The sequence below is a fragment of the Pipra filicauda genome, unplaced genomic scaffold (genome assembly GCF_003945595.2).
Source record: "Pipra filicauda isolate LSUMZ 115617 unplaced genomic scaffold, ASM394559v2 scaffold115_size4368891_pilon, whole genome shotgun sequence".
Lineage (NCBI taxonomy): Eukaryota > Metazoa > Chordata > Aves > Passeriformes > Pipridae > Pipra > Pipra filicauda.
The window spans coordinates 3,999,462-4,071,550 of NW_024103607.1; the positions used below are offsets into that span (position 1 = coordinate 3,999,462).

The 72,089-nt window shown below is 38.3% G+C and overlaps 1 protein-coding gene across 1 annotated transcript; it reads right to left on the reverse strand.

Annotated features, from left to right (window-relative positions):
* Positions 1–5,184: 5,184 nt before the first annotated feature.
* Positions 5,185–24,558, reverse strand: MXRA5 (matrix remodeling associated 5). The gene is made up of 7 exons (XM_027743516.2): positions 24,131–24,558; positions 21,784–21,999; positions 19,289–19,418; positions 18,574–18,964; positions 10,993–15,954; positions 9,431–10,331; positions 5,185–7,878 (listed from the first exon to the last, which is right to left on the reverse strand). Exons 1-7 carry the CDS (start codon positions 24,304–24,306, stop codon positions 5,967–5,969), a joined length of 8,688 nt encoding a protein of 2,895 aa, XP_027599317.2. The 5' UTR covers positions 24,307–24,558; the 3' UTR covers positions 5,185–5,966.
* Between the last annotated feature and the right edge of the window lie 47,531 nt (positions 24,559–72,089).

Genomic DNA, 72,089 nt, shown 5'->3' on the forward strand with positions numbered 1-72,089 from the left:
CTAGCAGGTTTTTTAAAAAAACTGAACAGGGTAGCAGTATCTTTTCTGCACATTGTGAAGAAACTTTGACAAGATTTTAGCTTTTTAAAAGTATACAATTACATATTAACCTCCATTTCTATATAAGAAAGGTCCCTTGTATCAACTATCCAAGTCCCAATTGCCATATTTTCCCTTCGTTTCCAAAATACTCAGATTATTAATTTCCTTATCAGCTCCCAGGCTCACTTTACCGAAAACAGATGATTCAGTTAAGAAACCATTAAGAATTTCTTTGTTAAGACAATCTGGAGTCCAAAAACTTTCCCATTGATTTCAGTGGGATATTTTGTTTGCTAGCTTTACAGGAGCTGCATGCATTTTTCATCTGTGATTACCAGTCCTCTTTCCTTGGCTTAGTAAATAGGGGTTTATGAAAATGTTGCTCCTTTGGTCTGCTATCATAATATTCCAGAGAAGCTCATAAAAGCACAGAACAGCTCTTAGTAGGTCAGTACAGCAGCTTAATCCATTGACCGTTTGTGGTAAAAGCCAGGAAAAAAAAAATCTAGCTTTGAGTCAGAGCCTAAATGATTTTTTTTAACTTACATTGGGAGTAAAGGTAACAGTGAAACCCACACATGTGTTGTTAATTCAGGGGTCACAGAACGTGCATATGATATCAGGTGTACCTTGAGTGATACAGAGCACCACAGGAGGTAATTAGGTGTGACAGCATCACTTATTCTTTTAATTTTATAATCTGACTATCCATCTCATGTCATTTTACCCCCCCACTTGTCAAGACTCACACTACTGGCTGCCATCTCCATTCCCCGGCAGCTGGAGAAATCCCATATTTATGCCTCTTTCCCACTCAGTGATCTGGCAACATCAGACGTGGCCAGTCCACGAATTCTTTGATATTGTGGCCAGCTGTGCTTGATGAATGGGGTCATGGAGCAGGGAAAAGCAGCAGTACTACTGCCAACATGCATTTCCCTTAATGGAGGTCCCACATTCTAAGAAGTGCTTAGTAGGTGGTACACAGCTGCAGTTCAATGTCATAGCACCCACAGTTTCAATGTAATAGCATCTTCCCTGTCACATTACCCCAGGTGTCAGATGCATCGCTCTCATCATATATAAAGAATAACAGTGGGTCTTGCATATGGGAAGGAAAGAAACATGAGGGGTCTACCTCCCAGAGAAAAGTTTGCTTATTCAAAAGAGTAAGCAGAGGCTCAAACTCCCCATGTGCTAAAGATTCTGTTACATGACCTATGAAACCCAATTTCCTTCTTCCAAAGAAAAATGTGGGGATGCTCACAGAATGGGTGAATACTTTGGGTGGATCTTCAGCCAGGTTCAGACAGGCAGGTGAGATTCTAACTCAGATAATTACCAAAGTTACTAGCGTTTATGCTAACTAACTGTTATGTGGTGGTGTTACTGGACTGAACCAGCAAGAAAAGGTTTTCAGGGAAAAAAAATGTCCTCTGTTAGGCCAACAATTACACACACCTTTAGGGCAAACAAACCAATTTTTAACTTTATACATCAAGAAATTGCAACAGCTCTAACACCACAAGATGATAAATCTCCTTGATCTACTTCATGTGCTTCCCTGCTGTGTGCAATGGCTTCTGTCTTATCTTTTTCAGGAAACATGTTTGAGGAGTGATAAATGGAGCGTTAATTGTTCTCTGTGAGGATTCACACAGCATTTCATGATTCAAAACACACTGTGGTCAGGTTGCAAACAATGAAAGAGAGGACATGATATCACAAGCTATACATATGCTTGTCCAGCTTTTAGGATATTTTCGTGTTAGCCTTCTGGAATGCTTTCTTGAAAACTATGTATAAATAAAAGCCAGGTTGCGTAAAACAAATACCTAAAGTCCTTGCAGTTCTTTATTTCTGTTCTGTGCAACTCTGTGAATGATGTGGTGTGAGGTGCCTTAGTAAACCAGACCCTTGGAAGGAGAAAGAGATCCTATGACACAGCTGCTTCTAGAAATCTCTCCACAAGATTTCCACCATAAAACTGTGGTCACATATTTGTCATGTTCCCGTATTTGTCAGGTGTCCATTTCTGTCATGTACTAAACAGTTAATAACCTCTCATAGGTTATCATGAAGATTACACAGATAAAAATCACAAGCACAGACTAAAGTTATCACACAAATCTGTCTTTTATCACTGTATACAATCAATGTCTACCATAGTCCTAGGAAAATCTAGGAAATACAGAAATGTAAATGTAAAGAAACCATAAAATTTCTCAGTTTCTTGGACATTGATGTTGACTATCTGTTACAGTTGTCAGACTAAACTCTTTTTAACTCTTTCCAAAGACAGAAATTTCAAAATGTTCTCAAGAAAAGTGATACATGGTTCACCTGTTCTTACAGTTACAAAGTTTTCTTGGTACCTAGCCTAGAGCTTGCTTGGAGTAAGTTTCTCATACTAACCTCAGTGAACCTGAAAAACAACTCATCACTGTTTCTATAAGGACCACACATTTTCTTAACTGTTGTATTTAATACTTAGCCTTCTTTTTTTAGGCAGAACAAGTTCATCTTATTTCAACTTATCCTTACAGATTATCTTTTCTAAATCGTGTCCTTGGATTCTTTCCAATTTATTTGTATTTGAGCCTGACTGCAAAAAGAGTATCCCCATTATGTTCATTCACAGTCATCATGAATAGATTTCAAAGTGAAAATGTTTTGCTTGAAATATCCTGTTAACTTGTACAACTTCTACTTTTTCTTTACTGTTTGCTGTTTATGTGTATTCACATTTGTATTCATTGGTGGGGGGGGTTGTGTGTTTTTTGTATTTTTTTTTAATTTATATTTTTATTTCCAAGTATTTCACCAATTCAGAAAGATCACTTGGAACTGCAATTCAGTCCTGTGTACTTTAATATCTTTTGGTCTCATATTATTCACATATTTTCAAAGTGTGTGCTTTATACCTGATAGACACTAATAACTGTGGAAAGGTACCAGACCTAAGCTGGACTCAGTTCACAGGTTCTCCTAATTGACAACAAGTTACTTATGACTTCTCTGTAACATTTATCTTCCCACTTCACAATAGATAAATCACATTTCTTTTGTTTGGACATGACAATATCCCATATGACTATTTAAAAAGAAACCTGCTAAAGTAAGATATACCATACCAATTCTCTCTTTCCATATTCTGGATTAATTACTTTTGTGAGAAGGTAACTAGATTGTTGTTATATGATTTGTTGCAGAAACACTCAGAGCAGCTGCTTCTTATCACTGTGTTACTCTACAGATGCTCTTATACTGCTTGTTTTGTAACGAGTTAAACAAAGTACTTCTCTTAATACCAGTTTCACTATTTTATGTTTCCTCAACTACAGCTTTAGTGTTTTTTTAGTCTTCTCGTATGGTATATCAGCAGAGAAAGAGTATGACAGACATGACATATGGCCAAACACTGCTTGAGTGTAAAAAGTGTTCATATGACATTTTTTAAGCTATGTTTTGGAAGAAAATTATATTTTATAGGCCTCTCAATGGAAGCATGTTTTCATAAAAGTATAATGGAAACTATAACACATTAAAAAAAATGTTAAGTCCAATTTTGATGAAATTTTGCAAGCATGCAAGTCTTGACTTAAGAAAATTTCTTGAGCTAAAAGATTTCTTGAGCCAAAGATTTCAATTTCTTAGCCTCCAAAACTTCCAGTGGCAGCTGGGGAAATTCTGGACTGAGGAAACATGATCAGATGCTTTCTCTAATCTCAAAAGATCAAATGTTTGATTTTGGATTCCATTTTCTTCCTTTAACATAAAAAATAAAAATTTACTTAATGGAAATATATAGAAGTTATTCAGCACCCAAGAATATCTCTAAAATCACATAACTGCTAAGCAAAGGCTGGACAGACAAATGAATAAAAGTGCTTGACTCCTACTTCATTGCAAATGCTGACTTCAGACTCTTCTATAAGATGTATTATTATTAAAAATTGTATGACTGTTTTCCAAGAACTAATATAAAATTTTTAAAAAGTGCTAAAATTAAGAAAAGGATCTAAAGACATATCTAATCTCTGATATATTCAAGGAAACATAGCCAGCTTAGAAAACACCACATGAGCAATCTAGTTAAAAATCTTAAATTCTTTTTTCTTTCTTCATTAACTACTCTCACAAGCAGCTACCTCCCTGCAAGGTAGGCACATGCTTCCCCTTGAGCACTGATTTGGTGATTTAGAGCCCAAGAGCTTAAACCACAAAAAAGAAACTAAGACATAATTAAGTGCTGCTTAGTTAGGCCAGTAACATAACCACAATTTTAATAAATGCTTGTGCATAAGCTACAGATTTTTAGCTTGCCCTGACTTCTAAAATATTTTATAAAATATTCTATCACATAAATTATACTCCTTGTATCTTCAGCAAGGTTCTTGTCATTTAATTCTACATCCATGTTCTAATAAAATACTTTTTACTTTAAGTAGCTCAGTTCTGTTTACCATTATGATAAGTTCACATTTTGCAATAGCTTACAATTTTCCTAAACTGGATAAATTTGTGGGGCAAGGAAATCCTTGCTTACAGTTTTTGCAAAATGTAAATATTAGCATAACACTTTCTACTATTTTCTAAAATGTTTTGGTCAATAGAGAAAATAAAAATAAAGCTTTTATTCTCATCATATTCTAAAACGTAAGTGTAAGTTTTATAATCAATCAAAACTGTAAGAATTCAGGAATATCTGAGAGACTCCATATGTTTAAAAGTAAGTTAACATTTGCAAAATTCTGACTGGAATAGTTTGTCGAAACATGGGCATATTCAGCATCTTGTAGCAACTATTTCTACAGCACAATTGATAAACATTCATAAAATTATGCACATTAGCCAATAAACCATCCTTGACTGAAGAAAAAGTATAAATATAGGCTGAAATATACATAAGTTTCTATTAATAAATCACTTTTAGAAAGATAAAGAATTATACTAATTTGTTTTCCCTAAAACATTTATAAATGAACCCAATATAAGTTGGTTCAGATACAAATATGTATAACACTACATTACTACTGCTTTTTTGATCTAACTTCATACTCTCACTGTTTGGAGTTCCCTGTTTACTCAAAAAAAACCCCCAAAAAACAAAATCACAGTGAATACATTCTTTGGAAAATATTTTTTATTATAAAATGTACAGTATATTGACCTTAATATTATAAAACATAGTAATGTATCAGAGTCTTGTAAAGACCAATAATTTATAAAATGAGACCAAGTTCATTGCTACTCTTTCTAGTCTCATAGTCAGATTAAAAAATATATATAAAATATATAATGAATTATTTGACCAAAGCATCCTTAGTAGCTGGCAAATGTTTGTTCATATGTTAAGGTAGCTAACCTCTGCATGTATTTTTATTGAAATAGATCACTCTCATTTGCTAAGTTAGTCTTTGATTTTGAAGAGCTGATAGAAGCACGAACAGAAAGGTTAGTAATCATATTCTATAAGGCTAGATTACGTAAAGGTGCTGCAGAGTTTAAAGAAAATTATGTTTTACTAAAGCACTTCTATCACTGCAGCTCATTTATTAACAGTTAATACTTCTTTGGTACTTTTAAGGTGCTTGTTAGAACAAGAAATAGTTTTGGACTATTGACAAGAATAGAGTACTTTAGGCCTCAGATGCTATTGGATAGCATGAAAAACCACATTACTCTGTCTTAACAATTTAAAGACCTTTTTCAACTTGTTAGTCTCCTCAGTTCCAGTATGTCTAATGCCTCCTTTTATTGCAGGGACTTACTACCATATTGAGTACAAAAGCAATGCAGATTAATTCCTTTTTTTTCTGCCCTCAGCCTTCCTGGCCTTTCTGCAAGCAGTACTTTCCTCATTGCACTCGTTTGGCAGTGACTTGAACACTGGTATCCAGCCAAAGGCATTTGTTTTAGTGTTAGAATATGTGTATGTAGGTTGTTTTCGAATCACTGCCTAGTATATTTTTAGCAATGCATTTATAGAAGCCTGAATCTCTTTGAGTGGACTGCTGGATGACTAATGACCCCTGAGGATGGAGGAATTTGTTTCCATACAGACGGGATTGAGCTCCTGTTGTCAGATGTGATTTATCTGGAAGCTCCCATGTTATTTCTGCTTTAGGAATCCCAATGGCCATGCAGTTCAGTTTGACTGAATTTCCAGGTCTGGCATAAATGATAGGTGCTGGCTCACTGGTGATCCGGGGAGGATAGGCTATCACAATGACAGGCACAGTCATAACAGAAGTGCCATACTCTGTTGACACCTTGCACAGGTAAGTGCCCCTGTCAAATACAGAAGCCTCACGCACCGTCAATGAGCCATTCTCCATCAGGGAAAAGCGACCCACAGCCTGGGGGGCATCCATAACCATCCCATTGGGGAGCGTCCAGGAGATCTGCGCCCGCTGGTTTGGCTGGGTGATGCAATGAAGCTGCAGAGTTTCTCCATTGATGATACTCACCAGGTTGTTATACTGGTTGCTAATTTCTGGCCTGAGTCCCACCTTCAGGAAGACTACTCGTTCCACATAACCTCCTGGGTTTCTGGCTGTACAGCGGTAAGTCCCAGCATCCCCAGCAGACAGGCTGCTGATGTGTAAGATTCCATCCCTCTTGTGGTAAAATCTGTTCAGGCGACTGCCACTCAGCACTTCAGAGCCGTTGGGAAGTATCCAGCTCGTGCTGGGTTTGGGGTTCCCCTGGACTGAGCAGTTCAGGTTGATAGTGTGCCCAGCAATAGCAGTGATCCTTTCACTGACAGGGTCTCTGAAGGAGGGTTTCTCCAAATGGTCTGTGACGAGGAGCTGCACAAGCAGTCTCGCTTCCCCTCCTTCATTCCGCCCAATGCATACGAGCTGCACCGCGTCTGCCTGTCTCACCCCTCTGATGTCCAATGTACCATTGTGATGCACAGTGATCCTGTTCCCATAGTAGGGAGCTGGTAAGATTACTCCTTCTGGGAAAGCCCATAAGACCCGTGGAGTAGGGATGCCTTCAGCTTTGCAGTCAATAAGTTTCCGGCTGTCCCTGATGGCTGTCTCTCTCACAGACGTTATTGCACTGAGATGACCATTGATTCTGGGAGGCTGAACGTCAACATGGATCCAAACGATTTTCCGATCTTCTCCAGCACTGTTTCGTGCTACACAGGTATAGTTACCACTGTCAGATCTTTGGGCCTTTTGGATGAGGAGGGTGCCATCCCTATAGATCTGGTATTTGTCAGATAGGGCAGGAATAGGCCTGTTGGTTGGGGAGAGCCAGGTCACTTTGGGAGTGGGTTCTCCTTTGGCTTCACATGCTACTGTGACAACATTGCCATAGGGTACATTAACAATGACGTATGTTTTGTTCCTGATGGTTGCAGGCTCAGCCACTACTTTGACCCGCACTTTCATTTCATCCCTCCCAATCTGGTTCTCAGCATAGCAGGTGTAGTCGCCTTCCTCTCTCAATCCGACGTCATTGAAATACAGAGTTCCATTATCAAAGACCACATACCGCTTTGTCCGGCTGCCGCTGTCGTCTGACTGCATGAAGGTGTTGATCATGCTGCCATCCGGGAGACCCCAGGAGATCTCTGGATTTGGCAGACCTGTGGCTACACAGTCAACTTTCAAGTCCCCTCCGTACTTGACCTTGTGGTTATTCTCATTCTTATGTTCTATTTTTGCTGGTTTCATCATCACATTCACTTTGAGGACCACGTAGTCATCCCCTATCTTATTGCGGGCCACACACAAATAGTCTCCTGCATCTTTGTCTGTAACTGAATTAACAACCAAAGTCCCATTGCTGAATACCTTGATTCTAGTCTCCAAGGTACTGTAAGGCAAGAAAAAAGAATGGAACATGAGCTGCAAAATCACATTTTGGGTATTAATTATTGAGTGAAATCAGGAGGGAAAAATCAACAACTCAAAAATATTGAAATAAAAGAAAAGGATGGGAGCCTTGCTATCGTTAGATAATTAGATGATCCAAAATGTCCAAGACATTCACCACTAAAAAGCAAATGAAAAAAATAATTCTACCCATTTGTAGAAAACAAACAATTCTGTTGCGTTTAATAACTTTAATAGTGTTTTTGATCATTAAACAAACAGTAGATACCAAATTATGATAGTTTTGACTGTTCTGACTGCATGTAAGGTATTCTATAACATTCAAATATGGGATCTCTGAATGACATGATCCACACAAAGCTATATGAAGCATAACTATGCAGTCTGGCACTTGGGTCCTATGCTAAAAACAAATCAAGATGAGGAACTTCCTCTGGCATCGGGTGTAACATATTAAACCTTTATAAGGAGTGGCAAAGAAGCAAAATGTTGCTAAGCCTTGAAACAAAGAAAAAAAAATTTCCAAGATGCTAAAAAAGCTATTATTCCTTTCCACTTCACTATGGAATCTGTGTATTGTGGTTAAAACCAATTTCCTCAGTAGCCACAGTTTTCTCCCCCTAAAGAAGATCTCCTGTATTTGAAAAACAGCCCACATAAAGATCATGAGGGAAAATGAAATAAAACCACAGTATTTTGTTGCTACCACTATGAGGCATAAAATGAAATCCAGGTTTTGTGCTATCTACAGGCTACCAAAATATATTTTCTGTCAATATGAAAAAATTATGACTACATTCAGCTGTGAAGAAAGCTGTTCACAATTATGCATTTAAAATGCAGTGCATTTCTCATCTGTTTATAGTGATCAAGGAATGAGTTATGAATTATAGAGCAGAAACTGTGTTTTCAGCCAAGTCTTAGGACGGTTGTTGTAAGCTTGTAGCATGGATATTTTACGTGATATTGCAAACATTGGAGAAGGTATTGTTTTAGGCATTTATATACAACCAGGCTTGCAGAGACCTTACTGTGAGGTAACAATTGTTTATACAATGATGTTAAAATGATTCTGCTTATTTAAATAATTATAAGTTGATTTATTTGCCCTGTATTTACTATGTATAATGATTTGCACAAGAAATAAATTTCATTGATCCTATTTCTCCCAGGAAAAATCAGGCACCTGTGCAACTCTATACAGACTAAGAGCATTGGAACAAGCAGTACACAAGTTCTATATCTTTTGCCATTGGACTTTTTACTGCATTTACAAGTGGCTGTAAAAGATAGTGGTAGCTTATCCTAAACACTTGAAGCTAACTTTTTAAGGGTAATACTGCTTTCAAGAAAATTATGCTAAGACATGACATGACTATCTTCTGATAAAATTTCGAATTCTTTCTTAAGGATTGGGTGCCTCATTCAAAACCCACAGAAGTAAAGAATGAAACTTGCACATATATGAGTGGGATTTTGTCTAAGTTCACCTACAGTGTGATTTAGCTGCGACACCTCAAATAGTAATTTACCTGTGTAGGGAATCAATCATCCTTTTGGAAGGCAACCTCCATAATATCCGTGGCCAGGGGTCACCAGAAGCACTACAGTCCAGATGCAGGATGCTGCCATACGTTACATCTGTTCTCTGAGGAGAGGTCCCAGTGATCTTAGCATTAGATGCATGCTTCTTCACATGGAGCTGTACTGTTCTCCTGGCAGCTCCCACCATGTTAGCAGCAATACACTCATAGGTCCCACTGTCCTTGGGGGACACATTGCGAATATACAGAGTTCCATTGGGAAAAACAAATAAATTCCCATTGACAAACTGAGAAGGTCGGATTTGTGTGCCACCAAAGACCACCCAGCGGATGTTGGGAGAAGGTGCTGCTTTGGCAGTGCAGTGGATGTTGATACTGCTACCAAGGGGCAAGGAAATGTTCTCTTGCTTTTCCTGCTGGATGATGGGGGGTAAGGCTGCAATGTGCAGCCTCACTGCAATGCTGTCAGCTCCTGCAGCATTGCTTGCTATGCATTTGTAAACTCCTCGATCCGAAAAAGTTGCTTGCTTGATAGTCAAGGTTCGATTTTCATTAAGCATTATCCTGCTCTCTGTGGTGGTGACTGTCTGCAAAATCTTCCTATCTGGGAAAACCCATGAAATATGTGGGCTTGGAGTCCCACTAGCCTGACATTCCATTGCTATGGTCTCTCCAAAGTAGACCGTGACATCTCGATAGCGGGAGAGTAAAATTTTGGGCTGGTGGGCTACAACTGTGAGCACAACAATCATTTTATCTATGCCATGCTGGTTTTGAGCTGTGCACAAATACTGCCCACGATCCTGAAGTTGAGCATTTCGGATAAGGAGGGTACCATTTTTCCAGACTTCAAACCTTTGTAACCTGGTGTTGGCTGTCATTGCAGCTCCTGGAAAGGTGAGAAGAAGGAAAGAAACAGAAAGTCAAATTGTTTAAGATGTACACTCTTGCAATGAAAAAGTCTTATGTTTCCCTGGGATACTTTAGGTTTACTCAAAACCAATTACAACTTTAGAGAGGGACATGACATCTTCAGACACTCTCCATAGCTCAAATTAGTCTTTGTTTCTGTTATAGAACTAACCATACTAACTTGCAAACACTGACAGCATGAGAATTTTAAGGCTTTATGCTTTAGGATTCCTCTTAAATCTTTATGTAACTTTTCCTTTTGCACATGAAGATGACACACACAACATTGCTTAAGGTAGCAGTGTTAACAAACCCATACTCACAAGTGTTGCCATCATAAATTCTAACTGCTGTGACTAATCAAAGCTGGCTGCTATTCATAGCCAAAAATTACTCTTCAAAAAATGAACTCATTAAATGGTAGTAGTTTTCTTTTACTACAAGAAATACTGCAAAGTTATTATTACCTGTAATGATTAGTTGCAATTAGTCACATTTTATCTATAATGACTAAAAGTGACAGAAGGTATTCTTCAGTGTTTTGAACTACTCCTATGAGCATGCTGAATTTCTATGCAATAACCAAGTATTTGTAGCCTTACAAACCATGTGGAAAAACACATTTCTCTCTGTCTTACCTGTAGATGCTTTTGTCCAAGTAATAAAAGGCTTGGGTTCACCAACTGCATCACAAGGGATAAAAGCATCTGTTTCAGCAAGGATGGATATGCTCTGAGACCCTTTTGTGATAATCTTAGGTCTTTCTCCATGTATCCTGAAATTAGTGGGAGACTGAATTACAGTCGAATTCTGTGGTAAAATGCCTCCCACATAAGGCACAGATGGAAATTTTTGATGACGATGATGGACATTTTTTAAAGGATGATCTGTAGTGGATATCTGTGGTTTTGTGCGCTGAGGGGGAAAGACTGGAGGGGTAATCTTTAAGATCACTGGTGGTAATGTGGTCGTTGCTGCATGTGGCATTGGAGGCAATGGCATAGCTGTAGCTTTCTGCACTGTAATCCTAGTAGGGAAGACCTGAGTGACCTTCTTCTCATTTGTGTCTTTTGGGACAAGTTCACTAGGGACCTCTGGTTTAGGGTGCATACTTAAGTGAGGGAATATCCTTGTTCTGTTGAAAAGGAATGGTATTCTGGAACTGGGATAATAGGGGATCCCTTGACTTGGTAGTCTCCCTGCTGTGCCTCTGTTATCTGGAACATAGTTATTTCCAAAAAATCTTGAATTAATATTGTATCTGTTCTGACCCTGACTAATGAACGTGCTTTCAGTGAATGGATTTGTTTTGTGAAATGGAGAGGCTTGTGTTGGGGTAGTTGTTTCTCTCTGAGAGGCAAAAGTTTTCTTGCCTTGGATAGTATGTGCTGCATATGCTGTTATCTCTGGTTTGTTTGTGTAGTGAAGAGGCTGATGTGTTATAAAATAGTGAAACGGACCCTGTGTTACAGGAAGCTTCACTGTGCCTCTTACTGGAATGTGCTTTGGAGGCACAACAGGCAGTCTTTGGTTTAAGCTTGGTATCATTCCAGCAGGTGGATAGGGAAGATTTGGATTTAGCAGTAAACTGTTGTTTGACTTGCTACTATATAACTCTTTGAACTGATCCTCTTTTGACTGTATGTTAATCCTGTTTTGGTTAGAGGAAGGAGTAGGGTGAACACTCTGTCTTGAGTTTATCACCATTTTGTCACCACCTGCTCCAACTTGTTTTTTTTCTGGGAACCTTTCTTGATCGAAGGCATTAGTTTCCTTGGTGGTGTAATGAAAAGAAGGATGTGAAGTGCTTGAAATGGAAGGAGGAAGAGTAGGAAGTTTTATAAATGGAATAAAGGCAGTGGATGTAACTGGAGGCTTTTCAGTTGTCTGCAAATGATGAAACATATGTGACACAGCTTCCTTTTTATCCAAGGTAGATGGCTTTGTCCCAGCCTTAAAAGTAATGGATTTCTTTGTCTCTCTAACTGGAAAAGTCTGAGTTTCTGCTGTGCTGCAGGAGGAAGACAAAGTAATTATCTCATGTTGCTGAGATGACTCAGTTTTTGCTGGTGTTTCTGTGGGCTTCCATGGCTCCTTTGAAACTGAGAGGTCCTTAAAAACTTTGACTGTGCCAACAGGAATATTTAAGTCAGTCATAGTGGGATGTATCAGCTGGAACGTTCCAGCAGTCGTTTCATCAACCACAACTTCTGAGTCAAACAGTATAGGCTCTTCCTGAGATTTTGGTTTTGTAGATAGTATCAAGCTGTTCCTATGTGCAGAAGTTGTTGTGCTTGATTGTTCTGCCTTACTATCCATAGTTTTAGAATCTGCTTTCATGTCTTTCTCCTCAGATACATTGTCTAATGAGTGGTATGCTGGCACTTCACTTTGCTCTGGTACAAGAGGTACACTTGACTCTTTTGTGGGAAGTGCATCATGTACAACATATGATGTTAAAATTGTGATGGGTGCAGTCACTGGAAGTGCCGAGGTTTCAGGAGTAGTAGAGTGTGTGACATTTTTAGCTTCAGGTGGAGAAGCAGTAGCCCTAAAGGAGGAAGTTGTAACCACGTCTCTGATTTTGGGCATTTTCTCAGCCAGATCAAGAACTAATGAAGGAGTGGATTCCATATGCTCCTTGTTGTTTTTAAGATCAGGACTTTCAAGAGTTGCGGAAGAAGTTCTAATCACAGCTTCAACTTCAGGTGTCCTTGGAATGACAGGCATTGCCTCAGTGGTTAAAACAACAGGGGGTAAAGGCCTTGGTCTTTGCCGGATTCTGTTTAGCCTTAGTCTCCTTCTCCCATAAGGCCGTTTTCTACCATGCTGAGTAATAAGTGAAGGCGTGGTCTTTCTATATGGAACTGTTGTGGTGGCCACAGTGGTCAGTCTACTGATGGAAGCAGCAGTTTTTATCCTCTCTGCTGTTTTATGAAGAACATTAGCACTATGTAAAATGACCACCGGATCTGGTTTTGAAGTAGCCAGGCTTCTATGTTCTTGTGCCTGAGAACTGTCTGCATAACTGCTGGACATGCTTTCTTGAGTCACTGTATTCCTGTGGGTCTCGGGTTCTGCCTTGCTCTGGACCCTTATGGATGTGAAAGCAGGAAAACTTGTACTCAAGTCCACCATTTTCATCTGAGTTGTGGATGTTTCTTTGTGCTGGTATCTTGAGTCATTGCTCTCCTCTGTAACAAATGGTGAAGCAGATGAAGAAATGGTAGTAGTACCCAGAGAATCTGTTAGGATGATCTTGTCCAACTGAGGTGGTGTTAAAATTATGGTGTCAACACTCATTGGGTCCACTTCATTTAACTTCATGCTTGTCTCCAAGACTCTGTGAAGATCCACAGTCTGAGATTCAGCTAGGAGAGTAGCATCAAGTGGTAGCTCAGCAAAAGCAGAATTTTCTTCAGATACAGAAGTTCTATCGGCATTTTCCACTGTGAATGAACTGCTCTGAATATTGGGAATGTTTGTCACAATTTGTCTGGTTAGAGGTTCTTCAGTGAAAGCATGGATATTTTCTTTGAATACAGCTGAATCATCAGTCCTGACATCAAGATGCTGCTTGCCATGGGGTTGCAAAGTTGCAGAGACAGGAGTCAAATATGGACTTGATACAGCAATTCCTACAGTGTCTATACTTGCAGATGTTTCTAAAGCCCTGTGGTTGGAGAACGGTTCAGTTTCTGACCTCGTTAATATGGACTGGACTGAAAATGCTTCTGTGTTGTGTGAAACAGTGACTGAAAATGGCTCATCTTCACCCACAGGTGATGCATCAGCAGAAGAGTCTACCACATCCGCTGCTGTCTCTGAAGGTGGAGGGCTGGCTGCCGGATGAGGCACTGGAGTAGTGTTCTGCATGATTGATGGCAGTGCAGTTGTTACAGAAATGGTTGTAGCTGTTGTTGTTCTAGGAAGATTCTTCCCACGGACCTTTGCCAAAATGTCAGCCCAATGCTGTGGATTAATCTGCTTGCTTGCCACATTAATTCTCCTTCGAGATTCAAATACTCTCCGACCTTCTGCAATGTTGCTGTCTTGGGTTCTATCCGTACTTTTCCAGATTTTCATTTTCCTTCTGCCTTTCTTCCCCTTTTTAATTTGACTCTCTGGCACCTGGTCACTTTTTTGTTTAAAAGGTATTTCCCAGTCTTTTAGGTGGTTCTTTCTTCGTAGGAAGTCCTCCACTCCCCCTGCCCCTGATCCCTCTCCATCCTCTACGACCTGCCCTCTTGTTTTTGACAAACGCTTTGAGCCTGGGCGCTTTTTTAGTTTTATTCGTTTAAATGACCTGTCAGACACCATTTTATTTACTGTGACCCTTACAACAAATTGATCTGACCCCTGCACATTGACAGCCACACATCTGTAATGGCCACTATCACTGACATGGCTTCTTGGAATAAGTAAAGTACCATTATGCAGCATATAGCCTTTTGAAGAGTTTGATAAATCATTGAGTACCTGACTGTTTGGAAGAATCCAACTCAACTGTGGGTCTGGGCTGGCAACTGCATTGCACGGTAAAACTATTGGCTCTCCAACATTTTTTTCAACTCTCACTACATCTGAATCAGCTGCCTGAATAGCTGGAGGCTGCACTAGAAGTCTGTAAGCCATTATGTCCACATCATCTCTCACTTGGGCGATGCAGTGGTACACACCTCCATCAGTGTAACTCACTGCTTTTATGATTAGTTGGCCGCTACTGAGAATGGAAAACCTACTGTCTTTCTGATTAAATGGTGCCTGTAGTTTAGTTCCATCTGGAAAGAGCCACTGAATGGAGGGGCTCTCAGAAGCTTTCACATTGCAGCTCAGCTGACACTCTGACCCTTCCACCGCACTCTGTGCTGTCCTTGTGCTCTGGTTTTGCTCTATCATCACCCAGTTCCTCTGCTGCCTGGTGTTTTTGGTATGAATTGTCTGAGAAAACACAGTAAAAAAAGATAGCACCACTTTTTTCCCTGTACTCTGTCGCCGATTTAATTGGATATTTATAAGAGGTTGCATAACCCAGGAAGGCTCAGCCATTATTTGAGCTTTTACACCTGTGTAGTAAAGAGCATCATAATCTGAGCCTTGCTTGTACTGATAGCTTATTTTAGGCTCCTTTCTGAGCATAATTTCCCTCTCTAACTTGACAGGCACTTCACTGTAATAAGCTATAAGCTTCCATAGTTTTTCATAGTTTTCTCGATTCATGGGACATTCAAAATCCAGTGATATTGTAGCATTTATATCTATCTCCTGAGTCTGGATTTGATTCCACTGAATTTTGGTAGAACCTGTTGGTTTTTTGATTTCACAGTTCAGGTGGACTATATTGCCATGCTCATCAGTCATATTTAGCACAATGTTCCACGGAGAGGACTGAAGTTCTTCCAGAGGGAGCTCATAACTGTCACCATCTTCTTCATGTTGAGTGCTGCTATTTTGCCTCAGTGAGGACTGAATGACAGGTTTCCTACAGGAAATATCTTTCAAGTTTTGAATATCTTCTTTCTGCAGTTGTTTTGGGCTGTTGCACTTAGGACAGAGCTGTCCTCCTTCATAGGCTTTGTCCTTTTTGCATTTTAAAACACCTGCAAGAAAAAAAAAGGAAGAAAGAAAATAAAACAGGAAATAAAAGATAAATAAGCTGAAAAACTCTGTTCCAAAATTAGAGAACTCTCAAAAGTGTGAAATGAACTTCATGAGGAATGCATTATGTCATATGACACAGAAAGCAAAACTTTTAGAATGGTGAGTCTTAGTTTTACGGGTGATTGGGCACCTGATTCTCAATCTGACCATGATTTCTTCTGACTTTAACGAGAGGATTGAGTACTCCGTCCTTCTGAAACTCAGATTCACTCCCTCCGAACGAAATGCCTAGAAACTGAAGTGTACATAGCAACATTTTATAAGTCCATAAAAAACTACTCTGTGTCAAAAAGTCTGCACCTGTACAATGACAGCCTAACCACCTAACTTGTGGATCTAATGTGAAGATGAGTGGGTCCTTTCAGCTTTCAAAAATGCAGCATTTCCTTGAGAAACGCTGGAGTTCCCACTAAATAATCCAGGAAGCTTTTTATTTTTCTCTATTAATTAACAACAGTATCGGCAATACACAAGACATTCTACTGTAGCTACTGAAATGGGCTGACTAGTTCTTGAATGTACAAGCTATTTATCAGCAGCAAGAAAAACCAAACCAAGTGACACTTCTTCCCTGACTTCTGAAATAACTCTAAACTCTGTAATGATACAAAAAGCCTAATCAGAGAAGGAAAGCTAAACTAGGAAATTATAGCCTTGACTCCTCTCTTCTGTCAATGCCAGAGAGACTCTTGTCTGCAAAGTAAAAGTCATATTTTTATTACGTTGTTCTGCTCACTAGAAAGTCAAATGTCACCTTACGTATTTAGTTTGGAAACATATTGCAAATTATATGTATTCCAGTTATTCCAGGAATAAGTATCATTCTGAGGAATGAGGGATCTTTGAATGAATGAACAATGTACTGGTAAAATGAACAATATAAGGCAAAATGCCAGGAGAAAGGGAAATGAATGGCAAATTTTCATATAGTTTTTTAATTGAAAAGTATATGTTTTGCTAGTCTGACAAATCAATTTTCTTGAAAAGTTCTTACAAATGGAGTATTTAAGTGAACAAGTTTATCACTTGCAGATTTAAATAGGATGTTTCAACGATAAGGAAAAACTGGCCCACAATCAACTTGGCAGTGGCCACATTGGTCTGAAGAACTTTAATAATTCTTTCTGTATTATTATTCCCAAAGCAGTTAATGTTATGGTTATATAAAGATACAAAATCTGTCATATGTGAAAACGGAATGGATAAATCCTTCATCCTTCCAGTAATCACTACTGTTTTAGTGTAATAAAAATGCTAACAAGCCAACACTGCACAAGGAAGGAAAGTTCATCTAATATTTCATTGTTATAACTTGCAGAGCAACTTAAGCACACTTATTACACATACAGGATTTGGATCAAGGAGAGTATGTAAGAATATTATAATGTAAGCTAGTGAAATAAAATATCAAAGTTAGATGCCTCAAGTATCAGTTCAGGCAGGAACATTTGTATTACTCACTCAAGTATCACACACAGACTTAAAAGTATTGTCCAAAACACCCTTAAAAGTATTGTCCTACAGCTAAGTGCAAAATTGCAATGAGTTACATATTCTAAGATGACAAGACCCAGCATAATTCACCATACATGCTACAAATCATTATGTAAACATTGTGACTCCATCACTTATTTGAGACATCTTCAGTTACAATTAAATGCCAATTCCCTCTTAATATTTTAGCAGCAGCTCCGGTGTAACACCACTCCCTCTGGCCTACTACAGTAAGCACTTAGCTACAGGACACTGCTGAACTGAGATGCCCAAACTGAAAACTGATGCTCAAAGTCCCCCTCATTTAGTGTATTCCTGATAAGGAGGCATTACAAAACTGTCTTTGTTTGCTTCTGCACATGACCAGAAGTGTTCCAGCCTAAGCAGTGTGATATTTGTCTCCTACTGAAGTCTGAATGAAGATAGACTAGTTCTTTTATGAAAAAAATTGCAGGATTTAAAATACTTAAATAGATTGTAAATACTTGAAAATACTTAAAATAGATTTGCTCCATCATAAAAGGAATTTGTGGTCAATGAAGAAACACAGATAGGTGTGAAGGATGCATACTACATAACAACCTTAATGCTAATAGCATCCAGGTTAGAGGACTTAACCAGGAATTTGTTAACTGAATTCCATTCCTTCCTTAGATAAACACATTCAAATCCAATGTTACCACCTTCCATTAGAGCTTTGTTAGTTGAGGACAATTGCCAGCCCTTGGTCTAAAGTGCACTGCTGTGCAAATGACCACAGTAAAAGGTTATATCTATTTCCTCCTTCTAATTATAAACTTCACTACCACTTTTGCCATTCCAAATGTAATGGCTAACTTCTTTGGTGTTGAATACATATTTTTAGCTAGTGACACACAACTGCCTTCTTTTTACACTGTTTTTTAAATATATGCATTTACTGAACATTAACAGAAAGTAATACTGCAGATAGACATCATGGTGTTAGTAATACTCAGGAAATAACAAAACCATCCACACGCAGAACAGGAAAAATAAAATCCAACAATATGAGTTCAATAAACATCAGTAGCTTTTGGTCCTACCTCCAGAAACTTCATTCCATTCAAGAAGCCACTTTAAACTGCAATCACAGGCCCATGGATTCCCATGAAGGTAAAGATTTTCCAGCAGCGGCATGCCTTGAAACATCCCTGCAGGCAAGGTCCTCAGAGCATTTTCGGATAGGTAGAGATGTCTTACTGTTGACAGTTTGAAATAATCAAGGACCATAAATGTTGAAAAGGTGTTGGGGTGAAGCTGCTGGAGCAAATTTCCTTCTAAATGGACCAGTCTCAGAGAAGTTAATCCATTAAAAGCATTTGGATGAATAAACTCAATTCTGTTGTGGTCCATGTGCAGTCTCATTAAGCTTGAAAGTCCTTGGAGAGTTTGGCCAGTTATGGCTTTCAATTTATTGTAACTAATTTTGAAAACCTAAAAGAAAAAAAAGGAACCAGAGATTAATATTTTTTTAATCTAAATCGAAATAGGATAGCAAGTAATCAAGCACAAATTTTACTCCCACATTCGAATCTTTTGCACCACTGAAAAATGATATGCTGGTCAAAGAGGTAGAATAAAACTGAGCGTTAGTTGGCATTATCAAGTATTACATAGGTATAGTTATAGATCTCTCATGTGTTTTGGGGGAAAATGGTATCTTAATCCTAAAAAGGCACTATAAAATACATTTATTTTTGTTTTCTGTTATTCACAGAAGGTAGATTTTTTTTAAATTTAGGAAGACCTAAGCATTACCTGTAGAGATACGAGATCTTTCAAAGCACCATTAGGTATATTTTGAATGTCATTTCCATGTATCATGAGCAATTCCAATTTTGTAAGTCCTGCAAAGGAGTTTTCGTATATAGACTGGATACTGTTAAACCTGGGGAAAAAAATCACATGTGCAGTTACATTTTATACACTGACTGTCACAGACTGCAAATGTAAAATTAGTATAACCTAACTTTCAGGAAAAGTTGGAGGCACCTTAATGCATTGTCAAGGGGCCAGAAGTTATTGCAAGATTTTTACAAGGCCAAGTATACTTAGTTCATGTTTACATTAAGATTTCTTTTAACTCAATTTGTGGCACTTTAGCCATAATTTAGGAGTGAAAGTAATAAATAGGCATTTTAGTTCTAATAGTTGTATGTTTTTCCATGCAGCTCAGTTTATGGAATGGTAATAAGTTAGTGGCCTGTAGCCAAAACATGATGCTATGGAGCCTGGCAAACTAGACAGGCTGCAGTGTTGCCAAAGCAGCATCTAACAATAAATGAATAAGGATTTGCAGAGTGAACATTAAAAACGGATATCTCCCAAATAGCAGAAGAAGCAGCAAGTCACATCCTGCTTCACTTACTGTTACAACATGTCATTGGCTACACCAATTATCACATGAGATCTAGGAATTGACCTTCCAATTATATAATTTGAGTCTAGAGACTCCTCTTAGATAAGGAATACAGAAAATCTACTTTTTGAAAATAATTTAATTTCACTTTGGACAAGCAAATCAGGATTTGCCAATGTGGAAGTGTTAGGTTTGGTGGCCTAGCTCTACATTTGTGTTTTTCTTATGTATATACGTAACATATTAACTAATCTGGGCATGAAGTCTCTAAACTAAGGACAGAATTTTAAAGATTTCTTCAATTTTTTAGTATTTTCTAGAAAGTAAGGTAAGAGACAGTGACAAATTGGAGGAAATATGGAGGAAATACTTTTGGTTCCTCATCATGTTATCTATCTGAAGATTCCTAATCTGCTAAAAATTTAGACTACTGTTTTGATATTTTTAGTCCTTCTGCAGATTAACTAGGCATATAGCAAGCATCCTATTAAAATTCCTTATTTCAAAATCAGAACTTCTAAGAAGTATGAACTCATCTAAATAAAAATTTTTTCTAAATTATTTCTAAATTATTAGAAAAATAATCTTCACCTCCTAAATATATAGCACTGAAAACAGAAATATGGTAAAAGCTCTCTTTCAGAATGGAACAAGTGCTACAACAGTCAGTTAAGACTGTTTCTTCCTGGAAAAGGACACAACTCAGAAAATTTCATTTGTAGTGATGAAATACAAGGACAGGAAAGGGCTTTGATGCTACCAGTATCAAATAATGTACTTACAGCCCAAACACCTTCGTAACTTACAAGCCTACATCCCTTTTTCAGAAGTAATTTAGGGTTAAAATTTACCACAGAATGTTGATGTATGGAGGAGAGCTGACTGTAAATATGTGTGGGTTTGAATATGGGGGAAGAGGGAAGCATATTTTACTCAAAAATGGCATTAAACTACATATTACTCTAATATAGATTTACTGAGTACAAGAGCATTTTGAAACTAAAATTAGGCTTTAGGTGGATAAAATGTTGGTAGATAGAAATTTTAACTATGGAGAAGCAAAAAAATCTCAAGGTCCCTACTGTCAGTCACTGCATGATTAGTTGCAGCTTATAGGACTTGAGGTTGTCAGGGTGAGTTCACACTGCTGTAGGGCAGCCCTGGTAACAAGCAGAAGAGGACTGTGACTTCTGCACCATTTCATGTCACAAAATGACCCTACACAGTACTTTTGATGTATGAAACCTACCACCTGTCCCTGCCTTCTTGTCTCAAAATCTGACAGATGTGAGTTGGCAATACCCTGGCAGAGGAAAATGAATTGAAGCCTGAACAATCTCTCCCCAAAACATTAGTGTCTGCTTATATCGCATTTAGTTCCTTGAAAAAAAAAAACCACAGCAACAAACCCACAAATCCAAAGGCAACAGAATAGCTTTGTTTCTACTGTATTCATATAAGATATGCTATATATCTCATTGTAGTATATACGCTACCTTGCTACATTATAGAATTTTACTCCTACTGTGTTTTTTTACATCGAGTATAAAATTCAGCATTTAGTAGAAATCCCATAGTAGGTTTAATTCAATATATTTTATACACTGTAAAAGACTAAAAGTCCTATTTGCCAAAAAAAGAATTCACACCATGGTATAAATATTTATTTGAAATGAATAGTAACTTTTGTTTGAAACATAAAGGCTAAGTTAAAACTCTCTCCATGCCAGCAACTGTAGCATCTGAAATTCAGCATGCCAGCAAGTCCCTACCCATCTCTGCAACTCTACATAAAAAATACACGCAGAGATCCCAATTTGCCACATGTGTGCAAAGCACTCCGGGCTTCCACACCAAGAACATAAAACTGTTTGCTCCAAGCTGCCATACAAACCCGAAGTTGATTCTTTCCACATGTTTAGCGATCCGTGCCGGCACAGCTGCCAGGGAGCGGAAGGTGCAGTGGACCTCGGTGGGTAGGTAGCAGGCGCAGGGTTGGGGGCAGCCCAGGGTGCCCGGTGGCAGCCCCAGCCCCAGCAGCAGCACCATGGACAGAGCTCCAGCTGCCACCCGATACCCCATCTTGTCGCCTCCCCTTGCCTGGCTCCTCCTGGGTTGTTCCGGGGTCGGGGAGAAGACAAGAGAGAAGAAACAATGATTTTTTAAAATCTTTTTAAAAAGTTTTATATACCTAGCAGTGACCTGCCTTGTCCAGAAGGTCTGTAGACAATCAAGGCCAAGATCAGTTAGGAATGGGTTTTCTTTCTTCCATGTCCCCTTCTACTTCAGCGTTAACTTTTCCCCCATAATTCACTTCCACTAAATACCTATTCTAGCAAAGTTAAGCTGTCTTCCTATGGTAATAAATTTCGTAGGCTTATTCTGTACACCAATGATAGTATCCATCTCACCTAAAAACTAGAAGAATTTAAGGGAAGTATCTAGCCCAAGCAAACTACTGTGGCTCCCTCTACAGTCACTGAAAGAAAAAAAAAACAAACACATATTCACTTGAAGATGAATAATATCAGTTATCTACCTGATCAGATAACTAGAAATAGTACAACTGAGCTTCATGAAGTCCCTACTTAGCAAACTCACCTAGTCTAGCTGCCTAATTTTTAGGCAGGCTACTAACTTTCGGCAGGATAAAATGTGGCTGAATGAATTTCATTCATAATATATATGTGGGAAATGGTATCACTGAGAAAGAAAATGAAAGAAAGAATTCATTGGCCGTAGATAGAGACTCTGTCATCCTTCGTCGTGCATTACTGTGTGATGTTGGATGTACTCTTAGATTGCAATCTTAACAAAACAGGAATTATGAATGATTAGAACTGATAAAATTGGACAATTTACCTAAAAGTGAAAGCACAGACCTCAGGAAAAGTTTATATTTATAACTGTATCTTGACTATGTATCTTGAACTCAGGTTCAGGTTTTTGGAACTGTGTGTTGAAATCCCATGGAGTCATTTAAAGAGGCAGTGTGCAAATAACAGACAAGAAAACCTAACTGTTACAAACCTCGAGCACCAGTAATTTTTGAAAATAACTTATGTAATGTCTTATTACAGGTTAAGCACCCTAAGTTTGCAGAAGGAGTTTGAAACATCCCTATTCTTATTTCTACCACCAGAAGAATTTTAAAGTTTTTCAGATTACAGCCATACAAGAATACAGGCTACTACAAGCAACAAAAATTTAATATTCCTGCCTTTGTACAACACTGTGACGACAGAAAGGCACTCACTTCTACCAGCTATTAATAGCTCCATTAGTTATTTGCTTTTAGCATAAAAGTCAGAATTTCTCAGATCTGTGAGCAACGAGATGCACATATTTTTCTTAAGACCATCATGTGCAAATCATTACAGTTCAAAGGAGAGGCTCACTGGGATGAAGAGGTTTTCCAGATATCTGTGGTCAAGTTAATGAGACGTTTAGCATTCTTTACAAGACAAATAGCTTTTAATTTGTTCAAGAATTTTCAGGTGCTGTTTTCCTTATGTTGTCCTTAATGGAAAGGAAAGTCCCTCAAAAAGCAACCTACCCGTTTCAATTCCTTTTCAGAGAGGTCTCTTACAGGACGTGTGCACTTAGGTGAAAAGGAAACTGCACTGACTTGTGAGGGGCTGGAGGAAGGCTGACCAGAGGGACTCACCATGTCCGCGTAACACTCAAGGGCTGCCGAGAGCAGCCCCTCAGCGCCGCCGCTCCGGGATCCGGCAGTGACCGCGGACCGGCTGCCCCGCCCGCCCCGACACCAGGGGGCGCTCTCGAGCGCCCCGCCCGCGCCCCCGCCATTGGCTGCCTCCACCTCCAGGCGCCGCGTTCCAGCCAATAGGCTGCGGCCCCGCCCATCGAGGGCGGGGCTATGCAGGGGGCGGGGCCCCCGGGCTCCTGGCGGGGCGGAGGCGGTGGCCGGTCGTACGCCAGCCGGGCTGTGGGGAGGGGGATACGGGGGAGCCGCATTCCCCCCTGCCTCCGTGTTCCTTTCTGCCGTACCGGAGGACAGATGCTTCCCATTAGGGAAGAATGTCCCCGCCGGGCCGGGCGACGGGAGCGGACGGGCTGAGGGCGGGCGCCGACACACGGCGGCACGGCCCGCGGGACGCCCGACCGCCGCTAGCCGGGCGGCCCCGCAGCCCACCCGCTCCGCCGCTCCTCCGCAGTCCTGCGGGGGAACCCCGAAACCCACCCCAGGGCATCCCGACCGGCCGTGCGCTGCCCCTTACCTGCGGCCGGGCGCGGCGGTCCGGGCAGGCGCCGCCCGATGCTCCAGTGGGCTGCGGGCGTCCGGCGGCGCGGGGCCGGCGCTCACCTGGCCCCCGGCCTCCCCTCCGGCACCGGCCCGCCGAGGCTCATCGCTGCCCGCGGCGGCCCGCCCCGACGCCGCTTTAGGACTCCTCATAGCCCGTCATCCTGCGGGATCCGCCGCCGCGACTGAGTCCCCCGAACAAGCATAAGCGACGCGCGGCAGCCGGGCAGGCACCGCCGGGGGCTGTTTTTTACTGGCTGCTCTTGGGTTCGAGCCTCGCCTTCTCTGGGTGTCCCACGCCGCCGCCGCAAGTCGGGGCGCCGCAATCCCTCAGCCCCGGCGGGAGCCCAGCGCGTCGCTCCGGGAGCTCCGCAGGCCTGCGGGCAGGCGGGCGATGCCGGCGGGTCCCCGCCGCCGGACGGGCTGCCTGGGCGCGCAGGTCCTCCCGCGACGGCAGCCGCCCGGAGCGGGCATGGGGACGAGGAACGCGGGGCGCCGGGACTCCGCCGCTCCGCCCGGACTCCGCCGCTCCGCCCGCCTCCCCGCGCCGGGCGCTGTGCAGGGGAGGGCGCGGCGCAGCGGCTCCTCTTGCAGGGTGGGCGGCCCCTCCGGGGAGGGGGGCGGCTGCGGGCGGGCCCTCGCCGGGGGGCGGAGGGCGGTGGGTGAAGGAGGCTCCGGAGCCGGTGGAGTGGGGGGCCGCGGGAAGCCGAGGCCACGCGTGGGTCCGGGCCCTGAAGCTGACGGAAAGTTTGTCTCTGGGACCTGGCAGATCCAGCACTCTCGAAACGCTCAGATGTACATACGCACCTGGTCTGCTCGCACAGACACACGCAGAGTCCAGTACACAACCCCAAAACTTGACCAACTAGTCCGGGTTTCTTCCTATCCTGATAGTGATATAGTGTTTAAAGACATAGTTTAGTGGTGGACTTGGCAGTGCTGGGTTAATGGTTGGACTCGATGATCATAGAGGTCTTTGATGTTGGTGTCCCATCACAACACAAAGAACCAACCTCACATCAATCCTTATACATCATACTGGCACACTTCTGCTGCAGAGACCTGTATCCTGTCTGTATGTGGGCATTTGATCTACATCACACTCGAGGAGAGACATTCCAATAAATGCATGTGAACAGAAAATCTTGGAACTGGAATGGAGAGGAAACTACGATACAGGAAAAGGCAGCAACCATTAATACTGAACCAAACTGAATGTAGACTGTCATGAATTGCCTTTTGCTTTTAAAAGCCACAAGAGAAGCAAACTCTAGTATTAAATCATTAACATCCCTGTCCTCAATTTCCTTCCTGTATTAGCAATTTTTTCAGTACACAAAAGTAAGCCTACTTCTGAACCAGTGAAAAATTCATCATTCAGAAGACCATGCTCTATTATCTAGTTAGTTCCACTGTGTGGTTTTTGGATATGCACAATTTTCTGTTCTCTAGATAGCCAATGTGGCAGTTACCCTCATCTATTCTAGAAAAACAAAGAACTCAGTCTTTCAAGACACATTTCAAGACAACTATTTCAGAAGAGTTACAGAAATCAGCATAGATGCATCTTAAGTTGTAAGAATGCCTCTGAGTTTTGGTTTGGAGCTTTTAAATTCCATCCCACAGTAAGTAAATATAACAAACAGCATTATGTTCTAGACTTTAAAGCTGTGGCAAGTGTGTCATCACCAAATTAACAGAAAAAAAGCAGAATCTTAATGAGTGGAACATTTTTGGCTTTGAAACCTGTAAGAAGTGTGATCAAAAAGGTTGCAGGAGGAAATATCTACAACTGTTATCAAGAAACTAACAGCGAGCATCAGAATCTGGACAAGTCATATCTTCCAAATGCATTAATAAAGATTCACTTTCAGAAAAAAAGCTCATTATCCATGCTTCTGGCTGCAGAACTTTTTTTGTGTCATGATGAGCAGCCCAGCCCCACACAACCACTCCCTCACTCCCCCAAATTGAGATGGGGAGAGAATTGGAAGGGTAAAAGTTAGAAAACTCATGTGTTGAGATAAAGACAGTTTGATAGGTGAAGCAAAAGCCACATGCACATGCAAAGAAAAACAAGGAATTTATTGCTGCTTTCCATGAGCAGGCAGGTGTTCTGCCACCTCCAGCAAAGCCAGGCTCCATGATTTGTAAAGGTGACTTGTGAAGGCAAAGGTTATCACTCAAAACGTCCTTGCCTTCCTCCTTCTTCTCCCAGCTTTATATGCTAAGCATGACACCATATGGTGTGAGATATCCCTTGGATCATTTGGAATCAGCTGTCCCAGCTGTGTCCCCTTCCAACTTGTTGTGCACCCTTAGCCTGCTCTCTGAGTGGGACAGTGTGAGAAGCACAAAACACCCTAACATTGCACAAGCCTTGCTCAGCAGTAGATGAAACATCCTTGTTTTATCCACACTATTTTGGTCACAAATTCAAAACACAGCACCATATAAGCTGTTTTTAAATAAATGCGAGAAATATTTCAGTGGCATTTAAAAATAACATCACTAACATGATGTTCACTATCTTAAACGTACATATTTTTTTCAGACAATCAGATGCCAATACCAACCCATATTGTTGTATCAATCATATATTAACAGTAAATACATCAACAGTTCACAAGTTAAAACCACGATACATTGACAACAAAGCATATCCAGCTCTAATATATATGTCTACCCTATTGCAAAGGATTTTTTTGGGGTTTTTTTGTTTTTTTTTTTATGGAATCCATTTGGGTGCGGTTAGAAAATTATGGGAACGAAAAGTATTAAGGACAGGATTTTTAAAATTGATGTGTAGCAGATATAATTAGGGAGTTAGATGGTCCATGATATGGAACTTGTAGATGCTACGTAGGCTTGAGCAGCCCTGTGGTCACAGTATTTTTTGTAGTTTGAGGTTTCAGTTATATTTCAAGAGACATTTACTGGTGTCTAGATTGACAACTGCTGTACATCAGTATAATTTCTCTGATGGCAATCAAGGGATGCTAGGTTGTCTGGTAGATGTTGAAGCATATTGTTGGAAAATGTCTTTACAAATTGGTTAAAGTTTTTACACAGTGGATAGGGACAGGTAGAGCAAATAAATGGTAAAGACATGTCATGACATCCACATCACTGATATTCGCCATTTCAGCTGTGGTACCTGCTGCTTACACAGTGTTTACAAAGTGGAAGGAAAATATTTCAAAGGAACAAGGCAGACCAGGTAGAAATACTTGAACTGCAGAGAGCACCAAGTAAATTTCTGATGCAGCCATTTCTGAAAGTTAACCTGAAGGTAAAAGGCTGATCACATGAACAAGAATCTGTTATAGGAAGGTGATGGCGGCAAAATAATGACATGTATTTTGACAGGACTAGGAGGCAGTTAAGTGTAAGTCAAGCATGACAGTTTGAGAAAGGGTATTATTAGAGAGAGCTGTCTTTCTTATTTTCACTGTCCTTCGCTAACTGTGAAATGCCTTGACTCTGGGTCGGCACTGTTTGAGGGAAACTGACATCACTATAACTGTCCTGTCCTTGCAGTTAATTAGCTCACAGCTTAAGTTACCTTCTGCCTTCGGTAAAAGCCAACATCAAAGCAGAGTTTTGGCAACCTATTGTAGCACGACTGCTCTCTCAGAAATTTTTGGGTTTTCTGGGAACCAGTTATCTGTTCACTGCAGCTGCAGCGCCAGTATATTGCTGCCCTTTGCAAGGGCTCTTCTCTATACCCTCCTTCAGGCAATTTGTCTCCTCCTTGCCTTTAGGTTTTCCTGTTTGGGGTTGTTTTTCCTCAATTAGATATTCTAAATGTCTTTAAGCTGAAAGAGGGTAGATTTAGATTGGATATTAGGAAGAAATTCTTAACTGCGAGTGTGATGAGGCACTGGAACAGGTTGCCCAGAGAAGTTGTTGATGTTCCATCGCTGAAAGTGTTCAAGGCACAACAACCCTATACAGCACTACAGACATGGGGAAGAGGGGCTGGAAAGCTATCCAGTGGAAAAGGGTCTGGGGGTGTTGGTTGTCAGCTGGCTAAATATGAGCCAGCAGTGTGCCAAGGTGGCCAATGGCATTGTATCAAAAATAACGTGGCCAGCAGGACTGGAGTAGTGATTTTCCCTCTGTACTTAGCACTGCTGAGGCCACATCTCAAGTGCTGTGTCCAGTTCTGGATCTCTCACTTCGAGAAAGACACTGAGGTACTGGAGTGTGTCAAAGGGCATAAAGCTGATGAAGGGTCTAGAGAGTAAGTCGTATGAGGAAGCTGGTGTTGTTTAAGTCAGAGAAAAGGAGGCTCAGGGGAGACTTTATCACTCTGTACATTTACCTGAAAGGAGGTTGTAGCAAGATGGAGGTTGGCCGCTTCTCCAAGGCAACTAGTGACAGGACAAGACGAAATGGCCTCAAGCTGTGACCGGGGAGGTTCAGGTTGGACATCACAAAGAATTTCTCTGCTGAAAGGGTGGTTAAGCATTGGAATAGGCTCCCCATCAAAGTGGTGGAGTTACCATCTCTGGAAGTATTCAAGAAATTATTGGATGTGGCACTTAGTGCTATGGTTTAGTTGGCATGGTGGTGTTTGGTCAAAGGTTGGATGATCTCTATGATCTTAGAGGTCTTCAACCTTAATGAATTCTATGATTCTAAGGACAACTTGTATGGGACTCTGAGTAAAGTGGTCTAGTGAAAGGTGTTCCTGCCCATGGTAGGGGGGTTGGAACTAGATGATCTTTAAGGTCCCTTCCAACCCAACTCATTCTGTTATTCTATGATTCTTCTTGCCCAAGCTTCTGTTTCCTGGTTTGTCGAAGTGTGCTGTTTAATCCCATGGTCCGTGCTGAAAGAATAGCTGCATGTGGAATTAAACTTCCAGCCTTCTCTCCTCCCCTATTAATTCTATCCAGTGCCATCCATCTCACATCAATGAGCTGAGTTTCTCTCTCAGTTTCTCTTTTGTCAAGCAGCCTCATGCAGGAAGGAGGGAGAGGACTGAGATTCTGTTTATTAAACAAGACAGACTTTTTAAAGTTGAAACTGATTTTTTTTTAATTCGCTATGCAGCAACAAAGAGAGGAATAGACCATCACAGTCCTGCTGATGAGTATACCTGATGGTCAGGTTGACCTTCCTGACAGCTATCTCCTAATGAGCGGAAACATGGAGCCCAGAAGACTGAAATTCCATAAGTGGTACACATGTGAAAAAGCAGCAGTTTTTAAATTCCTTCTGTTGGAGCTGGTAATAAATTAACTCGCGCTTTTACCACTGGGTAGCAAATTGGGAATAAATTTCTCCAGATGAATTAGGACCTTGTTTAACTTCCAGCAGAAAAATGAGGAGTCCTAGAAAAAGTTGATGGACTGCATTCAACTTTATGATGCAGAAAAACAAACTGTTAACTTACAGAAATAATACCAATGTGCTGTCGTGACTCGTTCACTACTTGTCTTCAGGCACTGAGTGTTTATATTGGGAGAGTATGCTAACTCTACTGCCAGTGCCAGTATTTCCTTTATTTACTTTTGATATTTTGCGTGTTTGAACTATGATGCCTGACAAGTTATATCACAAACTAATTAGAGTAAATGATAATTAACAAGAAATGGAGAAAAAATGATGGTCAGCAGTGTGTGAGGGAAAGCAATGATAGGCCAAGGCTCAATGAGGTATGCAGAAAACACAGGCAACAGAGAAGGCAGGGAGTTAGATGGTGTAAGGGGTCTTCCACAGCCTTGGTGGGCCCTCAGCTGCCATCAGCAAAACACAAGTGTTTCTTGTGCCAGTGCAAACAAAGATGTCACATGACTGTCCATGCTTCCAGTGCCTTTGGGCATGTCTGGTGGGTGGCTGGAGCCCACTAGCTGCGTCTGCATGGCAGCTCCAGACGGGGATTGTATAGCTGTGTTAGCTTGATCCCATGTCTGCCTTTTGCAGAGTTTGTTTGCTTGAGCACAGCGCTGCGCTAACACTTCTGCCCATCACGTACCTCCGGATTGACTTGTATCCGGAGACTTTTGAACACAGGACAGACAAGTGTTGTATACACTGCCGCAGCTACATAGGGCTCTTTGATTTCCCTCAAACCAGTGTAGCCCATTTGTACCTGGTTTAACTGAGGAGTGACTTGGATGAAAACCTGTGGGGCAAGTTCACTTCTCTTGTTACCTTGAGAGATGCAGTGTTGCTTTACCTTTGTGTTGTAAATGACAAAGCAAAAGGACAGTAAATGGTGTAGCCTCTTAAAGTATCAATAGATGAAGGTATAAAGAGGTACTGTGATTAAAAGGATGAATGAAGGAATCTGTTGCAATCTATAATGAGAGATACCACTAGAAGAAGTATGTTTAGTTTCCTCTGACTGTACATCGTTATATCTTTTTTCCTCTCATTTTATTTCTATTCTCCCAGTGAAACGTTGTGAAGAGGAAGTTTTTCTTTCAACTGCATAGCATACTTCTATTAGACTGTTAAAAACCTGGGAGTAATAACATGGAAACAGTTGACAGGCGTTTTCTATGTCACTTCCGAATCTATGAAATCAAGTATAACAGAGCCAGATTTTCTTCCTTATGTTGTCAGCTAAAGAATTAAACAAGGAAAGAAAAAAGAAGTGATAAGAACTTTACTTCATTTGCTTTCCTTCCTTAGCCAAGAGGTCAACTTTATTAAAATATTAAAAAAAAGAAGAAAGAATGCAAGAAGCATCTGTAGCAGTGGGCAGTAAACATTCTCCACATAAGTGTCCTTCACTTTACTGGGGTGACTGTGGTTTGCAGTATATTATTTGACATTGAAAATTATGAAAAGTTCCTCCACTTCCTCGGTTTTAACCTTTTCAGCCAGCGTTGTTCAGTTTATATAGAAGAACAACATTTCAAGTTGAAGAACAACATTTCAATTTGAAGAACAAATTCTGCCCTTCTAATAATGCTGCGAAACTGTGTTCAGCTGTGCAAGTCCCTTCTACTGCTGCAACTTAGACCCAAGTTGGCTCTTAACAGTGGGCTTCCCTTTAAACACCAAGACTTGCTGACAATTTTCTTGATGCACACTTGAAACACACTGCAATCTGCAGTCACTTCTTGTTACCTCGCTTGGAAGCACATATGACTCTTTGGCCAATGAACTTAGCCTCCTAATAACACAGGCTATCATGATGTACAATCTTTTCCAGAAACTTAATGAGGTCCTTCGGAACAATAATCAGAGATATTCCCCTCTTTCATCAGCCAGCTATTCCAGCATATAAAGTTAGAAACCATTTTCCAGCTCCCATTTTTTATCCATCCCTACTTTTGGAAACACTCCCTTGATTTAAACAAGTGTTTCTCCTACCCCTTTTAGTATTCTCACAATGTGTATATCTGTGTCAAAAACTAACAGAGAAACACTTCAGAGTTGTTGGATTTTACTTAGTTGAAAGGCAAGCCTTAAATCCTGAACTGGATGCCCAGGTGAATTGACACAATGTATTTTAGGACTAAGAAATAGGCTTTGTATGGTTGGTGCTAAGTAATTAACAACACTCTAATGAGCAGAAACCCTGGAGAAATGACTGAGAAATCATGAAATGTGTCCTGCTCCATCTTTTAAAGATTCCTATAGGCCATATTCCTATATTAAGTTGTCTGTTTAATGCCCTCTGTAAGAACTGAACTGGAGGCACCAAAAGCAATTTTCTGTTTTAGACTTTAAATGATTTTATCAATGAACAGCTTTTTTTATTTACTCGTGTATAGTTTTACAAAATGAACAGTTGTAATTGTTTTGTATGTGAGCTGTGTAAGTAGCATAAGAGCATGTGATCAAAGAGAAAAGATGTTTTCCTAATGCTCAGCATGTCAGGGCAGATAAGTGCAGGTTTAGATTATGTTTTGCCATATCTTGTTCGGTTTTGTGATGTTTGTAGTAGTGCAGCATTAGACAGATCTGCATGATAGGAATGGCTAAACAAAATCCAGTGGACAAAAATATTAGAAATCAGAGCTTTTCATATGGCTGCTCTGATAAGTAGACAGCAAGATCTAGGCTTTCTCCTATAATATAGCCCAAATGACACTTAGAGGCCATATCTAGGAGGGAAGTAAATCTATCAGCACAGATGTAGAGTTGAGTTGAAAGTACTACATTGCTCTATTTGGAAATATGTTCTGAAAAATAGAAGATAAATGCATTTTTTCCTACTGAAAAGGTAGATACATTTAGAAATATTTCTTGCTTATAACTACCACTTTCTTATATTTTCCTCAAGGAAAAAGAAAATATACCTTCACTATATTTACACTACAGAAGTTTTCAACATTGATTGGTACAGACTTACATTTAGAACATCCGAGCTTTATGGTGCTTCCATTGAATCCAGATGCAGGGACTTGGCCTTGCTTTTGTAATTGTTTCCTTTATAAACCTAAACCCCTATTTCAGAGTTCAGAATCTTGTTATAGAAAATGCTTCCAGAATACAATTTGTCATTTAAGATATCAGTCAAGGAACACTTATTACTAGTTTAATTTCAATGTGGCCTTTTGAACTTACAGATATGTCTTGAGAGTTTTATCCCTGCTTTCACATATTGTTAAGACTTATAATACCTTTGACTAGCAAATGGAAATCATCACACCGTGTTGTGAAATGATAGAATCATCTTGAGCTAAAAATACCATAAAACCTGTAAGTGGTCACTTGAGTTTTTTCCTAGATAGTAAGAGAGTAGTTCATAGCAGGCTTACAATAAGGATAAATTGCAGCCTCACAATGTCAAGTGAACAAGGTTTTCACGCAAAGAAAGGGAGGAATATCCAGCTTCCTCAGGCATAGCAGCTACACTGTGAACAGTTAACAAGATAAGCTGCTGATTCCGGTTATAGAGTGAAATATTGGCTTCTGTTGTTTTGGGCTCATTACACATAAACTGAGCTAACCCCAGCAGGCTTCTCTTGTGTCAGCTTGTTTGAAGACTGCATGAACAATAACTTCCCAACACTTGAGAAATGTGAAAATTTTGTCAAAAACTGCCCAAGTTCTTTTATGTATTCCGGCGTCTAAACAACCCAGGGGCACCGAACTGGCCGTTTGCCAAAGGTGCAAAATTATCCCTACAGACAATGAGGACAGGCTTGTTTTAATCACAATCTTTCCTCTTTATAGGGGTAGTTAAGTAAGATGGTAAAGCCCACTTGGCCTGCTGAATTGCTTCCTCCTGGCACACACTAAGTTGCACCTGGAGCAAAGAAGGAGCTTTCTGGTATTGCTGCATTTTATAACCTCTAGCTACTGAAACAATAATAGAAAAATGCTTTTAAGTCATCTTACTGAGTGTGGCTGACCAATAAACTCTTAAAATGAGAGAAGGCTCAGAGAAGATGGGAAGGATGATGTGACTGTGAAGCTCAGTGAATAATGCAGGCTGAGATTGACCTCAGCTGTTGCAAAGAAGCTGATTTTATCTCATGACAAAAGAGGACTGGAGGGTGACCTTTGGTTTAGATAAGCAGCTATCAACAGTTGAGTGGATCAAGCTCCCTGAGTTCCTTAAAAGAGCGTGAATGACTTCCTGAGTTAGACAGGCCAGCATGGGGGGAGTGAATCCATAGCTCAGCCAAACATATAAAACTAGACAAACAAAAGAACTCTGAAGAGAGAAATGGATTTGAGCTGGCTTCAACCCACTTATTCCTTCACAGCAGCTGGGGATGCCTGGTGTCATGACAGTAAGCATGAGACTGGTAAGGGAAATCACACCAGTATTGTGCTTGAACTGTATGGTCTTCAGTACATTTTTGTATCACTGCTGAATCAGAAATCTCATGTAACACCAACTGTTTTCAAGTAAGTAAATTTGATATTAAACATTACAGCCTCTGTGTATGGAATATCTAAAAGAAGCTGGACAGCATGATGAAGCGCTGGAAGAGGTTTTTCAGAAAGGTTGTGGAGCGTCCTTCGCTGCAGATATCCAAGTCTATAGAATTTGTTCAGGCAAAACACTGGACTAAAAAGATTGGTAAAAGAGACAGTGAAGAGTCAAACACAGAATAAACAGAGTATAAAACCTGAGTACATTCTACTATGATTTTAAACTCACCAAATTGGGAAAAGAGCACAAGAGGGCAGGACAAAGATTTGTACAGGGGCAGGACACTGAGTGTCCATATGGTTTTGCGCTGTAGCATGAAAGCAGCATTCAGACTGACTGGAAATTTTTAGGGGAATATTGCTTCTCTGGAAAATGTTGATTTGCTGAAACTGTTTGCAGGAATGTAGACATGTCTGACGGATTAAAATCTTCCTCCCTGGCTCCTTAGCAGAGCCTCTCCTCCAAGCTACAAGATCATCAGCAGATTGCCCGGAGGAATATTTCTGAGCCAAGAACCTGGAAGCCTTGAGAGGCCTGATCTCCCCAACCTTCTTGGCTTCTTGCAGCTCACTTTACAGTATGTCAGGTTTTTTGATTCTGGGGATTCTCAGAGCAGTTAAGGCTCCAAAGCTCCCCAGGCCTATGGCAGTCCACCTGTAATATAAAGCTTTTGGCTACTCTAGTTTGGTACTGGAAAAGCTATGAAAAAATCAGTATTTTTTCTTGGACTTATAAGTCCATTTCCTTGGCATATCAACAGATATGGTTCAGCAGTTATAAAACCAGTGTTTTCATATTGTAGCAGTGCTAGGTGAAACTTTTCTGTAGGGTCCCTGTTGCTTGACTCTTTATTCAGAAATAAGACTAAAACTTTCAGTTTAGGAGAACAAGTTTAATGCTATTCAGTGAATTATAAAACAGAACTGAAAAGTCAGACTACCATGTTTAGAACACTTAAAATATTTTTGGGATATGGAAAAGATCACTCATTCCCTACTTCCAGGTCCTCATCCTGTGCAACTGACAGTCCTGAGAAAAGAGTAAAAATCAAAACCTAACCCTAAGTAATTAAGAGCATCATAAAATATTTTAGTTTGAATAATCTCCATTGTGGATTCCTTAATCTTAAAACTTCTTTCCATTACCACTGCATTGTTGAAGTCAAAGATGATTAGCATGATGCCTTGGTCTTACTTATTACTCAAAATGTAAGAAGCTTGAGTGTCATGACTTTTTTTTTAACTTTTACAGATTTCTGAACATTTGCTGGTGAAACCTTGTCCCCGTTAAAGTTAACAAAAAATTAATTATGGCTTCAATACAGCCAGAATCACCTCACTTTAATAGGGATTTGTGGTTGTTATGACAGAATAACTCCCTTCTGGTTTTGTCTTGGTTTTCATCTTTTTTAAAAAAAAAAAAAAACAAAAAGGAGTATGGTTCAGATTTAATTGGCAAGACTAAGCTTGTCAACAAACCCAGATTTGTGAAATATCTGTTCAATGATCTCTCTGTGGATGTTTTCTATTGCTTAATGCTGCGGTGTGCTCATATGTGTAATGCACTGAGGGATTAAATTTAACATTTAGTACAGATGTGTATAATATGAGTGATCAGATGGATCCAGTCTCTTTTTCTCTCTAGTTAGGTAGAGATTCATGTTTTTAGGAAATGTATGTTATCTGAGAAGAAACTAGGCAATGGAGAAGTCTAGGGGAAGGGAGGAAGCTGCTTTCAAACACATACACAGGAACAGACAAATGACAGGGGTGCAGATGTGATTTTTTTTAAGTATTTAATGCTCTTTTTCAAGTGAATGGCAGCATAGGAAAGATGAAGAGACCATAAATTTAATGGAAGCCAAATATAAGCTGAGTATCATGAATTGTGAACTTGAAGGATGTCACTGTGTATTTATTGAACATCGCCGAAACCTATGGAAGAACTGAATCATCTTTTGAATACGTCAAGTAGTTACTTTCCCGTGGTTTTCTGTTGAATGACATATATCACACTGGAAGTTTGTGTTCTCTCTTCCATGGTACCCACTTTTGACAGCACTTGGACTATGATATAAAACAAAAGGAATTTGTAATTTCTTTTCCAATCTAGACTCACCTTCCCTGTGATATTTACATGCAAGCACCTAGCTTAGATTGCTCTCCAATGTAGTGATGACCAGAAGTGTGAACAGCCTCTTCTGTGTCCCATGCACGCTTGGCACCTTAAAGCAGTGGATCAAAGTTTTTTTCTTGTGTTGCAAGTACACTGGGTCTGGGAACAGTGGGCCACACAATAATGCATTGCATCAACAGATTTCCAAAGGTCTCCTTTTCCTGTGCACAGTCTGGGTGCTCTGAGCCCCTGCTCCAGAGGAGCATCACCTAAACATGTTTTGAAATGGATGGGTGCCAGGTCTTGGCATAGTTATCCTTAATCTTAAAACTTCTTTTCATCTAACCCTGTAGACAAAGCTCTGGTGTTCTGTTGCATTTAAATACTAGTCGTGGTGAGAATTTACATTATATGCATTAGATATTCCATTTTGTTTTAAACAAATTACTTACCTCTCTTTATGACATGTTTTAGATCATAGCTGGCCTTAAAAACTACACAGAACTGCATGGAAAATAAAGAAAAGCCCAGTTGTCTCAGGATATAAAGGAAAGGAATAAAGGAATATAGTGGAATAGTTTGGGGAATGGCTTAAAATCCAATTTAAATAGAATATATTTTTCATCCAACTATCTAGACGCAATACACCAGAAATTAACTACTTACAAAGCAACCAAGAGTCTTAGTGATTTATTGTATTATTCCTTGATCATCAGACAGAGAGTTACATTATCTAGATGGGATGCAGAGGGTTGTGGAATTACACATTGCTTTCTTCCAAAGGATATGAACTCCATGTGTTATAACTTTCTTGAGGACTGCATTGTGGTTAGACCACTTTCTGGGTTTTTTTTTAGTTTTCTTATGAAGAAAGACTAATCTCACAAAGGAAAAGCAGTTCCCTAGAATACAGTCTGGATTTTATTAGTACACATTACTACTGTCTCCTGATGTTGTTACTCTTGCAGTATAACTTTTGCACCAATTTGTAAGCAATAGTGGGACACAGCATCACAAAATGAACTCAGAAAGACTGTATAGATGGCACTTGCAGACAGTTATAATTTAAATGCAGTGACTTTATAAGAAAGGACATGTAAATAAGGACCTGGTCTGGTATCCACTTAAGTTAGTGGCACAGTTATCAGTCACTTTAGTACGTCAGATTCATAGCTATGAAATTGCCAATTATTTTTTCAATAAAAATGCATTTCATACGAAGGAAATAACCAAGCAATTTAGTTTTTAAAGCAAATGGAAGGTGGAATGTATATCACAATAATGTTGGAAATGGACTTCTAATATAACTACCATTAAAGAACACAGTATGACTCAGCTTGCTCTCACTACCCTACCCTGCTCTGTCCTGTCCTATCCTACACCAACCATCCCTTCTTCATGTGTACACTTTGAAGCTTACCCTACTTTTCAGTTTGACCAGTGCCATCAGTGATGTCTTTTCTAGTTGACACGAAGCACCACAGAACAGTGGTTATCTGCAAAGCCAGATGCTGTCAAAATAAAAATGGGAAAATAAAATAAAAATGAGAAAAAATCCATTTTTTTTAATTCTCAATTATTTTGATCACAATCATGACTTTTCTGCCAAATGTCCTCCTAGAAGGAGGAATAAGATTGAAAGTCCAAAAGGAGTGCATCTGTATCAAACATTAAACCTTATCTATTCCAGGATATCGTTTTTTAGAAGACCAGAAAGATGGGGATGTTTTAAATATATTACTCTATTTGCCTAAGAATGTTAGAAACAGGCAACATGTAATACTGTGTGGTTTTTAATAAGAAGCAGATTTTGATGGCATCACCTCTCTGGGACTTGGGTCTGTGGCAACAGGGGCTCAGTTGAGGCTTCTAGTCTTAGTTGGTGTGCAAATTTTTGTTGGCCAAACTGATGACCTGGCTAGGTAGCTGTTTTAAAATGGGGGTCTGCCAATCAAAGCAAATTGGTTACAGCCTAATGTTGCCATGAAGAGTGTGTTCTCCTCCTTTTCCCCTCCTTCACTGTAATTTACGTATGGGATATGTACATGAGCAGCTGGAGGCAGTTATGCATCTGTTTTGCCCATGCCCTGGGACAGGCAGATGGAACAACCTGGAATTAAAAGCCTGTGCACGTTAGCTCATGCCCAGCACTATGCTAACACAGTTGTTTTCCAAATTTATACAACCACATTGAAGACTGGGCGGTCTGGGCACATGTCCCCCAGGGAAGCAGACTTGTGGCTTCATGACATAAATCACTTTTGTGCTGTGAGGATCTACTCCAACAGGACTACTTTGCTGGAGAGGGACACTCAACTTTGATCTATTTTATGGACATAAGAGGCAGATTTACAAGTGCTGCTTCCCCCCTTATTTTTTTCAATTTTTATTTATGCTTCTTTCTAAGCTGTGACCTTAATTCCCTTTGGGACAGTTTTCATCAAGCAAGAGGACATGCTGCAGAGCTAGCTTTTTGACCCAGACAGAAGAAAAGTGACCACGAGCCCCACACAATAGAGCAGTTTGAGATACTTTGGCATACTGATTGTAGAAAAATATTATTATTTAATTAAATAAAATTAATGTTCATGTCCTGTAGAAGATTTTGTGCCAATTAAAATGATCAAAATGCATACCAACTTGGAATTTTTCCACACTTTATTTACAGTTTCTTAGAGTAATCCTGTCACTTGCCCTGAGGACTATTATATTTAAGAAAAAAATAACTGCAGTGTAATTTGTAAACAGAATGATAACTTTATTATAAATTTGCAATAAACTCCTGAAAATAAGGTCTATAATAGAAACTGTGACACAGCTTTTTTTGCCATATTTTGGTAACTCAATAAAGCTCATTTTTGACTAGCCAGAAATGGCATAGAACAAATAAGCCTAATAACATTCTATTCATTTTATTTATGTTGCATGCTGTTCACTTACAAATTTATTGATTCTGTGATTTTATTACAACCACCAGGTTGAAAGGGTCTTTGCTTCTAATACAGTTGCTGAAATAGACGGGATGACTCAGTCTAAAATTTATAAAGAAAAGTGACATTTCCAGATAGTGATTGAAAAGGGACAGGATAAAGTCTAAATATCAGTATGAATAAATGATCTCTGTCTCAGAGATCACAACAGTGCTGTCTGTCACTCACAGTTCTGTTACATTTTTATATATATGGACAGTTTCTGCAGTTTCTGGAATTTAACTACTAAAAGCAGCAGTGACTCAGTATTTTAGAAGTTTTTGTTTTGTTGTTTTCTAAATAATGGTTTCTAAGGTGAAATGGATTCTAGAACTGTCATCCTCTGGATTTTCCTCTGTATAGTTAACTAACAGGAAGTCTTGGCCTGTATATCACCAGTGGCAAAGAAATCTCCATAGTTGCATTGAACACTGTAGTACTGTATCAAAATCTTAACTACTGTATGTTTGCTTTCACTAATTCAGATCAGCACCTGAAACCTGAAATGGCTCTCATGAGAAACAGGATAAAGTGATGGGCAGTAAATAAGATATAAACTTCTGATATGAGACAAAATCACTGCAAAACAGATGCTTTAAGATGGGCATGAACAGTGATATAGTAGTTGTTGAATCTTCCGCCCATGTATATTTTTACACATGACAGTTTATAGTAGCTGTTTAAGTTTCTTATGGTTCTGCTTGGTTTAGACATTCATTCACAGAAAACAGTCCGCTGAGACATTAATAACTGGAACAAGACATTTTTTTCAGAGATCAATATAAAATGTCTCCTACTGTTTCCATTCCATAAGCCAGAAAAACTGATTATCTTGGCTTTCATAACATACATTCTTTCTTTTTCCTCTTTCTGTGTAAAAATATATTGACATACATATGTAAATGTGTATATATTCCACATATTGTGTAAAATCTGTGATTTTCAGCAAAGCATAGTAAAAACACATCATGTGAACCAAGACTTCAAAGCAGGCAATGTAAATATTTTCACAAAGGATAGACTAAGTAGGAGTATGAAGACAATATCACTCATTTATATTTTCCCTAGGGCGACTGTAACTACCAACTCTGCATTTTCTATAAAATTACTTTCACAACCTAGCAATATTTACTTAAATTAGATAACTTGTCAAATGAATCATCCCAGTATGATCTGTATCTCAAGTTTTTTCCCAGCATTCACAGTTGGAATTTGATTTTCATTTTGCACTCTTGATCTAATTAAGATTAGTTTTTGTTTCTAAACCATACAAAGGCAATGAGGAAGAGTCGGTTCTTCTCTCCTGAATAAAGTTATATATATAGTATGATAGATTTCTTCAGAATGTAGAATGGGCTATCTATCATCAAAAACTTTTGAGACTAATTCAACAAACCTATTTTTTTAAATAATCATTTAAATGTATTTGGCTTAGATTTGTGCTGTGGATTGATCTCCAGCTTTATTTTCTCTGTTCCTTACTTCTGGAAGAGTGTCCCTTTTATTCCAGGCTGAAGATTGTCAGAGGTTCACCTCTCCTATGAAGACAGGCTGAGAGAGTTGGGATTGTCCAACCTGGAGAAGAGAAACCCCTAAAGGGGGCTTACAAGAAGGCTGGAGAGGGACTTTTCACGAGGTCATATAGTGATAGGATGAGGGGTAATGGCTTTAAACCAAAAGGGTGGGATTGAATTAGATATTAGGAAAAAATTCTTTTCTGTGTGGATGGTGAGACACTGGAACAGGTTGCCCAGAAAAGGTGTGGATGCCCCGTGCCTGGAAATGCTCAAGGCCAGGTTGGATGGGGCTCTGAGCAACTGGTCTAGGGGAAGGTGTCCCTGCCCATGGCAGAGGAAGTTGGAACTAGAAGATCTTTACAACCCCTTCCAACCAAAACCATTCTATGATTCTATGATTTCTGTATCTGGTTATCTCTATTCAGAAAGAAGTGGAGAAAGAGTATTTCTTCCTCTTACATGAAATGGTTGTTCCTTATAACATACTTTACTCACTGGTCTAAGGAAAATCTGGAAATAAAACAGAAAAAGAATTATTCCTAATCTTTAATTCATTCTTGAAAATAAATGTGATCTAGTCAGGCTAATTAAAACAAAATAAAACAAAACAACAAACAACTAAAAGCATCCTCCAATGACTCCCTGAGAAACAGAACTAAGCAAACCAACCTCCTCTTCCCAGCCCTTCTGCCCACTTCTATTGCTTAAACATAATACTTTGCTTCCTCGTGTGATCACAATAACATCCCACCCCACAATACTTTCAGCTTAGTACCATAACCCCTAAGCATATTTTATTGCTGTCTAGCTGAGCAAGACGTAGTGTGCCAGGTCAGTAGTTCAGAGGTGCATGTTTCTGACAGGCCTACCAGCCACTACCTCTTTACAGTTCCTCCCCTTTTCTCTGAAGGGCAGCACAGACAGGTAACTCTAATCTTGCCATTATTATTTTCATGGCAAATAAAAGAAAGAAGTATATCTTGGATCATTCATCTCTCTAACATATTCTTAAAATAACTCAAGAATTTAATAGGTTACTGGATAAGAGGAGAGGGAAAGAAAAGGAAAAGGCAAGCCACAGTCAGATGGACATGCAGATGGGGATTATTTAGGCCTTACTTAGAGAACTAGGTTGAGGAAATCATTTAAGATCATTTACATTTAGTTGGATAAGAAAAGATGCTAGAAATCATTTAGCATTTTTCAAGAGAAAACTAAAGTCTTTTTTTTTTTTTTTTTGAAAGGTCATTCTTCTCATTTTACAATTGAAAAAGAAAACATTCAGAATAAGTTTTCTGGTCTCTTAATTTATTGTTACTGTTCAAAGGTTTCCTTGGTGTGCATAGAATTTATGATCCTTTGTAACAAGGCCAAGTATGAAAACAAAGAGAGAGAAAGTCCATGGGTAACCAAGCTTAAGCATAATAGAAAAAATCTCTTTAAGGGTTTTAGTATTATATAGAACATTTGCTCAGTAAAAATAACCCAAACCAGAAAAGTTTCTGGATGTATTTCCTTCATGCAAAGTAACAGTCTATAAACACCAAACAAATAAGATTAAAAAAAACAACTCCAAACAAAATGATATCCAGCCTAGCTCTCCCTCCACCTACAGCAGCATTTTAGCGCTCAAACTTTACTAGGTTCAGCTGAACCTGGTAGCAACAGTACCTGGTGATGCAGCTCTAGTTACAAATTCTAAGAATCCTCTGGCATTGGCACTGAAAAACTCTTACTTCAAAAAGTTCATCACTATGTGCCATTGCTAAAGCAGAATGTATTATTTTTAGAGTGTCTCAGGCATGGGCAACTGTAGGATCTGTGCACAGTATCATATTATATTTATTACTGAAGTCCAGCATCTTGTTCAGTGGCTAAAACTGAAATATTGGCATGGAATTTTCAAAGTCTCAGGATAAGAATTATCTCTCCCTTTTCCATTATCTGGAAACTGCAGTTTAAAATAGCTTTATTTATTTGTTAATGTTAGGAAATCATTACAATTAAGTTCATTCCCACTTACTTTAGCTAGCAACCTTTTGGGAATATATGTATAGGGAATTTAAGATCAAAATTTTCATTTAATGTATAGAGAGATGTGAACTTTTTTGGTGGAATCCAATGATTACATGATTTGCTATAAGTTTATCAAATTGTTCCAAGTGGCAGATGAGATTCCTTATGCAGCCAATTACTTGTCTACCTTCTGGGAAATTCAGTGCTTTCTTGTTCACGGCACTCCCTTTGCCCCTGTTTTCTTTTTGGAATCTTTTTGTAACTATTACTTTTTTCTTCAACTGAAATTAAACTTGAATTGAATTTACATGTTTCCAGGGCATTTAGTATTTCTCATAGGCTGCTATAGAATTTTAAGAACTATAGACATTTTACTTCCCTCAAGGAAAGATGTTACCAATCATTTCACATCTGACATTCTTGAAAACAGCACGACAGATGACAGCAAGAATGTAGAGAACAAAGAGCTGCTATATGTGCCATATTTTCTCTATGATTAACTGTGCGATATATTATGTCTTTTCCAGCATTGCTGGTTTATTGTTGATTCCACTATTCATGCTTTTGAGTACTATTTTAATGAACTGTAGGACAGATAAAAACCATGTCACATTACCAAGTAATGTCACGCCTTTAACTGGAACAGACATCACAATCTTTTGATCAAAATAGAACACAGAAAAGAAGTATTCATCATTCAGATGTCTATTAGTGGTTTGTCTCTGCCTCCTCAGACTAGCTGAGCACCAGAGTAGATTTAAGACCAGTAGAGGGTACTAGTGCACATACACAGAAGACAGTAAGTAGCAGCAAAGATGGCTGCGTGAGAAATTTGGATTAAACCTGTAGAGAGTGCACTGATGATAATGCAATAAGATTTAATAAACTATCTTTAGCTAGTCTGCATTATTTTCTCAGATATAGTAAAGTCCTTTCAGCATCAACAGATCATATTCTGATTCAAAGTTAGGTTGCTGTAACCTGCTCTTTAGAAGACCAACACTGATATCAGATAAAAGGTCTTAATTCTGCTGCATCAATATTTTTAAAATGGATTTTCAGAAAAAAAAAAGGAAGTCTTGGAAACACATGTACCTCTAATATCTGTACAACAATGTGGGGGTTTTGTCCTTTCTAAAATGAAGGATGTGTCTAAAAAAGCAGTCATGCAATCAGAAATATTGTTGTCAGGAATCAATAACCTAGGTAAGAAGTCAGATTAACTCAGTTGTATTACTTTTGCCAACTACATGGTGTAGTTTATATCTTGTCTGTCTGCTGTCTCTCATATTTGACCCCCAACTCATATCCAGACACCTAAATAAAACTTTGCTGATTTTTAGAATTGCTGAGCCATCGTCCCTTACTGACAACAATGGGAACTGTTATATAAATATTTATTTATAGTTCCCTTTTGACCTTGTCCCCAAATCCTTGCCCAATAATCCCATGCACTGGAGCTTATTCAGCATTCTACCTTCTAAACACATTTGAACAGTTGCTATTCATTAGAAAAATAACAAAAACAAAAAACCTCAGAACGTCAGCTTCAATCTGAGAGGGATATCATTCATTCTTTTCTTTTCAAATGAATGGTTTCCTTAAAATATATGTATGTCTGGCCCAGAACCAGGTCTTGTAATAGTTTTTCTATGCACAGAGATATTATGGCCTTAAGATCCAATATCCTTTGCCTAGAGGGTGAGAAAAGGGAGCTTTATCCTGTTTGTACAAGGGTATATGCAGAATTTAATCCATTTACTGTACGAGCTGGAGCGAACTTAAAGTGTTTCCATGAAATAATGTACTTACAGAAAAATTCCTGTACATAATTTTGTGAAGTCTTTTGCATATAGTAGCTTTGATTTTCACCTTTGGAGCTCTGCATTTTTGGATTCTAGGTGATCAGCCCAGACACTATTTATGCCTAGGTTTAGCCAATTTGGCTCTCATGAAAACAAGAGAACTGTACCATTTAAGAGTTCAGAAAACACATTTATAGAATAATAAAGAGGGGGGAAAAGGATGCACATTAGAATTATAAAAAAAATCTCAAAGAGACAGCTACTAACTGTAATATTGTAATATGAATTAAAAACATGTCAGTGGAAGACATTATTTTATTCTTACTGGTTATAGTTATAGCAGTGGCTTTTCAACTGGAAAGTAAATATCATTGATGCCTGATCAATAACAAAAAAAGTCAGTGGAGATATGATCAAGGCACAGTTAATTTATCTGACCTTAGGGTACCTCAGATACCCAGAAGGGCCGAGCAGATATGACATAGGAACCATAAGAGACCCGTGTCTTTTTGGAAGTGCATGTGGAGGCCAGGCAAAGAATACTTTATCGTATCTTGGATGCCTCTAGACTACCCTACTTAGGCACCTGAATAGGTTAATTAATTTATAAGTATAAATATAATATTTATCAAAGGCTTCTAAGTTTGCTATGTCAAAACCTTGGAAGACAAAAACAAATATATTTTTAAGACTAATACCAGAGAGCTGGTTTCCGATAATCTAACAGTCACAGTATCTTTAACACTCACAGTTCAGAGCACTAAGACCACATGAATTGAAGGGCCAAACTCTGTCCTGTTTACATCAGCACGTGTTGCAAAGCTATGAGAGACCACAGAACTAGGTCCAATCTTGTATTAGTCCAGTGACATACTAAAACCTGGAAAATCTTCCTACAATAAGTTTTTTAGAAGAAATAGAGATTTTTACTGAAAGTGAGAAGAAAAAGAGGAATAGGGAAAGTGTATGAGAAAAGGTAATGAGGAGACATATTTGAAACTAGTTATGACAAATGGCAAGCAGCCATCGATTGGCTTCTTTTTACAACTTGGAAGAAGTATAGCAAAGGCAAGCCAGTTTCTACAATTTTTTAGCTCCGCCAAAGAGCATTTTTTCCGTGCCTTGCAAGCTTTCCCTTTTCTATTTGCGACTGCTTACCATCTGGGAATTTGTGGTTGTGAACAGTTAAAACTTATTATTTAAAAACACACATATATTTCACTCAAAATTAAGATTTTCGGTAAAGTGACTGGATTCCGCTTTTGGGTTGAATGTGGTGAGATTCCAGCCCCAAGCATGTGCAAGGCTTAGGACTGGAATGCTGGCTCTGCACTTGGAGAGAGAGTTGGGAGTTTTGTCCAGCTCCAGAGTTTTGATTTTATAGCCAGTGATTAAGTTATAATTAATATAATACCAAACAATATATCTTTCAACACTTCTGTAACTTTCTTCTCTTTTCATTAATTTTTATATCATACTTTTACAGTATGTGTCATGGGATTAGAGACAGAATATTGACCATCTTCCCTCTAAAACTATTGGTTATCACGTTATTATATTTTTAAAGTAGAGGCACTGTTGAAGTTGCTCTAAAGAGTTGTCATGGATAGAGGCAACATAGGCAAATTACTGGGATACTTAGCCTTATACTTAGGTTTTATGGTAATGGAGAGTTCTGGGGTTAGAACTAGACTTGCAGTTCCAGAGCTGGATAATTAATATATGTCTTGGGAATGTTTACTGTATATTGTATTTGCATCAGTGTCTGATCTTTAGACAGGTTATAGGTCACTATTTCAAATCCTGTACCTCTTTCATCAATTTAGATCAGAGAAACAGATAGTTTTGGAGGACTGTCTTCTGTCTGTGCACCACTTCATTTTCACGACAGCACCTCAATTAGAGTAAAGTGAATCTCTGTCCTGGCAAAGTTGAAGACCTACTGAGCAGGGGAATGAACCCACCTTCAGGTCACTGGTCTGGAATAATGTTGAGGCAGTGTCTGAGCACTTTCCAGGATTTAAATGCTTCTGTTTGTCTTCTGCTCCTTGTTCTTTCTCCTACTGATCTTGTTGTCAAGACAGTTTGGGGTTGGTTTGTTTGTTTGTTTGTTTGTTTGTTTGTTTGTTTGGTTTTTGTTTTGTTTTGTTTTGTTTTTTAATTTTTATTTTTTTTATTTTTTTTTCCCTCTGTTTTGGCATTCCTTCAGGTCTGCCTGTCCATCTCTTCTTTTTCACTGTCTGTTTCACTAATCTCCATTGCTGGCTCATCTTCAAACATTTTCTGCCTTTGCTTCTGTTCTTGTGTTGCTGTACACCTTTGGAAAAAAAAAAATCTCATTACCATGTAGAATTACAGAACTTTAGTTTAGGTCTCACCAGTTTTTATTCTGCCATTCTTCAGTCAATCAGTGCTTCTTAACAAGTTGATATCTGAGGTCCTTCAAGCCTCACTGCCTTTAAACTCCATTATAGAAAGTATCTTGTACTCCCCTCTCTTTCTACAAAGAACACTGATTTTTCATTTAAAGATTCTGTCCAGATCTAGGGAAATCTCTCTGCTTTTCTGTTTTTCTTTCTGACACTGTTCTACTTTCCCTGCCAGTGACACTGAAGTTTTAGTCTTTTTATAATCTCACTTTTTCCTCAGTTTTAGTAATTCGTTTTTACTTTTGTCTCTCCAGCTCTCTTTGTTCATTATTCTTTGTCTTTCTCATCTGTCACAACCTCTCCCACTTTTTAATCTCCGCTATCTTTACAAATACAAATGTAAAAATTACATCTTCCTCTTTCACACCAGTATTCCATTCTTTCCACTGATGATATATGTATCATCAACCTTTAAGATTTTTCACCCCCAATCCCTCACTGAATAGCAACTTCAGGATATTTTCATACTCCTAAAATTATGCTTACATTGGAATTTAGTCATGAAATTGTCGGGCAGTGATTAATCCTGCTCACTTTGAAGAACAGTCCAAGCTGCAATGGGACAGAGTATCAACTGGTTTAGATTCCTCTTCCACATTCTGTTTGCTTTCCATTCAATGATTCTAGGAAGAGAAAACACAGGACAGGGGTTTGGCTTTGATGTCTTCTTGCTCTGTCACTCTCTCTTTTCCCTCCTCTTTTTGTGTCTGTGCTCCTTGAATGTTGACCAAGATCCAATGGGATGTTTGGAGAGCAGCTAACAGCACTTGCTTAAAAACAACCCAGGAGCTATGTCCTGAAATACCCTGAGGTCATCAAAGACCTATGGTCCAGGTCACCTGCATGATAGGCAAATAAAGTATCATTATCATATCATTAGAGACACGTTGGTTGGAAGGGATCCCTCTAGGACAAATACCCATCTCCTGTGGAACAGGACAAATGCCAACAGTAAATCAAGTTAGCCATGGTGTTCTTTGGAGGAGTCCCCAGGATCTCAGAGGATGAAATTTTCTTCATATTTGTAGTAGCCCATGCATGGTCATCTTGATAACCCTTTGCTAGACCCTGTCCAGTTTCTTTACACCCCTAATGAACTGGAGAGAGCCCAAAATCTCACCGATTATGCCAAGAATAGCTTTACTGGACTGAGTAAAAGGCAAACATACGTTTCCATGGTCTTCTGGGCATGACTTCCCAATGTTTACGTTTTCCTTATTTATGGTGAGAGTTCACAGTTGTCCCACTTTCAACCTTGCATTCATTAAAATCCCTGTGTATTTCCCCCCATGGTCTGGGCTGACAAATGGGCACTTTCTGTCCCAGGTGCAGAGCTTGCTGCTTCTCCTTGTTGGGTTTTCAGTTGGCCCAGGCCTCAAGTTCATCAATATTCTTGGACTGAAGCTCTGTGTTTGGGGGCTCAACTACTCCTCCTTTTTTAGCACCACCCACAAATTTCTGAAGATGCACCAAATCAGTGTACCAAGAAGAAGCTACTTCCTTCCCCTGCTTTGTCCTTATACTGTCAGACACCTCACCTCGAAAGACAAACTCACTGTTTGAAGTCACAGCAGCTGGGGATGTTTCTGACCCTTACTTGAACTGTTTTCCCCATTGAGTAGCTCTAAATGTATCACCATGGATCATTTTTAGCTTGTACATTGAAGAAGAGATATATTAGACCCTCAGTCAAATTTGGAAGTGGAATTTAAATTTCCCCTAGCTTTAGACATTTCAAATTATGTTCATGAGCTAGTGTCTGCAGCTAATTCTTATAGTCAAGAGTGACAGGCTTCTATAAGACAAAATAATCCTAGATGGTATCACTTATCAGCTGTTTGATTTGTGCCTTGTTTTTATGTTGATTTTTTTTTCCTTGGGATGTGTTTAGTTTACGTACTAATAATGGATATCAAAGTAGAATTACAGTAAAAAGAAAGATGTTCAGTAAGAACCCTACAATAAAGTAGATAACTATATACGGATCTTCTACTTTTTTTTTTTCCCTTTTAGATCCTCATCTTATTTTTAGATTTTCCTAATTGCTCTGCTGGCTCAGGTGTTGGATTGGAACTACACACAGGAGTAGTAAAACTGAGCTAAGTATAACTGTTACTTCACCATAATACTTTGAAATAATGTGCAAAATGCAAAATAGGAAACCGAATAAGAATTCATTAACGGAATATTCAGCTGTTAGCTATTGTTTTTTCAGTGGACATATGAATTTAAAACAAAAAGAAAAATGTTGGAAAATTGTATGGATGTTTTTATAAACCTAGGAATCAGCGTGATGAAGAAAGGACATAAAACCTTGAGACAGAAGGGGGAAAAAAAGATAAGGTCATCATATATTCCATGCAATACTTTCCCCAGAAACCACTACTTTATAATTCCCATCTTTTATTGGTGTTTTCAGTGCAGTCATGTCCATAAAAGCCTGGAACAATGCCTAAAAGTGAACCATGACCTAAAAGTGGTTGAGGCAATAGCTAATTTCGAGCAGTCCTGAGACTCAGATCAATAGTGGAACAATATCTGACTCCCTAAGTCTTCTGGGAGACATATGCCTGTCAGCAGTGATTGCACACAGAGAAGAAAAACTCATCTGACCTAATTTTCCACCCTACACACCTGTTGCAAGAGGAATTCTATTTTACATGTCAAGATTTCTGAAGGAGTTGTCTGCCAGCATCCTGCTTTCTCTATCCCACAACAAATTATTCACTGGCTGAATTTTCACTTTATTGTCTTTGCCAAACTATAGCAAGAACTAGTTTTGTGATGTTTCAATAAAATCTCTTTGGAATAATTTGAAATTGTTGAGGTTTTTTGAATCCAAGGTTATGATCTAGCCAATTAAAAGGATGGAAGCTATTTATGAAGTTTGGATCCAGGTCTGGATTTAAATCTTGAACACCCTTAAAACTGAAATAGCACTGGCAGGACAGTGACTTCCTTTCAGTCAGTTCTGAATTAACTTCAGAGTATGGAGCAGGGTTGCAAAGAAAGAAGTGTGCACTTTAGATCTTTAGCCAGCAACTGAAAGCACCCAGGCTCAACCCACAGACAGATGTAAATTAGTATAAGTACATATGGAAATATAAGTTAAGAAAGAAACCTAACATTCAGTCTGTTGGGTGAGGAACCAGGAAATCCTACAGTTCAGTCACTTTGCTGAGGAGAAACCATTATTCCTGAATGTGGCTTCTTCAAAAGTCACCAAAGATCCATGGGTGTTACTGTGGCATTGGAAAGAGGCATGCCAGTAACTTTGTGTAGGTACAGAAGTCTCTTCCAAAAGGAGGAAATGCTCAGACAGTAGCTGGCTTTACCTTCCTTCCTGCAAGGAGAGTATGTTGAGGCTGATAAAGGGACATGGGGAAGAGACATGTGAATGAGAGACAGAAGAATGGGAACGGGGTATGTGGGATGTGTTTTCCTGCCCCTGAGCCAGAATACCTTCCTCAGGCTGGTTCTACCTTCTTAGTAGTTCGGTTTGGCTGCTAAGCAGGCTAGGAGAAGAAAGGAGGTTTTCTTCTGTGCTGTACCAGTTGCCAGCTCAGCCCTGGTCAGGAGTCAGCTCCATACGTCCCGGTACTCCCAGAGGAAGAAGACACTGCAGCTTTCCACTCTCTTCTCACTTCTTTTGCCCAGTTCAGTTTTGAAATAGTGAACTTTCAAGCTTACTTAGCCTCATCAACAAATTTCTTACCCAGAAGATTGTTAGCTCTAATGACTGTTTTCCTTGTATTTGCACTCGCCAGATGTGAAACATGTTTTGATCTGTTTTCTCATTATGAAAATGCTTTCATTTATGATGCCCAGCAGGTGATGGCTGATTAACTTCAAGTTTATAGGTGGAATTGTTTTTTTTCTTTTCGAAAGTGATTACCAAGGCCAACAAAATGGAAAAGAGATTCTTTCAAGATTCTGTTTCCAAATATTGAGAGTCACATTTTCAAAAATACCTTGAACATGTTCCTGCCTTTAAATACATAAAAGCTCTTCTCTGACAAATTTTAGTTACAGCGGTTTTCATATACTTGACATTTGAAAAACTATTTTTCCAGAATTATTACAAATTACAATGTGGAAGTGTTTTCAGCCCTTTGATTTTTGCCATTAGATTGTTTCTTAAAAAAATGTGTTACCTTTTCTCAAGTTCGTATTTGAGGACCAGAAGACACAGCTGTGTTTGTCATTAATTCCAACCAGAAAGGAATTTATTGAAACTCTGTCAGAATAAATTACCAAAAGATAATTTCATTGGGTTAGGCAGCACAAACCAGATATTTTTCTTTGTCTTATGATCTAGACAAGTGATCTGTGCGGTGATTGAGGAACTGTCTGAGGAACAGCACATGGAAGGTGGTGGCAAACTGTTGCTTTTCAAACTGGCAATGGGTCACAAGTAGGGTTTCCCAGGGATTGATACTGGGTCCAGTGCTGGTTATTGTTCTCATAAGTGATCTGGAAGATGGGACAAAATGTACCCTGACAAAGTTTGCTGATGATACCAAACTGAGTGGGGAAGTGAACACTTTGGAAGGGAGAGCCACCCCTCAGGAAGACCTGGATAGGCTGGAGGAGTGGTCTAACAATAACCTTATGAAGTTCAACAAGGACAAGTTCAATATTCTGCACCTGGGAAAACATAATCCAGGAGTGCAGCACAGGCTGGGATCTACTGACTGGGAAACAGATCTGTGGAAAGGAACCTGGGCTTCCTCATAGACAATAAGCTCTTTATGAGTGAAGAGTGTGATGCTGTGGCAAAGAAAGCAAGCAGGATTCTGGGTTGCATCAAGAAGTGCTTCACCAGCAGAGATAAAGGAGCCATTATCCCACTCTACTCAGCACTTGTCAGGACACACCTGGAATACTGTGTTCAGTTTTGGGCCCTGCTATACAAAAGAGATGTGGACAGGCTGATGATGGTCCAGAGAAGGGCCACAAAATGATCAAAGGACTGGGAAGACTGCCATGTGAGGAAAGGCTGAGGGAACTGGGTTTGTTCAGCCCTGAGAAAAGAAGGCTTGGGAGAGACCCTATTACCATAAATATTTAATAGGTAGCAATGAAGAAGGTAGAGGTTCTCTTTTATATGGAAAAGATGAGAAGTAATGACAAGAAGTTGCTCCTGGGGATATTCTGATTGGACAGAAAAGGAAAATTTTTCTCAAAGAGAACAAGCAGCCATTGGAATAATCTTCTCAAGGAAGTGGTGGACCCCCCAACAAGTATTTTGAGTTTGAACCTGGGCAGTTTGTTCAAATGTCAAACCCATTATTTCTGAAACTTCTATGGAAGTTATTGTCCATAAAAATTACCACAAAATGTCTTTTATTAAAAGACTGGAGAACTCAAAATGGCTCTCTTGGTAAGGAACATTAAAAATAAATGATAGTTTAACTTTTATATTTAAACAAATTCTCAGCCTCTAGCAAGACAAATTTATTTTATAATTTTGCTGCAATAATTGCCACTCTTCTCTTTCATTGCTTCCTTTGTACTGACAATTCAAGCCCAAAACCAAAACAAGGGGTGCTTTTGTACTTGTGAAACCAAAACATAGTGCCTGAGGTTTTCCAAAAGCAAAATACTTCCTGGCTCATTCCATCTTGCGTAAACTTGGTGAAACATAGTCATTTAGATGGATCAAAAGAAAAACTCCCAGTGTAAACTTGCAGCAATTATTTATGGTGTTAGAAGATCTTCCTTAGGTCCTTCTGACCTGTATGATTATGTGAATCTGTAGAGGAGCTAAATTTTACTCAGTATCATAAAGTCACAGTATCAATATACTGTGCAATATACTGTATCAAAAGTGCAGTATCAATAATATTGCAAGAAAAGGGAGACAGAAACATAGCCTTGTACTGTGTTGCAGCTTTCCATCACATTTGAACTGGTTAAGTATAAGAAAAACACAAGAATAATAGACAAAGAATATAAAAAAGATGAGTAAATTCCCAAATCACCACAGATGTGTATCAGTCAACTCATATGTTGGCAATATATTACTTTTTATAGATTTAGTCTTTTAAATATATTTTATAGACACGAAGATTTTAATAACATGCTTACATTAATAGTTCACTATCAGCTGCCTGTTGTCTTGCTTTTTGTACCCTGGCAGCACTTCTACAGTTCTTAATATACTTAGCACACTGTTAATCTGAAGTTTATAATTATCATCATTATGACAGTTATGAACTGACCCCCTTACCAATAAAAATTATAACATAAACCTTTCATAATCAGAAATCAACATATTCTATTTACTTCTAATGTGACCAAGAAAGTAAGAACTCAGAAAGTCATTTAGGAGCTTAATTCTGCTTTCAAAAAATCGTCTTAACCCTGGACACTCATTTTTATGCTCTGCTAAATATTTTGCATTTTTATTCACATGTTATTGTGCATGCTTCCTTTCTATAGTATTGAGAAGTCTGGAATATGCTGGTTAATATTGAGTGATGAAAGAGTAGTGCCTTCATATTAGTGAACCATAAATAAGTATTCCCTATTGATACAAAGAACTACTGACGATGAAAGCAAGTAGAAGTAAACCAAGCAGAACTCAAGTTTTTATATCCTAGGTCACTTCAACATACCCTGATAATAGCTAGAATAATCAGAAATATTGTTTAATTTATTACTTGGATTGCTTGATAGTTTTCACCTGTGTGGCTACTTAGATATGATTTTAAAGAATCCCATAAGAGAATCTATTTATCATTCAACTCCCAAAACAAAATTCTTCTGACAGTGACATTATTCCATTACTGCTGCCTTGTTCTAGAGTAGTTTGCTCTTGTTTAATGAAAACATAAATGCAATAGTCTCAGTAGTGGTTAATATAAATTACCTGCCAATTAAGTACATTTTGCACAATTACTGAGAGACAGAAATAGAAAAACTTTGAACCCTTAAGGCCAAACCACTATATATGATTAGCCTTTATAAGGCGCACAGTTCATAGTCAGAGGGAGAATACCTTCAGTATGAATGGTTTTAAATTGAAGAGCTGATCTAAGAATCACATTTGACTTTTAAAATACTAGTCCTGAAAAGACACTAATCAGCTACTTAGTGTTGAGTAGTGTGATTTGTTCTCATTAGTTCAATGTATGGCCTTATGTATAGACTGTCTGAATTTTTAATGTTGTCCTTTGATTTAACTGGTGATATTAACGTCATACTTGTTAAGAAGAGAAAAGAATAAAGCAAGTATTTTAATTAGATGTGGTGTTATCTGCTGCTAAGAATTTAAATAGTCTAGTTTTAGATAACATTTTTTGGTACAGTTAAACTGGGATAATAAGGTCCTCTGCAAATGGAAAAGAAGTGGTACTTACTTTTGTGTGCAGAGTTCTACTAAGAAGATGTGTTGGTTACAGCTGTCTTTAGGGATGATTATTAAACTCATACAATCACTGCTAACAGCTTCATATTTATTTTGTGTTCCTTCACCACTGTCCCATCTCCTTTTGTCTACTATATAATAGTGTCCTGTAACTGTAAAAATAATAATTTAAAAAATGTACATTAAAATCAATTTGAAATTAGGTGGGTAGAAAAGATATTGGCAGCCACTTAGAATTGAACTCTATGGAATTTTGTACAGCAGGGAGCAGAAAACTCTAAAGATTATTTGCAAGAATCTTTGGGATTAAAAATAACTTTTCTGAACACAATTTATGTATGGGGAGTTTACTTGGTAAAAATAATTCTTTAATGTCAAATACAACTCATGATTTACTGTATCTCCAGTTACTACAAGTGCCTTGCTCTGTTTTCAGGAACAGTCTCTCTGGTTTAGTTATGACACTAGGCCAGGTTTTCTTCTCAGGTTTGTTGATAAAACTGATTAAATACTCTATCTCATTAATGCCATCAATTTGCTACCTATAAAGAAAATAGATTTTGATAACAAGTTTCAGGGGGAAATCCTAATTAATTAAATCAAATCTTGTAGTTTTAGAACACATCAGTCTCTCTGGGCGCTTTCAAACTACCCAAGTACATCCGTGGTTTTACAGCATCTCCGGAATTCACACTCTCTCTTTCATGCTGTTGCCACACATTCATTTGTATGAAGCACGTCAGAAAATCCCCAAAGGGGCTGAACTAGCTGTTGGTAGCTCTGTTGAGAAGTCAGAGAGACTACATCAGTAGAATTTCAAGAGAGCCACATCTCATATTTTACCTGTACTGTAAAGATGACAGAAAGGACAAAGAGATCACTTTTGTTTAAAATTGACGCCTTTGTTCTTAAATGTAGTTTGATATTACTATTTGTTTTGTTCTACTTCAAAAAGCTGTATTTTGAATACGTTTTTGGTTCCCCATTACTTTCAGGGTTGAAATATTAGGATACATTTCCTGTGAATGACAGAACTCTTGGGCTAAGTAAGAGCTGGGTGCAGTATTGAAGCTACCTTTCAGCATTTCAAGCAATATGAACAATACCTCAGATGCTGAGATACAGAGAGTGGAAAACATGAGCTTGATTATGAATAGTTCAATAAGCATCTGAACAACATTTGTTGGAGTTATTGCCCGATCAGAAGTGTTGAACAAAGTATCTACCCAAAGTAATTTGTGTGATGTAGCTTCAGACTTTCTTACCAAAAATCCAACTACTTTTGTAGACTAACTAGGAGAACACTGGTTTGAGGAGAATTAATACCCAAATTGACAATAGAGAGGAAAAGTCGCAAGTCTCAAAAGTAAGTAAAAGATTTTCCATATAAGGGAATCTTCATTCTGTCTGTAAATAATAAAAACTTTCCAAGCAAATCTTTCAAAAAGCAAATCACCAAAACAAGTGCTTTTTACTTCACTATGAATTTTACTAGGATGACAATGCCCTGAATTTCCTTTCCATATGGGTACAAGAAAAAGATGGCACACAGAGATGATTGAATCTTCCCTTAAGATTTCTGATATTAGTTTGGTGTTAAAACTTTATTTATAAAATCCAGACTTCATTTGTACCTCCATTAAACTTGAAGGTTCCATCGCGAGGTTAGAATAAGCTTCATTTTAAATTATATTCTCTGCTATTATCTGTAATAGTTGTACTGTAGGAAGAAATACAAGCTTCGCTATAGGAAAACCTTTCTTCAGTGAGCAAAGTGTTGTCTTTGACTCCAACAGTCTTTTTCTTTACACTATGCAAATCCTTTGACATTTTCTATGAGAAAATATCACAGAATCATTTAAAAAAGATATAGTCTAGTCTCTCTGCATAGTGCTACTGGCCTGTTGAAATTTAACTTGCAAGAGGGGTGTGAAGGAAGCTAGAATGATCCACACTTTCATAATATTCTACCTTCATACACTTTACTGTTTCTTGTGTTCTGCCTGAAAGAAAAATGGCTTAATTGTAAGTAGTCTAGTTGCATCCACTTGTGTTATTCCAAATCAGATAGGCATCAATTTAGCCAGTGTGAAAACACAGAGGCCAATGTGGAGGGAAGTACTGGTTCTGTTTGAACGATCTTTTCTAGTGGGTGTCATTTTACAAAAATTCTCGTCAGAAGAATTTACTGTGTTAGAACCAATTTCTTCCTTTTGCCTTTTCATATGCCATTCTTAATGACTTGTCAAACATAATAAGATTGCTTTGCCTTTAAAACTGGCCCTAAATGAAGGCAGATTCTTATCTAGATTTACCTGTATCCTTTTACTGGCTTTGATGATCCTGTATGCATAGCATGAAATGGTCACAGACAAGTCTGAAGTACTCGGTTGAATGAGTAGCTTTATGGCAGGTTTGCTTCACTGATGTAGTTCAAACAGTGTAAAACAGTGAATTTGGTCCAGTGAGTCTTAAATAAATTCAGAACGTACAGTTATATAGAGCTAACATAGCTAACAAAATGCAGGATACACTGCACTAAACCTTGTGAAGTAAACTGAAGAACAAGTCATGCAATGCTGTGCAATTCAGTCCTCATTTCCTGGCAACAGCAATTTTGATGATCTCTTTACTGGAAATAGATGTTGCGTCAAGACAAATTGGACTCCTAGTGAGTAAGAATTAAGTCAGTGCTAGCCAGTTAAGTAAAATGAAATTTTTCCAGTCTAATACTTTTTACTGATTTAGAAAATAATTTTCAGGCATAACCTGAATATGACATGCTCCAGGAAGTATTCAGTGCCAACTGAAACTACAAGCATAGGGCATATTTTTTTTTTTAGAGGAAAAATAATAGTCTTTTTAGTATACTACTGTTCATACAGATGGGTGGCAGAATTCTTCACTGACAACTTATGCTATTCACTAGCAGAAGAAGGAATTTTGTGAAATACATCTCTAGGAGTATAATAATTAATCTTGAAGAATGGGATTTTATTCTTGACACATACAGCTTATCATGGTGAGACAAGATTTCTCTTCCGTCGCTGATCCCTTCATCATGCTGTCTCAGGGAATATGTAGTGTCTATGTGTCACAAGTCGTTGCTCATACAGAAGTTGTTCTGATGACTTTTCAACCAGAAATACCCATTCCTGCATGAAAGAAACAGCGTGAATCATAGAAAACTCTTTACATGTACAAAATTCTGCTGCGGTTTTAGAAAAAAAGCGAAGAAAGAGGAAAATCTGGTATCCTAATTCCTCTGTCTGTCCATAGCCTCATTTACAATGTTTCTGCATTACTGCTGTGATTTGTGATTTACCACAATAAGTATTTCCATACTGAGCTGAATTAGTGCTTCTAAGCTGTCTGTCATCTGCATATATTAAGAAGAAATATCTTTTGGGGCAGTTGTGGTATTCGCCATCTCTACTTTCTAGAAAGTATCTTGCTCAGATTTAGTTCTTTTACAAGTGATGCATTGGCAGAAGATTTACATGAGTTTGTATTACCTCCCATTGAAAGTGAGAGCTATTTTGTTAAAAATATGCTGCGAAGTTATGAAAGAGCACTTGCTTATTAAAGTTTATTAAACATGACTTTGTGGGTTTCACCAATTACGTTCCTCTTTGCTCTAAATATATCAAGATAATGTGAAAAGGCACAGCCCAGTGACTTATTTGTAATTGCTTAATCTTCCCATATTAAAAATTAACAATAAGTACAATTAGATTCACAATGTGACAATTTTAAAATCTGCAATTTCAGTGTAGTATTTACCAATAAAGTGATAGTAACCAGTTATCAGGTTTCAGATCAGATATCTGGAAATGTGCAGCTTTCAAACATTTCCAGAGAAAGCAAGCTGGCTACAATAAAACCAAAACAAAATCAGCAACAGGATGTGAGAGCTAGCCATTGGAAACATATTTTTGAAATATGTCAAAACATTTTCCTAATTACACATGCCAGTGTATGCTTTTCAAAGACATCTTTTTCTTTATGACAACATTGATCTGAAGTAAGAAAAATATGAAATATGTGGAAAAAGAAAAGGATTAGTGTTTTATTTTAGAGTTATTTTCCACCTGAAACTGTATTCCACACTTTGAACAGTGACTTTGTCCCTGGAAGCTGCTTTGAGTGCTATGGTTTAAAGTAGTGTTGTTCACACAGAAATAATTTTCATGTGTAAATTTTAGGCCACAAATATCTTGGTCAGATCGCACAGAGAATCTACATCTAGAAAGAGGCTGAATCCCTAAGGAAAGGGATTAAAGAAAAGTAGTAGCAGTGGTTTTGGAAGCAAGGCTATTGCTCATACCCACATATTATTGAATTTTTCCATGTTTTCCTTGGCACTGGAAAGAGGATTACTTTGTTCCCAACTGCACCTTTCTTTGGCCACATCAGTGGTGAGTGAGTGCAGTGGACCCTGGACAGCAAAATATGGTTGAATCACGGGGTCTGCAATAAACAGAAGAAACAAAAGAAACAAATAACATAGGCAAACTTTCTAAACAAAGGCCCTCTTCCGTTGTGTTCCTTTGCTCCTGTTAAGGCAGAGGACTCCTTTGGAAGTATGAAATGTCAAACTTTGACAATTCAAATCTGAGCCAGTTCATACCAGCAGCTAATTCATACCTGGAGAAATAAGGTGCCAAGTTTAGACGTGACAGCAATTATGCTGCTTTCAGAGCCTTAGGCTTTTAAAGGTTTATATCATAGAATCATAGAATATACTGAGTTGGAAGGGACCCATCAGGATCATCGAATCCGACTCCTGGCCCTGTGCAGGACGCCCCAGGAATCACACCCTGTTCCTGAGACCGTTGTCCAAACACTTCTTTAACTCAGACAGGCTGGGTACTGTGGCCACTAATATTTCCTAATTTTTCCTAATAGCAATTTAGAAAATCCTACCACTCATCTTGTCTTTATGGACTTCAATTATACAACCAAACTTTTCTACCCTGCTATGGGTATGTTCTGTTACTAGTTTCAGCACTTATGGATTTTCCTCAAAACATACCTTTTTGTTTTCAAATGCAATTGTTTTTGAAAGATGAAGGGATTGAATTCTTTAAGGGTATAATTTTGTCACATTTAGTTTTTTTCCATCTTAAACAAATTTTAGAAAGTACTATAGGAAAATTATTTCTATGGTTACCAACATATGGAAGCTTAGAGCTCTGGAAAGATTACAGGCAGTTAAAGAAGAAAAATATCCCAGATTTATAAAATACAGTTTAGAGAGGCAACAAAGAGCAGAAAAGTTCATAACAGTAATTTTGACTTGATATTAAAATCCTGTATGTGGTTGCTATTTATGAAAAAATGTATCGAGCCAATAAAAGCAACTGTATGTCAGTAATGTAGGTAAATTGCCAGAAAAATTCAGGGCTCATCAGAAAAAGTTGTGTTACAAAATATTTTATGAGAAATGTGAAGCCTATCCTGTGGATAGTTCTTTTTATAGTGCAGAAAAGTAGCACTAAATAAAAGTGGACTTTGGGAGACATCTTTTTGACATTACAGTGTTGCAATTGAGAGAAAAATATGACTTTGAAAAGCTTTTAAAGGCTCCACCTTCCAAAAATCCCTGAAGGTAATATACCACCTATATCTTAAATCTCCGTCATGCTAAAAGAACAAGCTGTAAAAAAGCATAATTCCTTTTATACCTCAGAAGGTTAAGAAAGTAAATGTCTTCAATAACCAATATCCTTTAGTTAGAAAGGAGAAGGAGACTTTAATAATTACCTCTTGCTGTAAGAGTTCTTCCCACTCCTTTCTAAATCCAATATACCTTTTCAATACTTTGACACCCTTTCTATCCTTAAAATCAAAACATTACAAACATTATTTGAGATGAGATTGATAGAAAGAGCTCTCTTTTTTTCTTTGCTCGTCTCTATGTGCAATTTGTTAAAAAAAGGCACTGTGTCTTTCAGTGGTCATCGATTTTCCCTGGCTTTACCATTTCCTGCATTTCTTCCTCCCACTGAGGATATATGTATTTTGGATTATAGCCTTCTTCCTCTCATTGCTGAAGTACCTCTTCACAAATTGGATTCCATGTAATTATCTTCTACCTGTGTTTCTGCTCTGTTTGTGCACCTTTGTATCATTCCTCTGTTTATACCAGTCAGGATAAATTGCTATCATCTGCATGCTGATTTCTTCCTGTTGAGTATCATAAATGAAGGAGATAAACAGGAGCAGATGTATCATCATTAGACATATCTCTGATTCAGTGTGCTGCTGTTTATCATTACTCCATATTTACAATCATTTAACCAGATTTCAAAACACATTATTGTGTTCACAGTAAAGGCAAATTAAATTGATGGATATTTCTAGTAGGTTTGCATGAGCCAAAGTACTAAATATTAAGAAAAACTAGCAAATTCACAAACAATCCTTCTCCTGAGTGCTATAAGTCTCTGTTTGGAAGGCATATAAGCAACAATTCAAGTACACTTTTCCAAAGGAAAAGGAAATCTCAGTATTGTACTTATCAACTTGTTTAAACTTTTCACTATCAGACATGTAAGAGCAGAACATTTTGGAAGATCATTCCTGTTTTTCACAGTTGTTCAAAAGAGTTAAAATGACATGAGTATGAAAATCTGCAGGAAAAAAAAGGATTCTAGATAAATGGCCATTTTAAAATAACCAGCTCTTCATTGGTAAAAATAAGAAAGAAATTCTAACAGTGTTGATGCTGGTCACAAGCAAATAGAAAAAAATACATGATAATCTGTGGCAGCTGGAAACACGCCAAAGCACAATGGCTGAGTGGTGCTGTTGAGCTGCTAACTTTTCTCTGGATGAAAGTAGGAGGAGTTTTCTTTGACTGGAAATGAGAGCAGAGCAAAGCAGTTAGATAATTTTAATAATGGGGGGGGAAAGACGCAAAACAGAGAAGATATGAGGCTACCAGCTGGGTGTGGGTTTTGTGTTTGAATTAGAAAAGTGTTGGATACCTATTTCTTTTGAGAAGGGAAATAGAAGAAAATATATCTCTCCTTTCACCAAATGGAAGAGAGAATGAAGAATGATTCAGGAAATGAGCTGAAAATTTATGAGTAGTTCAGGATGCAGAAGAGAAAAATAGAAAAAATATCTTTTCCGAAAGGATTACAACAAAGTCCTAGAGCAGGATTCCCCCAAGTGTCATAGGTCAGTGTGTTTCCATTGCTTTCCTTGCTATGCTGCTTGTATAAGTCCAGATTTGTCATTCAGTTTAATTTACATAATTCTTAGAATCTAATCAGTCAATTGTCAGTTACAGTTCATGTGATATATATATGTACATATATATATGTATATATATATACCTGTATACATATATATATGTATACATGTGTGTATATATATATGTATTTATATATATAAGTGCTTGATAGAATAAACTAATTACCAATAAAAAGAAGACTTAGTAGACAGAGCCTTTTAATATATTGACTTGAAAAGAATAAATTAAGCTGTCATATTGTTATTTTCCAAATGTAAAAATAAAAGTCCTCATTTATCCTAGTGTAATACTTAGAATAGATGGAGTTTCATTAAAAGGACTTGACCTAGGACATTTATCCTCATAATTTTGACATTATAGGCCACATAGAAAGCAGTTAGAAAAAAGACAGCAGGAAATATTTGTAAAGCTACATAAACAAATTGAGACCCATTTTGTTCCCCAGACAATGAACTGATAGTGAAAAGATGTTTGTGGGATTTGCAAACAAAATGAAAACTGGTAAGGATATCAATCTGAATCCCTTTTAGGCAGTTTACCGCTTCCTTTAGACTCATAAAAATTAAATAACCACCAGAAACATGCTATCTGTGATAAACAAAAGAGAGATGGCTAACCTGATGCTGTAGGAGTGACTTCCCTTTTCACCTTGCCTTGTCTACCTCTACATTAGGATGACTTCAGGTACAGGTTATATAACTCCAGCCTTGAGTTCATCCACTCCTGCTGGTCAACAAATAATATACAGAGGTTTATTTAAATGTAGCCTTTGAAGTTATACCACAGGCTGATATGCTAAACAGAAGCAGGTAGAAAGCCAATTTTATCTGGCAATTGCTCTGCTAATGGCCTTGTAGCTTTAACATTTGGGAAAAGCTTTTGCTCTTCGATGAGAGGAAAATGATGCATTTGTTTTGGGCTGACAGCTCAAGGCTCAGTTATTACATATAAATCTCATCTCAACAATATTTTGGCTTCCGATATTTTAAGCAAAATTGTCTTGGCTTGAAGTGGATGTTGACCTTATGATGGATCAAGTCAACCTTTCTGTTGTTGCTTCCAGTGAGCACATATTTTCTCTATCTCTTCATACTCGGGATTTATCTGACTACCACTGTAATGAGAGGGGGTTGTTGGGGGTCAGTGTTGTGATTCTAACCCTACAAAAAGTAAAATTTACTTGGAAAGACTTGACCATGTTATTAATTTTTTTTTCTGATGTCTAGGAAAGAGTAATCTTAAGGAGATTTTTTATTTGAAAGGTGATAAATTTGTTGGCAATATTCAAACTACATAGTTTCTTTGGTTAGTGAGAGTTATAGATACCCACAATTATAGATTAATTCTGCTTACTACATAAATTGAGAAAAACTGTGTTAAAATAACACATGGGAAAAGGTATATAGGAGATGTCTGACCTCTAGTGCAAGACCTATGTGTCATTTGGACTCTTGAGGGGCAAATGGCAGGAAGGCTGCAGCCCTAGTGGAAATTCCTCATTGCACAATGTTGTAGCACACCACAGTACACGTAAAACCACAGGGGCTAAGTGAATCATAACTTTCTAAACCTGAATGTTCCAGAGAGCAGTGCTAACAGTACGGTGTGTGCCAGTAACAAGGGATTGGAAAAAAACCCCTCATTCTTCTTCAGGGGGGCAGAATATTTTCCACGTCTCCTAGATGGTCCTAGTTTATTTTAGAAGTCAGTGTGGTCAAAAGAAGTAATGTCTTTCAGTTTTAATTAAAAGCAGCTCTTTTTTCCTTCTGCCATTAAATAGTGATAGAAACTTGTAGCCACCCATTTGCAGAGACTGCAGAATAGAGACTAGTAGGCATAATTTAGACTTCTGACGAATAACAATTATTTTTTGTATTTTCTTAGTGTTCATAAATATACTTTGCAGAAAATAGGCCACCTCCATCTTTCCTGGAGCAGGAATTTAGAACAGAAACCTATTAAAGCATGTCATAGCTCCAGGTAGTACAAAATTCCCCTTTCCTCTCCATGGAAATCAAGAAAGAGTACCTTGAATTGCGAAATGCCAAACTCGTATAAAATTTTCCTTGATTTATTGATGTAAACTGAATCGATGGATGACTGAACTCAGCAACACTACTCTCATCACATTTCTCTTTAGGGAAGCAGTGAAAGAAATCCATATGCAAGAAACAAAATACCAGAAATTTCCACAGAACTGAGTTTTTCCCAGGGACTGGGAATTGGCTTAGGGTACAGTAATCCTCCTGAAATCCATAAATCCCAGGTCATTTGTTAAAGAATCAGGTCTTTTGGCCTTGCTAGGGAAGGGGGAAAAACCCTGGGTGGTTAAGCAATCTGAGTGAAAATACAGAAAGCCAGCTAGCACTTACCAGTAATAAAGAAAATCAGTCAGTGATGCAAAAGAATCTTTTAATTTTATGTGGAAAGACTTTTCACGACCTTTCAACTGTTTCTGAAACAAAACTTTTACGTAACATGTCATTACCATAAGAGATAAAAAATGTAAAACATTTGCTTAAAACAAAGATTCATTGGAAAACATTAGAAAAAACAATAAAAGTATTGTGTAAAAATTATTTGAAAAACATAACATTTGAAAAGCACACATGACTTAATTCCAGCAGCTTTCTGTGTTTGTTTTTAGAACTATCAGTTACCCATAAGCAATCTATTTTGGGGAAGAGAAACCCTCTCACGAAGTTTGTGGGCAGAGGCAGCTGTTTGCCTCTTTGCCTCAGCTCAGAAATGAAGTGCCTGTTGGAGCTCTGCCGTCTCTCTCTCAAGCTGCATGAACGAGCAAACACATTTGGCACCTGTACATGGTGTATCCTGTCTGAGGCTTATTAGTTCCCTCTTTCAAACTGTAGGCATCTGCAAAAATGCATAGCCTATTCATTCCTGAGAGGTCCAGGGCATTTAGAGAAAAGTACAAATAATAATGCCATTAGAACAGAGAATAAAGAACAAACTTGGACTAAACAAAGAAAACTGTAAGGTTCCCCATCCACTCTTGCCCAGTTGTCTCAATGGGTGGAAGAAAGAATGTTTTTTTCCTGTTTGGTATCTACCGTTCTGTGGGTGTTTGCCAGCAAGTCATCTTTTTACTGACATTTGCTTCAGTCAAGCTTCTCTTTCCAGGCTCTTCAAGATTTAAAATCTCTTTGGTTTTATATGCTGAGTAATCCACTCAATTATCTAGCAAGTCAGACTGGGTGGTTTTCTCTCTATTATTAACTCAACTTTTGCAGTTCTAATTCCTTTGAAGTTATTTACAGCAAATCTTTTACCTTTTCCATTTTCCTTATTTTTTCTGCTTAGTTTCTTTAAAGGGTTCTTTACAATACATCCTACCTCAAGAAGTCAATCATAACCAAACAATATGGTAAACTGCAATCTACTTCATCACGAAGGCTCTGCAAGCAATGCTATTTTCTCCTCTTCTTCAGTCCCGAGTGTCTGTGCCTTTGAATGCCTCCCAGGGGTAGTGCCACAGTGTCAGTCATGTCTACATCACATAACAAACATTACTCATGGCTAGCTCTTGTGCCTAACTTTGAGCATGTGTAACACTACAAGATCTGGTGTGAAAAGTTCACAGCTAAACTATGCCTACACCACAGCGGTACCAAGCACATTATAAAAACAACCACACCGTCATGAGTTTTCCACAGGAAAGTTTGTTTTACTCCAGTTTCTCCTGAGACCCATTTTCTTCTGCTTTTGCTGATACCTGTCACAAGACTGATCTGGCTTTACTTTTTTTCTAACATACCTCCCCTTAAGCCTTCAGCTTTCCTGCTTCTTAACTTTCCTGCTGACAGCCATCACTCCTGCTACTTACTAGAGTTATACTTATTACCTGCCTGTCAACATGTGAAAGTTCTCAAGTCTTAGCAAGTTATGAGGCCTTTCCATCACATGTTGATCAAGGAAGTTATGTTTACTGGAAAATGTCAATGGAAAGAGTGCTGAGCTAGAGACAGTGGCCTGTGAATGACTTAAATTTAAGAACTGTTTTTCTAAAAAATATCCTTTTTCAATGACTTCTCCCCAAGGGGAAGAAGAAATCCAGACTTTGCTGTTTGCTTTGCTCTACAAAGTAGAAGTACTCTGTATGTATATTTTCAGTATCTTACAACACACAATTCAGAATTTGTTCGAAGGAGGCTAGAGATTGGCAATGGACAGAATGAGCACCTTGTATTGTATCACTGACATTGACAAAGGGAAGAGTTCATGTTACACTATGCAAATGCACAAGCGTGTGCTTCTTGCTACTCTGCCATTCACTGGGAAGAAAATCAGGGAAACAAATGCAGATTAAGAAGAAGCACAGAGGTAATGCCAAATGAATAGAGAACAAACGTTTGTAACTAGGATAGTTTTGTGAATAGAGATTATTTCACTGATACTTGTTGGATTAGCTCCCTCATTTTTCTATAGCCATTAAAGGAGTGCATTCAACATATATATCTCTAGACAAGCAGTTCAGCAGGCAATATCAGTTGCTGACAGACCTCTACTGTTTCTTCTTCAAAATAACATTTTTTCTAAAAGTTAAGAACAATTACAATAGGATTGTTGGACTCTGATGAATGCTAGAGAGGGAGAGTGGCTTCATTTATTCAGTTTTGTTCAACTTCCATCAGGGCCTCACTGCTGCAACTTGATTTTTGTTCAGTGGTTCTCCTAGTAAACTTCACTATTGTCTCAGTCTAGACCCCAGTGAGCCTGTATCTTCATCATTCGTTGCCATTAGTCCTAGGACTGCCTATAAAGTGAGTTTAAATTACTAACTCCTATGCTACTATAGGAAGTATTTACTTTGACCTATATGTTGCATTACTGTTCATTTTAGCTCCTCTATTACATAGATAATCCCTCAGGTAGAAGATTTTGAACTGGATAAGATATGGAATTTAACTGCGCATTTTACAATGAGTCCTCATTGCTGTCTAAGTGAAGGAAAAAAAATGATCCTTCTTCTGCTATACTTGTGTATTTCTAAAAATAAAGCGAGTGATTTCATCTTTGGAGTGCCAGTTCAGTCTGACATGAAGTATTGTACTACAGCAGACTGTGTTTTAGGGAATAACATAAACGTATCAGAGGAGAGAAGAATTGTGTCTATCCTTCTATAGCTACCTACACTTATACTATGCATCATACATGTACACAGTCACACATGCACACAAAAGCAAAGAAAACAGGAATGCAGTTGCTCCAATTAAAGATTTAGGGGTCAAAACCAAACTAGATGGACATTTTTTTTTGTGAATAAATTATGTGTTCTTTCTAAAGGCAAAGTGTAGAAATGCTTCGCAAAGCAACGGAGCTGCAGGATGAAAGTGAAAAATCAAATCATCTAATAGCTGCCTTTCAGTTTCTATTCAGTTGTAAATATTGCTATTGCTGTTGTTTTTCGGGTGTATGTACTATTTAATGTTATGGCCTTTCTGTGAACTAGATATCACATTATGAAACACAGTTGTTTCAGAATAATAAAATCAACAACAAATAGAGTCAAGTCTTGGGGATTCCTAGATTTTATGGGTCACATTTTATTTTGTAATTATTCTTATGTAATGGTTACTTTCATCTGGTTAAAACTGTAACCTTTGACCAATCTCAAATAATTGAGAGGAGAAAACAAGTTAATAAAAAAAAAAATAATCCCCTGAAATATTTTAAGAAGGACATTACCAAATGGAAAGAAAAAAAAATTCTCCATGATGCTTGTAAGAAATAATCTGATATTTGTGTTATCAATATTGGTCAAAAGCAGAGAAGGAAGTGATGTACAAATGTCTAGAACAATGCAGAGATACGTGTCTTTCTTAGAGGAGACCACGAGGAACATTAAAACTGATTAATATGTCTTTTCTAGGTCACTTCTTAGGTCCAAAGTGGGGTCTCAGGCACAAGGATGTGAGTGCCCACACCATTATATCAATACCTGATGTCAGTCACTGCTATACAACTTTGGCCAAGAGTCTGCTGAACAGTGATAAGGGGTCTCTATGCAAAGAGACCATTCCTGTTGTGCCACCTCAATACACCTACCAGGTTTCAAAACTGCAATGAAAATTTTACACCTGCACTACATGGCTAGCCAGTATGATGAATCCTAAATTCTAGCACTGTTTGACTAGCTTCAGTCTCCAACTACCAATTGTATTTAGCCTTTCTCAAAAAATCTGAAAATCTCCCCAGCATCAGTATTTTTCATACACAGACATTAAAGTAGACTCCAAAATTTCTCTTTTTCTCATTTTAACATCTAAACTGCAGTTAAAACTGTGATCATGATCAGCTTTTAATGGGGAGAATTTGTTTTTTCTAGTATATCACTGGTGTCTAAGTATGACATATTATATTTAGCAACTGAGCATCTTGAGTTTAGAAACTGTGCACAATATTTGCTAGATGAAGCCCAGTAATTGTGAAAGAATTAATTCTGGGCTAGCTCTGAGTCAATAATACATGTTTTTAAAATTATTTGCAGTCAATTGCAATTCTTTCTATGAAAGATAATAAGACATTTTGAGAAAAAAAAGAACAAATAGTTGGAGTTTTTGTCTTAACATTTGTCCTCTAATTAACATGTCAGATTAGGTTACTTTCCTTCCAAATCCTTGCCTAAATCCTTCTGCAAACTGTTTAGAGCAACAGCTCAAATTTCCTCTCTTAATATTATATTTTGTTTAATAAATGTATCCTGTTTTTAAAATTTTGCCTAATTTCCTTTGGTGCAGGCAATTTCTATAGCATATGTTTGTTGCTCCCTTTCTCTAAGATGGATTTAAATGACCTTGTTAAATTTCTGGCTTTGAATGCCATTAACAATTTCTCATTTTTAGGAGATACTATCTTAATAATGTTCCCTTCTTTTTTTTTTTTTTTTTTTTTTTTTTTTTTGAGAAAGCTGACCTTGTTTTATGAATCATTGGGGAAAAAAATCCAAAAATCCCCTAAAATTCTTCATTCCTTTTCTTCTGTTTAATGTTGAGCTGTTTTGGTTTTCTTTTTGGCTCCATGCTTTATCCCCTGTCATTCCACAGGGAAAGTAAAAATTGCATAAAGTTTGATTGAGTAACCTCATGGAATTTCCCTTTTCCCTAGACCTTCTCTATGGAATTTATGATAGCGAAGAGCGATCCGGTCCTTTCACCAGCTGCCTTTGTTGGGTGTGGAGAAGGGAATGTCACATCTGGAGGAGCACAATAATTTAAAATCTCTAAGGCTCAAACACCATGGAAAGATTTTCACTCTATGAGGTTAAACATACTTGAAGGGCAAAACTCTCAGCTGCCGACAGAAATCCCTGCTCTGCAGAGAGGTGTGATGAAAAAACTAACTATTATCTGCTTTCTATGCATCCCACGATTCACCTTTTCCACATGTGGTTCATAATCATTTTATCATGAGTTTCCTCAATGATAGGTCAAGAAAGGCTGACCAGATTCTGGGTTTTGGTTTTGGGGATATTCCAGTACCCTTTGTCTTCCAGTTCATTTTTTTAAATAATTTATAAGTAGCTTTCACAAAGAAGATGTATCCCAGGCACTTTTCTTGGCTGTACTGAGATAGTATCAGAATGCAAAGCAATAAGCCTGGATTTTATGCTGTCTGGATTCATTATGTTTATAATTATTATCACTTAGTCATGGCCAATTAGGATTTTAGTATGAACACATAGCATCTCCCCAGACTGGATTTGGAATTGAATGCTAAGTAGAGGTCTAGACTTAGGTGTTTTACTGGCTCACATCAGTGTGTTGGTTAAGTGATATATTTTACTGATTGAGCTGTGCTGGAAGAAGGCCTAGGAGTCATACCCATAGAAGGTCCTTTTGCCAGTATGGCTTTTACCCTTTCTTAAAGCAAAAGCAAAACCTATGAAACAAAAAAATCCTTTTCTTAATTTTTTTAGGTTGTGGTTGCTTTATGTACACTACTAGGGTTTGTTTCCACTCCCTAGGGCATCATGAACCTGTATGCTGGTGAAGGCAGACAGTAGGCTTGTCTGTAGTCTTGTCTGACCTTTTCCTCACAAATTACAGTGCACGTTGTCACACCTGTTTTAAGAGCCATCTGGGCATGATGACTCTCCAATAACCTGGTAATTGTATATGGAATGGTTTTACTACAAGGAAAAAGAAGTTTAAAATTTTCATTCAAGCTCACAAGAAGTGTTTTATTTAGTAGCAGCTGAGTAGACTGTCTGTTGACTTTTTGCTAAGACATTACACAGGGGTGTCTCAGCAACTCAGTCTTGCTAAACCTAACCTCTGTTTTGCCGCTAAGCCCTCCCATCGCTTTTCACCCTCTCCCTTCAGTTTTAATTTGATGCAATTAGAGATGATTTTACCATTGCTTTAAAGTGTCTAGACAATCCCATGCTCATATAAACACTCCAACACTTCACACCACTGTCTGTATGTATTGTCTCACCTTTGTCCAAGTTTTGGCAAACAATACTACCCCAGAGCATTTGCTGGGTCAGATTTCATCATTATGTCTGGTTAGGGTTTAAGCCAAGCAATCTTTACCCATGACAGCAGCTGTTATCCTGCTCGGGTCAAGTAAGGTATGATTTCCTATTTTCCTTAAGCTAAAAATGTGTGTTGAATCAAGACTGGTAAGACAGGTGAGCACAGGCTCTGCACAAGGATCTGTAAGACACCTAGAGCTGTAATCTCAGATCAGTATTGGTTTAATTGTGAGATAAAAATATTACTTTTTGTAGACATCAAACTAGTATTTTATGCATAAGAATGTAGTAAATAAGTGCTCCTTTAACAACAACAAAAAAATTGCTATTTCCTATTTGAATTCAATCTCAATTTTGAACAGAATTCATCCCTTATTTCTTATTCTTGTCAATATTTGTTTTCTTTGCAGGGAGGGAAGGGGAGATTTATATAGCTGAGTGCATTGATGCCATTTTTGAAAATAAGGACAGATGACTTTGCTTTCTGAAAGATTGCCAACAATAACTAGATCAGAGATGATTCACCCTCTGTGATTTATGAGACAGTATTTAATGAGGTCAGATGGCCCTGAAGAAGAAAAAAACCACAGTGAAGCAAAATAAACAGGAACAATAGGGAAATCTTAGGAAATATAAGAGAGAGAAACTAAAAGCCATGGTGAAAGAAATGAACCGTCAGAATTATATTATTGACTAATTCAGCTCTATTCTTTCTCCTATACCACTTCATATTTTCAGTTTCATTTGTTCACTGTCAAGTGGGTACCAAATACTTTGTATCAAAAATGCTGTACCAAATACTGCATTCGTAACTGTACTGGCATAGTGTTTGTTTCTCCTTTTTGAGCCCGAAAGCATATTATTTATGTTGTTTACGATTGTAGTAAAAAAAATTGTTTCATCTTTATGTTACGAAGTAAACGTCTTGTTTCTGGCTTGATTTCATATATGCAATTTCCAAGGTTTGCATTTTTTAGTTTTCCTAGTTTGCATTTGGCATTTTCATGATGAAATACTGGTTTTTGTTCTCCTTTAAATAATCGTTTGCTTCTTCTAATATTAGAAAAATAGTAAAATTATACAAGACAAAGGCCAATATTACACTTTCCCTTCAAATATTTCCAAAATGGAAAGCTTACCCTTCAATCCAGCTTTGAACTTGTACTTCTCTTTGAAACTCTCTCTCAAACTGCTGCAATAAAAAATTAATACCCTCCACAAATACACCAATAATCTGTAAATTCTGAGTCAGCTCAAATCACATTATACCATTTTGTAAAGGGAGACAATGTGTAGACCTGTTTTTGCGAGTTGTCACTGACACAGCTGGTAAATTTCTGAAGCACAAAATTACTCACCTTACTCTCTTGAAGTAAGGCATAGGCAGGAAAATACTTTCTAAAGGTACAGAGAAAAACCCATTTTTTAAAAACTCAAATTCTTTTTTTTGGTCTCAGATTAAATGTTTTTGTTTCTTTCATTATAGTCTTCAGTGGACCTAATTGTTTCTACTTTTACAATATCAGCATGGATTAATTAAGAAAAACAACCAACCACCCCTGAGAAGCCCCCAAATCCTTTCCTATTTTTCAATATCTTTTTAATGAGAGCTTTCCAGGTCTATAACTGTCTCTTTCCTTTCATTACCATTTTTCAAGACACTGAAGAGTTTCAAAGTTGCCATTCTAACTATATTTACAATCTGATTCATATTCTGCTATCTTGTTTCCTGTTGCTTGACTATCTGTTGAAATTTTTATTTGATGTCCTATTGATTAGGATTTGGTTTTTCACAACTTAGGTTTCAATGCTAATTTACATAGATGCCATTTTCCAGGGAGACCTCCTACATATCTATATCATCTATATCTATATCTATATCTATATCTGGTCTTAGTATGGGCCTTCAGTCGCCTTAGGTTGAAAAGGCTTCCATCAGTATGATATCAAATGTAGATACCGTCCTGATCATCAGGGTCTACCGTGGCCCTTTGGAGCATCATGCTGAAGAAGACTGTGAATAGGGTTGGTGCGAGAATGCAGCCTTGTTTCACACCATTAGTTATTAGAAAGGGCTCAGAAAGTGCATTGCCATA

Bases quoted from the DNA above. Each gene is read 5' to 3' on its own strand.
- MXRA5 (XM_027743516.2), bottom strand. From the start codon at position 24,306: ATGAGGAGTCCTAAAGCGGCGTCGGGGCGGGCCGCCGCGGGCAGCGAT. The intron at 19,419-21,783 runs GTTTGTATGGCA...TTTTTTCCCCAG, and splicing joins GTGGAAAGAATCAACTTCGG to GTTTAACAGTATCCAGTCTA. The intron at 10,332-10,992 runs GTAAGACAGAGA...TCACCTTTCCAG, and splicing joins TTGGACAAAAGCATCTACAG to GAGCTGCAATGACAGCCAAC.